A 72,089-nucleotide genomic window follows, 5' to 3' on the forward strand; every position below is an offset into this window, starting at 1 on the left:
TGTGCTTGTGATTGAAATTAATAGATGGTGTTTACTCGGTGTCTGTATATCTGTGTGTTTGTGTGTGATGAGAGAAGGCAGTGTGGGGAGGCACACAGAGTCAAATAGATGGATGGAAACATGACAGCAGCAGACACACTGAGTGATAAAGAGACGCAGCCGCTCTCTCCCGACTCTCACAAAGCAGCTAGCCCGGCGCATGCTAAATATTACAGCACGTCTCCTGCAGCCTTTGGAATCTGTTCCCTCCTCTGTTCCTCAGAAGTAGAGCAGAGTAGGGCCCTGCTCGTCTCTCCCAGGCGCAGCCTGAGCCCTGTCTGCTGCCCTTTCACAGCTCACTTGCCACACATGAAAATGTTTATGCGGCCCTAATTGAATTTAGAGCTACATGGTTTACCAGATAGAAAAGCATTTGGAGAGCACGCTGCTACAAGAGAGATAATCTGGCTAGTAAGGATTGTTCGCTTCTGCAGCATATCTGTGCATTTAAGGAGCTTTAGTTTTAGCCGTTACTGGGAGATGGAATTTGGCATATGTGGAAAAATGTGTATTGTAAATAATATAATTATGAGACTCAACTCCATCATCCGCAGAAAAGACTGTAACCTCACGGTGCCATGTAGCAGGCTCACAGTCAAATGTTCTCATTTATTTATTTCCCAACTGTTAGATGAAATTTACGCCCATGGAATTTAGATAAAGCCACATCTTTGCAGCACTGTGCCTCGAGATACTGTGATCACAGGGTGGCATCTAATTTCATTGTATCATTTCATATATTTTCCCTGAATAGAGAGGTGTGTCAGCTAACAGTGTTCGTGATTGCCCTGCTGGTCATGACTATGTTGGTTAGTCTGTCTGTCTGTCTGTCTGTCTAACCCTTTGGTCCTGGGCGTCTCTACAGATAGATGTCCAATTTGGTATAGACTAGAATGGAATAAACCTTATTGTCTAGCCGAGGTAGGAAAATTCTCTGGTGATTCATGACTCCCAGAGGATGATTTGTAATGATTTCTTGACATGTGGACTGTTCCTGTAGCGCCACTATCAGCCCAACATTTACACAAGAAATCTAACTGGCAGATTGCCATTGACCTTTCTGTGCACATTAGATAAGATAAGATATGCTCTAATGTCCCCATAGGGAAATTTGTTCTGGAGTTCCATGGGAGAAAGGATGGAAGAGTTTGCACATACACACCTTCGGACAATCATGACATAATGCACGGCCCCCATGGCCAACACTTTAGCTGGGGTGAGTCCCAATGGACATAGGCAGCAATGAATGTTTATCAGTTAACAGTTCAGCCTGCTCTGGGGGACCCTGAATCTTCAGAGGGTAGGAGATGGAACTCTGGGTAGAGAAAGTGAGTTGGATCAGACACTTTTTTCTGTGCCTGTCTGGTAACAGACTGCTCATAGCTATTTTCATAGCAGTTAAACAACTGCAATTCATCCTCATTCATGCTTCCCAGAGGATAAACCTTGTCATTTTATAGTCTAGCTTAAAGGGGCTCAACATTCACAACATTAATATAGCAGTAAACAATTATTTATGTAAAGATATATAGAGTAATCGCGTGCTGAGCAGAGAATGAAGTCACACTCCTTCTGTTTTCATTGTAATGTGACCTTCTCTATTCTTTGTTTAAGACAAAAATGATCTTCGTTCATATTAACCTGTCTGGTAATGCATAACACATAGTCTCGCATTGCCAGACCTTCCTCCACAGCACTGCAGAGGAAGGTCTGGCTACACCACACATACATTCCCGGATTGGATAAAAAAACTATCTGGGTTGTTTGCATGTCTTTAAACCAATCACAATTGTCTTGGGTTGCGCTAAGCTCCGGACGGAGCCACGGTGCCTCTGCTAAATAGTCTCAGGATGGAACTTGTTTTGGTGGAACATGAGTACGTTCAAAAGTAGTTTTAGTCGTGCAACAGAAAACTCTGATTGGACAGATAGTCTAGCTAGCTGTCTGGATTTACCCTGCAGAGATCTGAGGAGCAGTTAACCATAGTCCTCACAAATCCACCGGAGGTTAGAACGCCAACACAATGAAAGAGGAATTTATGGGACATCCAGCGGAATTTCAGGCGGCACCTGAACAATCCCGGAAGTGGAATGTCATCGATATAGAATACATATCACATGACCATTCGCAGAAACTGGGCATGCGCCTGCCGGTGTAAACAGGAAGCAGATTGTCTGCCGTTGAAAATAATGGATGTATAAATTGAAAGCACAAGCACGTCTATTAACCTGTGAGTTAATAGACATGCACACACAAAAAGAAAATTCAGCCGTAGTTTATGTTTTCTATCATTGGATTTTAAAGAGGCTTAAACCATAACAGGCTTACATTCCAGCTTGGGTCTGCAGCATGAGGTAGGCCTAAGGAATCCATTTTTGAACAAATCTGAATACACGCAACCAGTCCAGAGAGTATCATTTTTTTGCTCTGCTGCATCGAGCCGTCATGGAGTGGGTTATTCAGCTGAGTGGAAAGTTTTCTATTAGGAGACAGACAAAGAGCGTGCCAACATGCCAAGCTACCACTCATACTTAAAAAATACTTTGAAGAAAGAACAATAATGGTTAAAAGTAAGAGCGGGGATTTATTTGCTTGGACCGACAACAAGGTGGAACTGTTACTGAAAGGGGTGAAAGGTGTGTAAGCCAACCTAACCGATATGTGCGTCATCGTTTCCAAAGGTCTCTGTTTGTTTTGTCAAACCAAAACGGGGGCAGCAGTGGTTCCAAATGTCTCCGTTTAATGGGTTTGGAAACGCCGGAGTAGTGCGGATGCGAGGTGTAAATGTTAGGGATGGGTATTGTTAAGATTTTAACAATATTACTACTCTTACCAACACTGCTTATCGAAACGGTACTTTAACGGTATTCTTATCGCTTATTTTTTTAAGGAAAAAATTAATAAATTAACAACAGAATTTACGCTGCTTTATTTTCACATATGTAGTATATATCAATTAAAATTCTTGAGCAGCAAACTACAAAAGCATTGTTTTGAGCACATTACAGAAATGTAAAATAAAGTAAAAATTTTACAGCAAAGGAAACAACTTTCTTTATATATATCGTTATTTGACTCGGGTAAGACATGCAGATAGGCTGCAAAAAGTTCTTAACTGTTCTTCTGGAGAAAGATCAACATGTTTGCCTTCTCTGGCTGAAGTCGGGACCTCTCCTGGCTTATAGTGTTCCCTGCAGCTCACTACCATTACACTTTCTGACCATTTCAGATTAAATTTATGAACGCACCCACAACAATCAGTTGGTTAGTTACTTGTAATCATTAAAGGTCCGATGGCATGAAAATTTCACTTTAAGAGGTTTTTTAACATTAATATGTGTTCCCCCAGCCTGCCTATGGTCCCCCAGTGGCTAGAAATGGTGATAGGTGTAAACAAAGCCCTGGGTATCCTGCTCTGCCTTTGAGAAAATGAAAGCTCAGATGGGCCAATCAGGAATCTTCTCATTTGGCCATTTGGCCCTCCCATGAGAAAGAGAGAGGCATCATGGCTTTCAAATGAGCAAAGTGGCAGTTGGTCAAGGCCACACCCCCACCCTTGCCCCCCCCCCCCCTCTCCCTCTCCTCCTCAATAGCATAAAGCTACAGACACAGAGATGGCACAGCCTAAGGAAAGCTCATTGTGGGACTGGCTCTAGTGGCTGTAATTCTGCACCAAGGCTGAATTTCGGGAAAGACTTCAGATACAGTATTAGGGGACCACTAAGGTCTATATAAAAGAGACTTCAGATACAGTATTAGGGGACCACTAAGGTCTATATAAAAGAGACTTCAGATACAGTATTAGGGGACCACTAAGGTCTATATAAAAGAGACTTCAGATACAGTATTAGGGGACCACTAAGTTCTATATAAAAGAGACCTCAGATACAGTATTAGGGGACCACTAAGGTCTATATAAAGGCATCCAAAAAGCAGCATGTCATAGGACCTTTAACTCATCATTAATCATCATTAACGTATAAGTGACTTAACTCCAGGCTGCTAACATACAACATACCTGGGGCAGCTTAACGATGCTCCGGTCTTTCATAATTTACCCCCGGGGCCCATTTAATTTGGGGGTTCGGTACCCATCCCTAGTAAACGTAGCAAAAGATGTTCATTTTTTTTTTAAACAAAACGTAGTAGTGTAGATGTAGCCTCAGATGCAGAGGGTGGTATTTAAAGAGTTGTTGAACGGCCTGTGAGAGCCAGGTGGAAGCAATCCTCGACCACTTTTTTTTTCAGTACGCAGAGGACAGCACCTTTTTAAAATCTAAAAATCTAATTGTCATAAAATTTGCTGAAGATAATCATGTTCCTGAGGAGAAGAAAGAAAATGATGAGTTGTTAGATAGATACAAGGTTGTTGTTTTTTTATTAGACATCAGTCACACAGGAGAAAAGGTTCTGCTGGGATGGCGTCCTTGGCCAGTCCAGGGCCCCAGATGTGGAATGTACCACTTGACTATCTCTGGGCTGTTTTATTTTAAGATCTTCGTGCTTTGCTTTCTGTCACATGAGTGACAGGAAAGGAGAAAGAGAGACTGGATGATGTGGTGAAGGTTGCATTTGACATTCAAACACATACAATAATGATTCCATTGTTTCATTGCAGCAATGAGTCCATCATATAGATTGTAGATCTGTTGCTGTGGGGAAGGTTACAGTGTGCAGAGTGACTGGGATTAGTTCTTGTTATGTCAACATGCAATAGTGCTGTATTTTGTGTAAAAAGGGATCATTTAATGTTGTTCCATTCACACCTAAAATGTATCATATTAGCATATTTTGCATACTGTCTGCCATGGATCACTTTCCTGTGGATAGAATGTCAGAAGCGAAAGAAGCCTTCTAATACATTCCTGTGATATTACTTCTCATGTCATCGCCATGCCAACCAAGACACGCATGAGTCACCCCTGCAACTTGAGGCAACTGAGTTGTCAACACAAGTTCAAAGGTCACACAGTGATGGCCACCCAGAGTATTAAAGTGCTGATAGGGAGGGGCGATAGGTGATGGGTCAAACCAATCAATGACACAAAGAGGGGGGGAGTGGCAACACAACTGAAGTGAAACCAACACATTCTCACTCCCAACTCTTCAAGTACTGACGCTTGGTCAGGACCCCTTAGCGCCACTTTGGCTCAGGGGCCCCTTGGCAAGGCAAGGCAGCATTATTTGTATAGACCATTTCAGCAACAAGGCCATTCAAATAGCTTTTCATAAAACATTAAAAAGCAGTTAAAAACAATTAAAAACCTTTATTAAAGATAATATAAAAAAAAACAGCTAAAACAGAATAACACAGGTATGAATACATGAGAGCAACTTGGGGTTCAAGGTCTTGCTCAGGGACACTATTACCCCTTTTCCACCAGGGCAGAGCTGGTTCTGGTTCGGAGTCAGAGCCTAGTTTCAAATCGGTTCTTTGTTTTTCGACCACCAAAGCACCAGCTCCGAACCAGTAAAAGTGGTTCTTAAGTAGCACCAAATCATTGCTGGGCCAGAAGTAAGAACTGCCTACATCAGCGGCTGGGGGCGGGGTTACCATGACCAACAAGATGAACAGAAACTTGTGACCGCCATTTTTGAATAATCAGATAAACACGATGGACACAGTGGTCAGAGGAGGAAACAAGCTGCTTTCTGGCACTATAAAGGCGAGCCGCGCAAACACGTTGGATCCGCTGAGTTTGGAAGTCGATGTAGGTCTGCAAAGCCACGAACATCAATAGCAAAGCAACGTCCGCCATTGTTGATGGTGTGTTTGTGTTTGGCGCCGCCGCGCTAACGTTGCTGGGAAAGATGAGACGTATACCCGGCTCTGTGCCGGCTCTTCAGCCTGTGGAAAAGCAAACTGGTTCTTTGGTGGCTCGTCAGTCGAACCAACTCCGAACCGGCACTAGCTCTAGCTCTGAACCAGCATCTGGTTCTTGTTGGTGGAAAAGGGGTATTTGACATGTGGCCGTAGGAGCCTCTTATCAAACCACAAATCTTGTGGCTGCCATTTTACCTCCGATTTAGCCACTGATTTATCAACGTGCAGGTTTAAACCACTTAGATAGGGTCAGGAACGTTTTTTGGGTGAGGTTAAAAGATGTACGTTTAGCTGACACGCGGGACAAGAACGGTACAGTCCTCTGTTGTTTGCCTTCATTGTGCGTCTGTATCTGACACAGACAGCCACTGACCAGGTGTCGGTATGTTGACGAGTTGGCCGTGAGAACAGCTTGGTAAAACGGTTTCAGAAAAGATTCTGTAAGTTTGTACAAGCACTGCAACTTAGTTGTGCATGAAAATGTAAAATAATCTAAATTAAAATCTTTCCTGTTATTCCGCTTGGTAATAGAGCAATTTCCAATTTCAGTACAGTTCATGTGTAATTTCATTCTTTCCAGTGATGGTAATAGACTCACATGCACTGAATTACTACAACACATCCACAAACAGAACAGAGACTAAATGAGGATGACAGCATGCCAAAGCAGGTACACATTTTAGCACTTTAGTCAAATGAGCAGTTTGTTTCCTATCCAACATTTTGTGGTAATGGCAGTTTTGTTTTAGCATTCCATGAGTGTTTTCACACCTGTGAGTTAATAGACATGCACACACAAAAAGAAAATTCAGCCGTAGTTTATGTTTTCTATCATTGGATTTTAAAGAGGCTTAAACCATAACAGGCTTACATTCCAGCTTGGGTCTGCAGCATGAGGTAGGCCTAAGGAATCCATTTTTGAACAAATCTGAATACACGCAACCAGTCCAGAGAGTATCATTTTTTTGCTCTGCTGCATCGAGCCGTCATGGAGTGGGTTATTCAGCTGAGTGGAAAGTTTTCTATTAGGAGACAGACAAAGAGCGTGCCAACATGCCAAGCTACCACTCATACTCAAACCTTAGATGCAATATCGAGATGAGGGAATGGATGTAGGAATATCTTGTGAGTGTTATCTACAGTATATTGATTCCATAATCGACTCCATCTTTTTATGTGAAGTTTTTTTCCATTTTGCTGTAATATATGCATGCAACATAGTTTTGCTGCAAGACGTTGTGTAGGTGTGTGTGCATGTGTATGAGTGGTCGGCGTAGATAGCAAGCTCACAGTTTCTGTGTTATAGAGAGTGACATGCAGTGTGGGTGGATTCACAATTCGGACCAAATCTGCTCCTCAGGCTCTGATGCGCATGGTGGGGGCCGGGACTGAAATTACTGAGAGAGCCTCCGGGGCTGCCACTGTAGTAGGAAACTTCTCTCACCGCCGTGCTGTGTTGCAGTAGGAGAGAGCTGAGACGCGGAGCAACTGTAACACGTACACTGCAAATGTGACACTGTGGCGCTCTCGCTGCAGTGGCTGAGTGTGAATAATCAATTGTTAAGATGTTACCTTTTCAGGCCAGTTAGCCGCAGACAGAGCTTGGACAGGTGTTGACTGTGCCGGGACCCCTGGGAAATATTAAATATATAAAGTATGTTAGAGCAAAAGTAGCACGGATAGGGACGCCTTGATAGCTCACTTGCAAAGCCTTTATCTTCTCCGTTCAGTTTTACTGAAAGATGCTTGTATTTTACATGACACATCATGCTACTTCATACTCCCTTTTCTTTACAGAGAGAACTGCAACATTACATGATGCTTACTGAGGCTTGGTATGGTTAGAATTTCTTCTTCCACCGGATGTTACCTTCCTCTTTCTTTGTGTTGGCGTTCTAACCCCCGGTGGATTTGTGAGGACTATGGTAAACTGCTCCTCAGATCTCAGCAGGGTAAATCCAGACAGCTAGCAAGACTACCTGTCCAATCTGAGTTTTCTCTCGCACGACTAAAACTACTTTTGAACGTACACATGTTCCGCCAAAACAAGTTCCTACCCGAGACTATTTTGCAGAGGCACCGTTACTCTTCCGCAGTGCTGTGGAGGAAGGTCTGGCAATGCGAGACTGAAACATGACTGATGAAGGCCAAAAAAATCAATCATTGCTGCTTCAAGTAGATTATACTTCTGTGCTTTTAAAGTGAATTCCAATGCATGACTTTTACTTGAAATTAAGTATTGTTTACACTGCTTTACAGAAATGGCTGTGGCTAAGGGAGGTTGTAGGATGTGAACAGGTGGTGTTTCCGGAGTTTTTTAAGAGGGATGGGGCTGCAACACTTAAAGGAGCCGTAGGTAGGATTGGGAAGATCCAGGACTTAGCCAAAACATTTGAACATCGACAACTTCTCAGTCCCTCCCCCCTTTCCGCTTAAGCCCAAAATGGTCTCCTAAGCCCCTCCCCCCACAAGGGAGAATGTTTGTGTGTGCATGAGCAGTTAGACACCCCCCATGGCCATGACTGGTGCATCTGAACAGAGAGCGGTGGATTTTTGCAAATCGCACTACAGGCTGTAGGTGGTTCCAGATGAGCCAGATTTTGTTTTTTATTACCTGCTTCATGTAGTTCTACTGAAACATAGGGTCAGTTTCAGCAAATATGACAGAAAGGTAGTTTTATAAGTCTTACCTACTGCACCTTTTAAGGCCCTATTTTAACGATCTAAGCGCACGGTGTGAAGCGCCTGGCGCAGGTGCGTTTAGGGCGTGTACGAATCCACTGTTGCTAGTTTAACGGCAGAAAAAGGGTCGTTGTGTCCAGGCGCGTGGTTCAAAAGGGTTGTACTGAGTGTCTTCATTAGGTGTGTTTAGGGCGTAACATGCAATCAACCAATCAGAGTCATCTCCCATTCCCTTTAAAAGCCAGGCGTGTTTGGACCTTGGAGCATTGCTGTTATGATGGAGGATCTGCTGAGCAGGAAGGAGAGATGTTCAGGAGAGGAAACTGATCTGCTCGTGCGAGAAATGAAAGCGCACACGCAGATCAGATCATATATGGCAGAAGCACTATGCCACCAAAACTATTTCACATTGTAATATTTTTATTTTTAATCTTTGGCATGTTTGTGTGCTGCTGCGTGTCCCTGTGTGTGTAACAGGCATAGTGTGCGTGCGATGTGCAGGAGCCTAAAATATTTGCGCGGTTAAAATAAAAAAATTTTGAACCCAGGTTTTTGTTGGTCAATGGCACGATCACTTTCCGCTGCCTGAAGATAGCAATACGCTCAGAATGCACCTGAACACACCTCCCTGTAAGACCAGCACGCCCATGAGCGCACAGATGGGCACAGGTGCATTTCCTATTTAAACGATGTGGGCGCTGTACGGGAAATTGACAACTGCGTCGGTCTTAAACTAGCAAAGAACTTTCGTCGGACTTTGCGCTGCGCCAGGTGCAAGATAGGGCCCGCAAGGTTCTGTCTCCAAAGGTACAGAGTCTGGTGTTGGGAATGGAGAGCAGGCCAGCGTCTGAGGACTGCAAGGATATATCCATTTTTAACAATCGCTCCATTCACTTCAATGGTGGAGAGTAGACCGATAAGAACAACACAGTCTCACTCCCTACTCGTCAAATGTATGACGCATGGTCAAGGACCCTGGCGTCAAGTTTCAACGAAATAGGGGTACCCTTGATGTTATTTTTCGACGAGGGGGTCCGTCAGATAGACATTCATGTTATTCCCTCACTGTCGGATATCGACGAAAGAAAAAAACACGCCCCCCGCCCCTTAACTCGAAATCTCTGACAGTTATTGGTATTTTTAGCCCAATAACCGCTGTTTTAATCAACATTATTCACGAGATATTATCATGGTTTATATGTATTTCTTTTTATGTTATTATTTCGGTATATTTTGGCCAGGTAAGCTGGATTGCTTTTTTGTTGATTTATATTTTTTATCCGAGCAGGAAGCATTCAAAGCCGATAGGCCTATCCCACAATGCAATGTGGCCATTCATTTCAAAGAATCGGGCAGCGATCAGCTGGTCTTTAACGCCAGGATCACTTCAATATACATATATACAGTCAGTGGTCAGTATCACTTCAATATACATATATACAGTCAGTGGTCAGAATCGCTTCAATATACATATATACAGTCAGTGGTCAGTATCGCTTCAATATACATATATACAGTCAGTGGTCAGTATCACTTCAATATACATATATACAGTCAGTTATTGTGTCACCAGCAACAACACGTCGCTCAGTTTTGTTCCAGTAAGTTATGAACCATAATAACGTTTAAACGAATCCGCAGAAAACTCTAACCCTACATGACAGCTGAGGTCCAGAGCTTTCTATAACAGCTGGTTTTATGTGTGTAGAACCTTCTGTTGCTAAATGACAGGCCTTCATACATGGACTGGGTTCAAGGTTCAGAGGTCAATATTTCAAAGCAGGAGTAATGTATCCTCTTCAGACTGACATATGTTCCTCTCCAGGTTGAGACCTTTCCAACGATGTGTTTGCTATAGTCCTACAACAAGGTTTTAATTTTTACACATCATGGAGACCACTTAGCAGGAGATAGCCTACTTTATTGTCCCCAGAGGTATATTTGCCTTGAGTTCAAATGCTTCACAAATAAGACTTGACATATTGTTTTATCATACAGCTGACATACTTAAAATAAAAAACAACATGAACAAAGTGATATAGGCTAGACTGAAGCACATCACACAGCAACAATCTATTGCTCATCTTTCACAAACAGACAAGAGCAACACAACCATGCTTCATATCATGAAGCTATTGCACACCCTCAATCTCAAGCAACATTATTTAAAGTTTTAATTGAGGTAGGTCAAAATTAGGCCTATATCATCATCAACGTTTTTATAGTTTAGAAATGTTAAGTTTACCCATATCTTCTGCCAGAGGATAAGAGCTCATACTTGGCATGGAGAATAAAGATAGAGCAGACCATATTCTGTGTGCTTGCCTGGAGAGACTGGTTTCTATTCCTTACACAACCTTCATGAGAGTCATAATAAAATTCTCTGTAATGCAGCCTTGTATAACATAAACCATCTGATTCACCGTGGGTGTCTGCTCTAAATGATAACACACACTTTCAACACGGGCCTTCCAGCCAAAGGTGCATGTTGTCCATATGAACACCATTGGGCCTATAGGAGCAGAGCCGATGATTGGTTCATCATTTATGACCTCTGATATCCTCTGACCCAGCTCTATCTCCAGAGTTACCTCAACTTCAGTTTCAAAGGTGTGTGTGTGTGTGTGTGTGTGTGTGTGTGTGTGTGTGTGTGTGTGTGAGTGGGGGGGTGAGCTTTTCTTAGACATGAGTGGGGGGCACCAAGGAAAAAGGTTGGGAACCACTGCTCTGACCCATGTCATGATCCTTTTCTCAGCTTGTGAAATGGTTGAATGAGATGTGTGAGTTTTGTCTTTGTGCAGTAGTGCTGAGGTAGAAGTGTGCCAAAAAATGCCATATATATACAAATGTTGTATATGTATACATACCCAAACAAAGCTATATACATCTTACTCCGTGAACAAAAACCTCGGTAACAATCTGCTTATCCTTTTAATTTCCTGAAAATGCTTCTTAAAACTAGTCCCTTCTTAATTTTGAAAAGGTAGTCTCAGTAAAGGCTACAAAGGTTAGGATGGCTACAAGCTGTAACCACGGTGATTGATATGAGGATCATCTTCTGAATATAATAATGAATATGTTAGGCCTACCATAAATTGATATTTCAAAAAAGTAATTTATTTAAAACAACTAATAATGCAGTGTGATTTTAAATCAAACTAAGTCCCACACATAAATATACTCATGTTTTTCCCCTTTAGTCTTTGTTATTAATATTCATCAACTGCAAAATTAGAAAATTGCGTTTTTAAATAACTATGTATGGAAAATAAAATAAAAAATGCTTCTGTTTGTATATAGTTTATTGTTTTTCACAACAGTACAATTCAAAACAAATGCAAATTAGTCAAACAAGCCATTAGGCTGTATTTCTAAACACTCAACTGTAGGTTTTTTATATAGTATATATAAGGCAAATCAAAGTGCTAAATATAAAACACAATTTTTTCATTATTAGTATTTTATTGTGTAAATTGTCACGTACAACGTGGAACATTCATTCACAGACGAGATGTGGAATTTCCACGTCACTTCCGCGGATTCGTTTAAACGTAGACAAATACATGAAACTGTATTTTAATATTATAACTATCTTTATTGTTTAACTCCTCAAATACAACATTAGAAAAAAACATTAATATTACGAATGTTAGGCCTATATATTTTTATCTTCGTATCCGCCGAGCGGGACGTACTACGTCACTTCCGGAGTTTTTCGCGGATTCGTTTAAACGTTATTATGGTTCATAACTTACTGGAATAAAACTGAGCAACGTGTTGTTGCTGGTGACACAATCACTGACTGTATATATGTATATTGAAGTAATACTGACCACTGACTGTATATATGTATATTGAAGTGATACTGACCACTGACTGTATATATGTATATTGAAGTGATATTGACATAAGTGATACTGACCACTGACTGTATATATGTATATTGAAGTGATACTGACCACTGACTGTATATATGTATATTGAAGTGATACTGACCACTGACTGTATATATGTATATTGAAGTGATACTGACCACTGACTGTATATATATATATTGAAGTGATACTGACCACTGACTGTATATATGTATATTGTAGTGATCCTGGCGTTAAAGACCAGCTGATCGCTGCCCGATTCTTTGAAATGAATGGCCGCATTGCATTGTGGGATAGGCCTATCGGCTTTGAATGCTTCCTGCTCGGATCATATCGTAATGTTCTGTATTAGCCTATACTGTAATATTTCACCGGTAATAAGACCGAAATAATATTATTAAAGTAAAGAAATGAATACCATGATAACATCTAAATAAATGTTGATAGATGTAGCATTATAGTTTAAAAAATATAAATCAACAAAAAAGCAATCCAGCTTCCCTGGCCGAAATAGACCGAAATAATAACATAAAAAGAAATACATATAAACCATGATACTATCTCGTGAATAATGTTGATTAAAACAGCGGTTATTGGGCTAAAAATACCAATAACTGTCACAGATTTCGAGTTAAGGGGCGGGGGGGGTGTTTTTTTCTTTCGTCGATATCCGACGGTGAGGGAATAACATGAATGTCTATCTGACGGACCCCCTCGTCGAAAAATAACATCAAGGGTACCCCTATTTCGTTGAAACTTGACGCCAGGGTCCTTGACCATGCGTCATACATTTGACGAGTAGGGAGTGAGACTGTGTTGATAAGAACAAGGCTCCATAGGAAAGGAGGGTTGGTTCAAGGTAGGTTCACGCAGATAAATCTTCAGGCAGGAAAACGGTGTAACAATTTATGACACAAATTTATGACACCAATTAAAAAACATATGACAGGGGCTTGTAACAGGGATGGAACAGATTCACAACACAAGCAATGCTTGAGTTTAAATACATGAAGTGAGATTAAAACAAGAGAGAGCACATTTAGAAACGTTATATGTACATAACTTGTAAATAACATTATTTATGCCTCATCTACTGTAGTCTACCAGCAAATGTCCACCATAACAATCAATTCCTACCATGTGGACAGATTCCAAAAGGCCTAAGCGGTGGCATATGTTCCCTCAAATGAAGGGCCTGTTAGAGCATGGGAATTGGCTTCGCTCTCAGCGACTCCCCAGATGGACGGCGATTTCCCCGAGGACAGGAACTTAAACCTTCTCCTCTGCTCCTCCTCTCCTCCAAGGGTCCTTCTGTCTATTACAGATATTGTGGTCTCACTTTGTGAATTTGAGAGGATATCTTTTTTTCCATAAACACATACAACTTTCCTTCCATCCATCCTGGAAAGACACTGGCTTTTAGCCTCAGTGGATGTGACATTTCACCCTTGTCAGAAGAACATTTCATTTTTGCAAATCTGTCTTTAGAGGCGCAATTAGTTCAGTTGTTGGGATCATTTCATCCCTAAGTTGAAACAACACCTTCGTTATCTCAGCAAGGACTTGGAAGAAATTTGCGTTTTCACAACATCGACATCAAACATGAAGTTGAATGCGTGGTTGATGAATCCGCAGCCTTGCCTCTGGCACTCGGCACGATCACTTCTTGCTATCAAAATGAAAATCTCCCCAGAAGCCACGGTTATATAGCAATTAAAAACAAAGCATTTGTTCCCGGTAGTCTAATATTAAACCCTGGGAGGTAAAACCATGGTGTATATGTGCTTCAGCCCTGTGGAAGGCAATTAGAGATCTACTCCTGTTTTAGATTCATAGTCATCCACACGCACTCAGGAGTGATTTATTGACATATACAAACAAATGGCGTAAATCTTGATTAGTAAACAGCCTGTGTGGCGACGGCGTCTGAAACCTCCCAGTGTGGATGGTGGATGGCAGAGCTCCTCCGGCCATTTCTCTTTAGGTCTGGCAGCGCTATGGCAGCAGTGGGCTGTGGCTCCATAAATCCAGGGTGGGTGAGGGATGAATGCTGATCAATTAGAGTACTGCATTAAAATGGTCAGTCCCAGAAGAAGATGGCCGCCGTGCCTCCCCGGCACAGATATGAAACGGCTGTTTGTGAGCTCTGCTGCTGCCATTTATCTTTTCCCCTGGAACACATTATTAGCATCAGTATTACTGCATTTGATGACTCGCATAGGCAGGAAGTTGTCATAGCAGATTGGTTTTCGTAAAAAATAGCACAGTGAGCTACTGTACACTAAAAGCAGACTATGTACAAGAAAGGTTGTGTAGGTTGTGATGGCAAGCTGGTGAAAATCGGACCATGTGCAGAAGTGATTTGAATTACCATGGCAGGGAGAATTACCTGATGCATTGAAAGACAGATATGTCCCTGAGGATGGGTTTTGCAAGCAAAGTCCACATGGAATATTATATTGGTCTGCGGAACTGTGAAGTCGGAACAGGCACTGGTTTTGGAAGTTTTTTTCTCCACTAAAACACTGCTGAATTCACCCGAAATTGACCCAGAATTGAATGTCTATGTCAACCCTTAAATGCTAATACCTTACAGTATTTATGTTGGAAAAGCCAAAATCTTATATCTTAAACATGTCTTGTGTGGGTGAAGAGGTTGATATTCATTCTTTGAGGGCAGTGACACAGTGGGAAGGACCTGCAGTAAGCGTGTCTTCATGTTTGACCTGAGCGTTTCCATTCCATGATTGTGTCGGTGATGGGAGAGATGAGAGGGGTCGGCTGTAATCTCCTGACTCTTTTGTACCACGTAAGGGACGGGTTGTAGCCGGTCAAACCCTCTGCTAATTGGACAACAGTATATATAGCCTAGCACCCAGGGAAGTCACTTTAGGGATTTGAACGTGATGGAAGACCTTGTAGTCAAAAATTTGATTGCGTCCTTTTTTTATTCAAACTGAATTCTTTGTGATGGAGCTGACATTCTCATTTGACCTAGGGTTAGAAGACGTGTCAAAAACAGCACGGAAAACACTGAAGGATTCAAGTGGACATTTTATATCTTGTAAATCAAGCTTAGTAATATTGTTTGATTTCAATTCTAACCTGATTTCTTTAGTTCAGAGGGTGTGATTTAAACTTAGTTTCATATTGATTCTCATTACCTTATTATCTTCCACGTTGTCAGCGTTTTGTTTCATTTTTAAAGGTCCCATGACATGGTGCTCTTTGGTTGCTTTTATATAGCAACCAAAGAGCTAAGTCTCTTTTATATAGACCTTAGTGGTCCCCTAATACTGTATCTGAAGTCTCTTTTATATAGACCTTAGTGGTCCCCTAATACTGTATCTGAAGTCTCTTTTATATAGGCCTTAGTGGTCCCCTAATACTGTATCTGAAGTCTCTTTTATATAGACCTTAGTGGTCCTCTAATACTGTATCTGAAGTCTCTTTTATATAGACCTTAGTGGTCCCCTAATACTGTATCTGAAGTCTCTTTTATATAGGCCTTAGTGGTCCCCTAATACTGTATCTGAAGTCTCTTTTATATAGGCCTTAGTGGTCCCCTAATACTGTATCTGAAGTCTCTTTTATATAGACCTTAGTGGTCCCCTAATACTGTATCTGAAGTCTCTTTTATATAGACCTTAGTGGTCCCCTAATACTGTATCTGAAGTCTCTTTTATATAGGCCTTAGTGGTCCCCTAATACTGTATCTGAAGTCTCTTTTATATAGACCTTAGTGGTCCTCTAATACTGTATCTGAAGTCTCTTTTATATAGACCTTAGTGGTCCCCTAATACTGTATCTGAAGTCTCTTTTATATAGGCCTTAGTGGTCCCCTAATACTGTATCTGAAGTCTCTTTTATATAGGCCTTAGTGGTCCCCTAATACTGTATCTGAAGTCTCTTTTATATAGACCTTAGTGGTCCCCTAATACTGTATCTGAAGTCTCTCTTATATACACTCTAAGAAGTGATGTGTTAAAAATGACACAACATGTGTTGAATTTTAACACATCTACAGAGTGTGCTCAGGGACAACACATGTTGTGTTAAATTCAACACAGCAAATGTGTAAACCACTTTTACACATTTGCTGTGTTATGCAGCTTAACACATGAATGTGTTAGTTCTACACATTGTGTGTAAATCATGTGTACACCAGATACACACATAAAAGTGTCAGTTGTTAAAATTAATTATTGTTTCCTTTAATATAAAAATAATGAAGCAAAAATACATTAATTAGTCATTTATTTAAGATTTCATTTTAAACCCTTTTTAAAAAGCAATTTTTTTCAAAATTTAACAGGCATTACCTTAATCTGTAATACAATATGAACCAGGCATTACATTCATTTGTAATACAATATGAACCAGGCATTACATTCATTTGTAATACAATATAAACAGGCATTACATTCATTTGTAATAAAACATATATAACACAAGTACAAAAATCCATGTTTTTTAAAGTAAATTCTGAACATGACATCATCATCAACAGAAGCACCTACAAAATCTTATACCTCGGATTGAGATAGAGCTCTTCAGTGCTAAAATTTGACATAATGTCAAGAGGCCTAACATCTGCAACATCATCTACATTGATCATTTCAAAGTCTTTTGTTTTTTGCACAACATATGCATAGAAATGCTCGTCAAAGTACTTAACTTCAAGTACTCTGATGAGGAAGAAGAATACCCCTCCCTGTGGTAAAACATGAACGATCTCTCCAAATAAGTGCTCCCCGTGATGCTGTGTCTTTAATGGCAGCACCGATCCAGTCCTGTACGTGTGGCCATTTACAGTCAGCGAATGTGTAACATAAATGATGCTACTCATTGTGAAATCAGTGTGCAGGGCTGATTTAAGTCCCTCCAGTATAACAGCAGCTTTCTTTAAAGCACCAATGTTCACAGGAAAGGCATTGTCAACATTGTATTTTTTACAAAATGGGTCACCAAGCTTGAAATTGTACATTTGTTGAACCTGATGTTTATAAGCAAGAGTTTTGGCAATATTTTTGAAATTGCATACCACATGCGCTTGCCTTTTCATTGGATTATGCTTTGACTCAAATCTCATACACCACAAGTGAGAAAGAGGTCCAAACAAACACAGCATTCTTGGATAGTGTATCATAAAATGGTGCTTCGGAATTAGATTTAGACAAAACAGCTTCTTGTAAAGCGTATGGTGATCTATGATGAGCTGCTTAAGAAACACAGCAAGCCCAACACTGACAACAGGTGCAAAGATAATGCTGCAGATTTCCCTCAACAAAATGAACAGATGCCAAAACTGGTCTTCTCTATTAATGAAATCTCCCACTAAAAATGGTAAAACTTGCAAGAGACACCACATTTGGGAGGCAGTTTGCCTGACAGCATTTTCAGAAGATCTCAAATTGATAATGGCACTTGGTTTGTTTTTCTCATTCATGTAACCATAGTCAAAACCAGCAATCCTGTGATTAAGTTGCTCTAATGTGAAAAGCTTCTCTTCATAAATGAAGTGGCGCAACAACAGCTTCACTTCCAAAGGAGCCACACCCTCCAGTACATCATGCATTATGTCCACACATGTATTTTCTGTTACATGGAAATATTGCAGACTGTTCAAACAAGAGTTCCCTTTAACACCAGTTGAGCTTGGATCACAGAACCTTACATGTTGCTCATAGTTCTCCCTGTTACGTTTTTTCGACATTGTCTTCATCAAACACTGACTGTATTTCCTGCTTATCGATCAAACAAAACTGGCAACATTTGTTTGCAGAAAAGCTTTCCACATAACCACACAATGAATGTATTGCCAAATTATCTGCTGTCAAAATTGAAAGTGTTCCATGCAGCTTTTGAGTTTGTCCATTAACTTCAACTTCTATACCAGAGTTTTCAAGGACTCTGATGTCCTCAAGAAGTGGCTCTAGTATCTTACCAAGCCCATATTTCTCCCTGTCGATTGAATTAAATAACACACATAAGTGAATGTGAGCTAGGGATGAATTGCATTCTGGGGGTAAATTCCGTAGAGTGAAGTATACAGCACCCACTTTATGGATTTTTTGTTTTGGAGCCCAGAGGATTTGTTGTCTCAACATCATCATAATACAACTGAATTTGCAGGGATTCTGGATAAAGTTGGAATAGTGGATGAGTAGAGAATTGACACCCGTCACTATAGTCTCGCATCATGTTGTCATTCCTTTTCTTGCTTTTTAAGTAGACATTTTGCAATTTGTCATTACTAAATAGAAATTTGATTGTTTCAAGTATTGGTACATACTGACAAGTGTCTGGTGCCAAAACCTGCTTCATTTGTCCCTGTTTCCGTACAGTATCTGCCCTGTGACCAAGGAAAAGTTCCTTTGGCTTGACAAGATGAAATTTTTCTGAAAAATGTGTATTCATTTTAAAAGGAGTGTCTATGTCATCAAACATTTGTTTGGCACTTTCAAACTGTTCCATTAATGGTAGCACAAGTTCATGGTCATGTGGTACATCCAGATTATTGAACACTGATGAAACCGAATTTTGTAATGTAGCTACAGTTGTTTCCACAAGTTCTTTAACACAAGTTACAGTTCTTGTTACATCCATTAATGTTACATTTGATCCAGCATACATTTTTGCCACAAATGAGGCTGCACTGTCACTTGAAGAAAGAAGTTTAAACCCCTCAGAAGGCTCAGCAATGTTTTTTCCTCTAGAGTTGTTGTGTCGATGGTCCCTGTGGAGTCAGTAAATGTTGGGAAGGTCTGAAGAGAAGGTTCAGCAACTGTGGTACTTCCTATCTGGTGCTCTCTAGAAAGGTGCTTGGTAAATGAATTAATGCTGTGGTATGTCCTTGGACAACCATCTTGGCTGCAAGTAAGTGTGAACTCCAATCCCTCTGACAATGCATGTATTTCACGAAGGTGCCACATCAGTTTCTTTATCTGTGTGAATCTTGACGGACATTTTGGACAACTGTACATTTTGGTGGGATCTAATTAATAGACTTGACTTTTGAAATGAGCTCCAATACCTTTGCTCTCCTGTTTGTTGACATGGGTAAGTCGTAAATGTACTCGACGAATGAGAACACAGAGCTGAGCGGGGCTGGGTAGGCCAGGTTGCATACCCAGTAGAGCTTGAAGAGCTTGTCCACAGCACATGCCAGGCCTTCATCCAAGGGAATAGCAATCTTGTCAGACTTGCCCACAATGACATACTGCTGTGACCCTCCCCTTAGATGACCAATGCAGACTAGTTGTGGCTGTGTGCTCTGTGCTGGATCCTGGGATGTATTGTAGAGGGAGGCAATGGTACTTCCTGCCTAAAATTAGAATATAGAAATAAGTAAAGTTAAGTTCAGCACATGTCGCAAACTAGCTCCTTATAATTAGTTTTGTACATGTTAATATTTTATTAGTGTGCATGCTGACACAGCATTGTCTGTCTCTCTGCTTTTTTCCATCTTTCTTGGAAATATTAATGCAAATAATTTCTTCTTTAAAAGGAACAATGTTTAGATATAGATGATCTATTGGCAGAAATGGAAATATTCACAACTATGTTTTGATTCAATTTAATGCTTTTAAGAACTCAAGATATTCAATAACCAAATATGAATAATCCATTTTTTCTTATTTAAGCATAGCAGGTAAGTATAAAGTAAGTAAGTATGTGGTCCTGTGCAGCGGTAGATTTTATGTAGGAATATGGTTATTAGAGTGAGTTAGGCTAATCTAAATTTTGCTAACAGGTAAGTGCAAGTATAAAGTCTGTATTAGGTTCAGTGGTAAGTTTAAAGATTTTACATTAAAGAAAAGATTACCCCTGCACACTTAACTCCAAGCCACATATGTTTTATGACATTGTTGTCAATAAACTTAAATGGCTTTTTCCAAACTGCTTTCTGATAGCCTTGCACCTACATAATGTGCATATAACTCTCCTTAAAGGAACACACCGACTTATTGGGACTTTATCTTATTCACCGTAACCCAAGTCGATACAGACCCTTCTCATCTCAGTGCGTGCTGTAACGCTGTCGGACGTCTCCAGCGGCATCAGGCCATCACATAACATGCAGGTGAATGGTTCCACCTAACCTACTGCTCCCAATAAGTGACAAAATAACACCAACATGTTCAGGAACAGGAACTATATTCATTCTGCTGCTTGGGCGGAGTGAGACAGGCTTGCTGCAAAGCAAATCACTCCGCCCAAGCAGCAGAATGAATATAGTTCCCGGTTTGTTTACAGTTAGAAGATGGCTGTGTCTCATGGTACGTTGTTTTTTGTACACGCTGTGACTCTATAAATCACAACATGTAAATAGGAACTTGTTGGTGTTATTTTGTCACTTATTGGGAGCAGTAGGTTAGGTGGAACCATTCACCTGCATGTTATGTGATGGCCTGATGCCGCTGGAGACGTCCGACAGCGTTACAGCACGCACTGAGATGAGAAGGGTCTGTATCGACTTGGGTTACGGTGAATAAGATCCCAATAAGTCGGTGTGTTCCTTTAAACAAATTTAAATCAGAAATGTGGACTATAATGACTTTTAAGGCCTAATAATCATAAAATTGAATTTAAGACAATTTAAGGATGTGCAGACACCCTGTCGAGGATTATCAACATTAACTCAAGATTCCCATCAAACATACCGGCACAAAATCAACGAGTTGTGTAATCGCAGACTTGACGCTACAGCGGCTTGCTGCAACTGGTGGAAGGAGATGAGTAAGGACAACCAACATAATGTAGCACTTCTCATCTGCAAACAAGAATCGGGGTGGGTGTGGTTGGGGAAGAAGAGAGGTAAACATAAGCATATTAAATAATTTTGTGGAAAAATTGAAGAAATTAAATGTAACAAAAATACCATCAGTTTGGTCTTCCATCCCTTCAACAAGAGATGCAACATCACCCTTCTCCCTGGCGGCAACAGCTTTCAGCTTCGGCATGATGCTGGCCTCCCACCGCCTTAGGAACAGGTCCCCCTTTCCTTGATGCATTTTACCAAACTCTGTATCAAGCTGGGTGGTTGCAGTGGACAGAGACACATAATATATAAGCCTCTTCAATTTATCATTACCGTATTTTTCGGACTATAAGTCGCACTGAACTATAAGTCGCATTTATTTAGATTATAAATACAAGAGTTATTCAACTACACAATAGCACACAGAACAATACGCTGAATACGGTAGGTGTCCGGTATGTTAACGTAACACATTAACAGTTATTGAACTATACAATAGCACCAGAACAACTAGCTAGCAGGGCGTGGAGCATGGAGGTATTAAAAGGCGTGGAGACGAAGCTGCACCGTGAACGAGCCCCTCCAGACTCCTTCCTCCAGCTCTGGCCATCTTTCAGCCCACGATTAGCCGATTAGCTTTCTTTGTTTTCTTCATTGCAGTAAGAGTCACCTTTTCACCAGTCTCCCTCATAAGTTTCTCCCTCATCTCAAACTTTCTTTCTGCTGCTCGATTACCGTTTTCGGGGCTGCATATTTTACTACCTGCAGTTTGTCTCTTTTCTTTCTCAGTTGTCTTTAGGAGCAGCGTTCTAGTTGTCACAAGCCTAGAGCGCCCTCTCGCGGCTGTAGGTAATGTTTTCAGTATGAATTAACATTTAAAAACATGTTAAATTATATATATTTTGATATATAAGTCGCACCTGACTATAAGTCGCAGGACCAGCCAAAGTAGGAAAAAAAGTGCGACTTATAGTCCGGAAAACACGGTACTTGTTTATAATTGCTTTTAATCTACATGTACACATAAGTTTGATTGCTGCATTCCGGTTTAAGCAAGGGGTACAAAAGACACCTACCAGTGTTGGTATATCCAAGAAGCGTGGATACTCTTGCAAGATTTCCTCCATGGTGGGGAATGTTTGGATATCCACGATCTGCGCCAGGTGAATGTTTTCTGCATCGCTGATTTGATTGAGGACATGTTTTCTGCAGAAGGCCTCAGCCTTTTCATCAGGTTGATGAACTCTCTGACTTCGCTGCCGTCCCCTTCATCCTGCACAGAACTTGACATCTCTTCAACATCTCGGCACCTCTTGTGTCTACTGTAACGCCGCTGGCCTTCCTCTAGCTTCCGGCGGATATTGCAAGTCTCATCTCCAAAAACCCAGAGTGTGATGCTGGATCGAAGAAATGCTCCTGAGATTTAAGATGGGAAAAAGACATATCAAATAATTTTCGGACCGGAATGGAAATTTCAAAACGGAAAATACTGGCTTTAGCATTGTTGTCAGAAAAGAAAGTATTTCAACCTAGCATGTTTCCTTAATATCTGATGACATATTGTGGTCATTTTATGATTTAAAGGAATACGCCACCGTTTGATGAAATAGGGTTATTCACCGTCTCCTCTATATTTAAATGCATTTTTGTCTCGGTGCATGCATTGTCTTAGTCCAGCGGCACCGCTGCTAGCTTAGCTTAGCGTAATGAATGGAATCTATAGTGACCGTGTAGCATGTCGCGAGTAAAAGTGACCCCAACAACAACATCAACAAAACCTCATTACTTCTTGTGGCCTGCGTGTTCAAATAAAAATAGCAATGCAGATTAAGACTAGATGATTTCCTAGGCAGATATTGACTGGGACTATATTTGGTGGAAGTAGACTACAGCCGAAGCACTGCTCCTCGGGCACAGAGATATCGGCAGCGCACAGGGCTCTGCGGCCGGCGTAAAGTCACTGTTTCTGGGTTAGTGGACGGGCAGTGGCCCGCCGAGCCCCGCAGAGCTCAGTCAGGGCAGCGGCCTTTGGTTGTCCACTAACCCAGAAACAGTGACTTTACGCAGGCTGCAGAGCCCCTGTGCGCTGCCGATATCTCTGTGCAGCCTAAAACAGTAATCGAGCAGCAGAAAGAAAGTTTGGAGTGAGAGAGAAACTTGTGAGGGACTGGAGAAAAGGTAACTCTTACTGCAATATAGAAAACAAAGAAAGCTAATCGGCTTATCGCGATTCAATGTGCTTGTCACGGTGCAGTTACGTCTCCACGCCCTGGTAGTTGTTCTGTGTGCTATTGTGTAGTTGACAGATGAAAAAAGGCTGTTTTTGGTCTTGGATTTTGTGAAATTAATTTCTAAATAAATGCGACTTATAGTCCAGTGCGACTTATATATGTTTTTTTCCTCTTCATGACGCATTTTTTGACTGATGCGACTTATACTCCGGAGCGACTTATAGTCTGGAAAATACGGTACATATTGCTCCTTTAAATAATTATTACAGTTACAGAATATCATTGAATGGAAGTAGAACTGATCATCCAATGTGTTTTATAACATTCTTGATTATTTCCCTGTTTCAATATTTAAGCATTGCACACCCATAGCTAGCTCTACCCACTTTTCAACTAAGCAACTTTATACTCACAAAGCCTTCTCCTCTGCCATCAATTTGGACTTTAAGCGATGGGAAGATGGTGATGATGTTCTTTGCAAGAACCACCTTTTCAATAGTGGACGGATAACTAGTGGAACAAACAAACAAACAGACAACAACTCATGAGACCTTTTTTCTCTTCTTTTAAAAATGACATGACAAGTCCTTACTGTCAAATGTGTGATGAAAAAGCAACTGTTAACAAAAAATGTGCCCTGTATCAAGCAAATGAGAATGTCTGTATACTTTATCCCCCCATTGTAATGTATACACTTACGACATTCACAATTACATTCAATGCACATATGCTGTACATTTTAAAATAGTCCAATCATGACAAGTGGGCTTATTCGTATAACCATTCTTATAAGATACAAAAATAATATATAGTTCATGTTCATATACTGTACTTACAATCCATGCTTCTCCACTAAGTCAGAGATGCAAACTTTAATGAGTTTCATTCGGGTCTTCTCTGTAACAATGGCCTTAGTTTGGAGTTCATCAAATATTTCTGGAACTTTCATTTCAAGCAGAGGCCTCAGACCAGCCTGCTGATCCGGCTCCTGTGTAGGCTGAAAAGATAATTAAGAGCAGAGCAGAAAGTTAAGACTCTCTGTCTTCTCTGTAGTCTGTCTGACTCTTCTGAAACACAATTTGACTAGCTATACACATGATCCAAAATAAATTATGGTAAAAATGTACCTGCGTTTGACAGACTTCTCTTGGGACAGTTTGAAGATGGGATGCTTCTGAAAAGTGCACTTGGAATCTGTCAAGGTTACTTATCTGCACACTACTGTCAACATCAGTAAACTCTTGGAAATCTGTGTTAAATTTTAAAATCCGGTCAAGGACAAATCCCAATTCACTTGTTTTTTCCAGAAGCTCTGTTGTGCTTTGGACACTGTAAATTTTTCTTTTCAATTCATTTCCATTCTTAAAAGTAGTTGCAAGAACTTTCACAGATTCCTCATGCCCCATGTCTCCCTTCCTGCAAAAATGAAAAAAATTAAAGTACAAATCTAATTGATTGTGATATTGATAATTGTACTAATTGCAAAGTCAAATGTGATTAAATATATAAGATTCGCAGCCTCTGATTCGCCATTTAAGGGAAATGTAACTTACATTTCACTCCACGGTTTTCTGCACTGCACCTCTTAGGATACTGTTGTGATATCATGTTAGACATTTTAGGTAAACCATTAAAGCTGAAACCCATTTCACATTTGTGAAAGCTTTATTGTATTTATGAAAATGAAAAAACTGAGATTTCACTGCTTTTATCACATTGCCCATATTGGACCAGGTCCAGAATCAAAACCATGATAGTGCCGATTTGACAAGTCTAGGTATAGTGGACCTGGTCCAATCTGGACAGGTGAAAAAAGCTGTGAAATCGGACTAGTCAGACCCTCATTCACTCTCTCTCTCTCACTCACACACACACACACACACACACACACACACACACACACACACACACACACACACACACACACACACACACACACACACACACACACAAGACACAAATGCACACACACAGACACAAATGCACACGCACACAAAGAGACAGATGCGCACACACACACACACACACACACACACACACACACACACACATATAAATATGGTCTAACGTTACTTGTGTGGGGGGGCAGTAACCTCCCCCCCCCTTTAATTTTCATAAATAAACAGCTTTAATGCTTTACTTAAAATTTCTAACATGATTTCACAACAGTAAGAGGAGCAGAAAAGCGAGGAGCGGTCTTGAGCTCAGAGGCTACAAATCTGTCACCGTCTAATTATTGACGTTTTTCGACCGTTGGTACTCCGATCCCCGTTTACCAGATTTCATGCCGACTTAACAGAAGCAAAGCACTGTCTTACTAAAATGTCTCAAAATTAGTTATACATGGTGTCATTTTTGGTAATTAGCCGGGTAAAAATAAACTTCAAAATCCCAATGGAAGTTTGGTATCGCCAGTCATTAGACGGCCCCTGAATAAGACTAACGTTTATCTTTTTATGATTTAACGTTAGTTGGCAGATTATATAGCTACATGGCAAATTTACCTTTACATTTTGGTTCGATGACAAGTCTCCAGCTTTAGCTATATTCCCAGTTGAGATTACTGTACCATTTAAGGCAAAAATAAAACCGATATGAGAGCCAAGTATGAAGGCTCCGGTAACGTTCAGGAATAACGGGTAATAACGTTAACGTTCGGTAACCGTCAGTTAACTTCCAGCAACCGACCTAAGACGTTAAATACTGTGGCTACAGATTATTAAAGTTACAGCACTGATATTTTGATTTTAAATTAATGTACGATAGTTGCGGCTAGCTAGCTAATGTGATGTTAACTAATGTTAGCTAGCTAGATCTAACGGCTCTAAATTCTTTAAACCCTGACATTGCCAGATAACTCAAAAATATCGTGTTTGTCAGATGATCACCAACTTCCAGACGCTCGAAAACGTCGAGATATTTGCATTATGTTAAGATAAAATAGTGCTTACCGTGGAGTTTGGAGTCTCCATCCTAACCCTTCTCCTTGGAGAGGACTGTGGCAGTTTTCTTTAGCGACTCACTGTGGCGCGAATATGGATGACCGCGAAAAAAGGATGACGCTGTTGCTGGGCAGAATTCAGATTCACTGTCCAACACATCAACTGTGTTAAGCCTTTTTACACATTATTTACACATGTTTTACACTATTATGTAGAAATCCACACACAATGTGTTAAATGTGTAACAACACGTTTTTGTGTGTCATTTTTTAACACATCTCTTCTAAGAGTGTAGACCTTAGTGGTCCCCTAATACTGTATCTGAAGTCTCTTTTATATAGACCTTAGTGGTCCCCTAATACTGTATCTGAAGTCTCTTTTATATAGACCTTAGTGGTCCCCTAATACTGTATCTGAAGTCTCTTTTATATAGACCTTAGTGGTCCCCTAATACTGTATCTGAAGTCTCTTTTATATACACCTTAGTGGTCCCCTAATACTGTATCTGAAGTTTCTTTCCCAAAATCCAGCCTTGGTACAGAATTCCAGCCACTAGAGCCAGTCCCACAATGAGCTTTCCTTAGGATGTGCCATTTCTGTGTCTGTAGCTTTCAATGCTATTGAGGAGGAGAGGGGGGGGCAAGGTGGAGAGTGGGGGTGTGGCCTTGACCAACTGCCACTCTCTCATAGGTGGGCCAAATTCTCTGGGCGGGCAAAGCAGAGAAAGGGGAGTTAACCTTGCTCCTTATGACCTCATAAGGAGAAGATTCCTGATTGGTCCATCTGAGCTTTCATTTTCTCAAAGGCAGAGCAGGATACCCAGGGCTCGGTTTACACCTATCACCATTTCTAGCTACTGGGGGAACATAGACAGGCTGGGGGAACGCATATTAATGTTAACAAACTCAAGTGAAATTTTCATGCCATGGGACCTTTAAAAAGAAAAACGTAGAACGTTTGATGAAATCTTTAGAACAGAGGTTAATATGAAACACCATGGTAATGTTTACATTTTGTACTTGGAATCTGCAAGTGGCATTTCAAGTGTTAATTGTAATAAGAAACTAGCAAACATGTCCTTTTTTAAAGAATGATGACAAATACTGTATGTGTCAGTATTACATACAGAAATCATACAAGGTACATTTGCGTGCTAAGGAATCAGTAACTTTGCATTTCCTGTCAGTGGTGGAACAAGAATTCAGATCCTTTACTTATACTAATAGCACACTGTAAAAAATACTCTCTTACAAGTAAAAGTCCTGCATTGAAAATTTTACTTAAGTTAAATTATGTAAGTATCACCTGGAAAATGTACCTAAAGTATTAAAAGTTAAAGTACTTGCAGAATAATCCTCACATTTTAGAAACTTGTAGGCCGTTATATTGTTGGGTTGTTTAATTTATAATAAAACATTGTATTTTATAAACTACATGTGTTTTGTTTGCAAAAATCCTAATTTGTAAAGTAAGTAAAGCTGATGAAGATGAATGTAGTGGAGTAAAAAGTACAATATTTCTCTCTGAAATGCAGCGGAGTAGAAGTAGAAAGTGACATGGAAAGAAAAGACTCAAGTAACTCAAATTTATACTTAAGTATAGTACTTGAGTAAATGTACTTAGTTACGTTCCAGCACAGCTTCCTGTAACAGCGAGAACAGTGCTTTGATTGGGGCTACTGGACTTGAGTGCTAATTACAGGGTGAGAGGGTGATCCGCCGCAATCTGGGGTGCTGAGGACGCCATGCATAACGCGGGCTGCCGAATGGCGGGCTGCCGAATGGCGGGCTGCCATGTGACAGAGCATGTGGCTGATGGCGCACGGGAAGGGAAGAACTCAGCGGGAGAGAGCTTGTTTTGAACTGTAGCGGTAATTATACACCCCCCCCCACACACACACACACACACACACACACACACACACACCCCTCCGTCTCCCTCATGATGTCTTTCTCTGTCTGGCTCAGTAATTTGCTCTCTACCTTTATCTTTCCACTTTTACTTCATAAGTGTTGGGGGCCAAATGAAGAAAATGATACAACAGTTTGAATTAATGACTGTCAGCTTACATGTTGCTAGGCTATTTGACATTCCCACACATACATTTTCTCACCTGCCAAACCGCCCACAACAACCAGCTAATGTTACATCTCCACTCTTAACCAAATACAAAATGCAACTTTTTGTTTATCAAGACAGGAACCGATATGTCACTTTTTGTACATTTTTGGAATGGCTACTAAAGAGATACTCCATAAATTATACAGTGAATCCATGTTTCCCCATGTTCTCCTGCTCCACTGGGGGTTCAGTGTCATTTTCAATTTGCCATCCTCTCCCACCATTGACCTATTTCTTTCTTGGCTCCCACTCACTGCTGTGCCCTCCAGCATCAAGTTGACCCAGTAACCCCTGCAACACCTGGCCACTGGCCCTCCGAGAGCTGCGTAAGGGTGACGGGTCAAACTAATATTAGAAAACACGGGTAGGCCTGTGTTTTGTTTGAGAGGAATTGAGAGAAAAGCATAAACTGCACATGCTTTTACAAGATGTTGTCCTAGGCAATGTCTCAACAAAATATTGTCAGGAAGTAACTGGGTAATTGGGTGGAAGTAACTATTTACATTTACTTACGTTACTGTGGAAAGAGTTGCATTGAAAAAATGTTGTTGAAAAAAACCTGGACCCTATTTCCCTATGTTTTTGTGTCTAAGTGACTGATGGGAACAACAATATATGACATTGGTCCAGCTTGTATTTACCTTCACTAAAGTGCTCATTTTGATTAATATTCTAAGTGTCTGACAACATTATGGAAAGGATTTCTAAGGAGGTTGACCTTTCTGTTAAAGAGTAAGATCCTTTTTTTTTTTAAATATAAAAACATCAAGACTCCATGTAAATAAACAGATATTTTAGCATCTTATAATACACTTCATTCAAAGTCGACAGAAACCAAATAAAACTATGAAAAGCCATTTTGGGTGGTCTTTCCACTTTTCCAACCATCACAACTCTAATTTTAGTTGAAATAAACACATAGTTTACTGATTTACATGTGAAAATATGTTGACTCTATACACGCTAAAATTAAATGGAGTCTGGAGGGTCAGAGCTGTTTCTGGTTAAACAGAAAGATCTCAAAGAGGTTTTAAAGGTCTATCTCTGAAGGGATCCTTTCCATAATGTTGTCAGACACTTAGAATATTAATCTGAGTCAGTCTGTGGCAAAACAAGCACTTTAGTGAAGGTAAATACAAGTCCAGGTTGAAAAAAAAATTTAGTTACCCTTTAAGTACTTTTTTTCACAGGTGTTGTACTTTGCTACATTTCAGGTTGCATCTGTTAAAGAGTCAGATCAAAAACCACATGACAAAGTCCTGATAAACTGTGAGAATGGAACAAAAGAAATGAGATACATCAGCAGAGAAGAAACTGCTGTTTTTTAACATCATTTTAAGTGGCCTACTTTTTATTGCTATCTAAGTACATTTTTTTTTTATAATACTTTTTAAAATGTATTTAAAGTAACAGTACTTTTACTTGAGTACATATTCTAGTTCTCTTTCCATACCTGTAGTAATATCACCTGTTTTCTAAATGATATTCCTCACAGTAAATATGCATGAAGCAGAGGAGATTTTGTATTTACTATCTAATTCTAGCCTCAAAGCTTTTCATCATCATATTATGATTCTGGTCCATTTCCAATCTGTTTCAGGCTTCATGCCTTTTTATTCATTATGTGCGTGTCGTGCAGCAGGTGGATTTGTTGAGGATGTGTTCACTTCTCACAAAGACAAACAACCAAAATAATTCACATCGTTTTTGGTGTCATAGCGTTGTAGTGTTTGGCTGATGCAAATTTGTGGATCTTGGAGCGTGTTAGCAAATGTAGCATGACTGAAAAATCTATTCTAAATGTTCCACTTTTAAATGTTTGCCTTTTTAACTGTATTTTTGCTTGTTTTAACTGTAAGGTGTCCTTGAGTGCTGTGAAAGGTGCCCATAAATAAAATGTACTATTATTATTATTATTATTATTATTATTATTATTATTATTATTACTTGCACAGAGTAGGAACCCATCCAGAGCAGAAAAAGATCCAGCCCTCTGTTACTAGTTTCCTGGTCTTGCATAGCCAGACCCTCCTCCACAGCACTGCAAAGGAAGGTCTGGCTAGTCCACACAGCATTCCGGGATGGGAGAAAAACGTGCTCTGGTTTATTGGCATTTCTTTAAACCAATCAGAATCGTCTTGGGCGGTGCTAAGCGCCAGACGGAGCCACAGTGTCTCTGCTACATAGTCTCAGTAAGGAACTTGTTTTGGTGGAACATGTGTACGTTCAAAAGTAGTTTTACTGTGTGTAAAATGAGCGGTGACGTTAAATCACCGGTTTCAGGTAACGGCACCCTACGGTACCGTTTATTTGCTAGATGGTTTCAAGCTAATGATCGGTAGCTAACATTAGCAGATAAGCCCGTTGACAGCGACGTTGTTGTTCATATTTTGGCACAATGTTTCTGACCGTAGTAGTGGTCATAGTGACTGAAAGTGTGATGTTAGATGCTAAAAAGAAACTAGACACCGTTATCAGGTAACGTTTTTGACATTCAACTAGTTAGAATTTTAGAAAGAGAAAGGGGGTGGTTTGGGGTATATCTTACATTGCCTGACCTTCCTCCACAGCGCTGTGTAAGAAGGTCTGTCTAGTCCACACAGCATTCCTGGATGGGAGAGAAACATTCCCTGGTTTATTGGCATTTCTTTAAACCAATCACAATCATGTAGGGTGGCGGTAAGCGCAGGACGGAGCCACGGTGCCTCTGCTAAATAGTCTCAGGAAGGAACTTGTTTTGGTGGAACATGAGTACGTTCAAAAGTAGTTTTAGTTGTGCAACAGAAAACTCAGATTGGACAGATAGTCTAGCTAGCTGTCTGGATTTACCCTGCAGAGATCTGAGGAGCAGTTAACCATAGTCCTCACAAATCCACCGGAGGTTAGAACGCCAACACAAAGGAAGAAGAAGGGGACGGACATCCGGCTGAAATGCGTGACATCTGGTGGAGTTTCTGGTGGCACCTGAACAATCCCGCAAATGAAACATCGTCGATATAGACTACTAGTTTCCCCAAACTTCATTTCAACCTCGTCATGTTGGGCTTCCAGTGAAAAAACCCGATGTTTCTGAAGCAGCACTCTGGTGCAGAGCTGTTGTATTTTTTTCAGTCCAGATGATATGTGAAAATGATTTTGGAATTCATTACATTTGTACAGTGTTGGGTTCTGAACATTTTCGGATAGGGAGCCATCGCCAAAACACCCCGTGGCGGGCGTTTTACTTACTGCCATAAACGAATGATGTGTTTTGCATCATATCTCCTGAACCAAACATAACAAAGAATGAACACATTTATTACGCATTTAAAATTCATCACAACATACATGCAACAGACATGATATTATAGAGGTCTAGCCTAGGTTCTCAGATGCTGCGATTTCATTCTCATGTCACTTAACGCGCCATTAACTATTTACCTGAACAGTTTATGATGTTGTGTTTGGTATCATTGTAATCACTGGTCATCAAAACATATGGGTAGACTTCACCTATTCTGTGTTATTACGTTTGGTTCGGGAGATACAGTATGATGCAAAAGACAAAATTTGGTTATGGCAGAAAGTAAAAGGGCGTATTTGCAACGGCTCCCTTTCTGAAAATGTTATCCAATTTCATGCTTTTTTTTAATGAAAAAGTGAACATATCAACTCAAATTTAGCACATATCGTCTGGAATATTGGTTATTATTATTTATTCATTTATCCTTCTTTTCCCCTCATTTTCCCTCTATTTCTCTTATTTCCATCCTGATGTCTATGTAAGTACTAGCACTTGTTTGTGGACCATGTTAGTCTGGATAGTTATGTGTGCATTTGTGTTCTCAGTTCTCCCTCTTTTTCGTGGTTTTGTCACAGAGAGAGGAAGCCACTGTAATGCATCTGTGTTTCTACTGAACATGCTTCAATAAAAACACATTTGACATACGTTGTAAGATGTGAAAAGCATCGGTACTTGGCTTAGCGCGACCTTCCGCGTGGCAATATCAGGGCCTGGCTACACTTTGTGTTTGTCAGGGGGCCACAATGGGCAAGGGCACAGTGAGAATGAGGTCTCCGTAGAGACGGAGGGCATGCATGTTATGTCACCGGATTAATTGATGAGACTAAATGATGACATAACTTGATGAGTGCAGTCTGCCCATGCCAGTTCATCACCTCTGGGTTAGGAGACAGGCAGGGGGGAGGGGGTGGAAATGGGGGGTTTGCACACCTACTACTCACAGAGAAACACAAACACACACACACACACACACACACACACACACACACACACACACACACACACACACACACGCACGTACTGTACATCAATTAAAGAACACCTGGGTCATGTTAAACAGCCACAAAACATAGCAACACGTTTTTTTAAAGAGCTCATATTATGGTATTTTGTTTTTGCCCTTTCCTTTATTGTGTTATATATATTTTTTGTGCACGTTATAGGTTTACAAAGTGAAAAAGCTCAAAGTCCCCCCAAAGGGACTTACCATCTCCAACAGAAAACACTGTTCCCAAACTGCTCCAAACAGCTCTATTGTAGTCCAGCCTTTACTTCAGAGACAAACATGGTCACTTTGGAACACATATTATAATGCTCACCTAGCTGCTAGCGTAGCACGCCCTCATGCTCTGCTTCTGACTGGCTAGTAGTCCTTACCTAGGTACTGTCAGGGCATGCACTCACACTCTGCTTCTGACTGGCTAGTAGTCCTTACCTAGGTACTGTCAGGGCACGCCCTCATACTCTGCTTCTGACTGGCTAGTAGTCCTTACCTAGGTAAGGGTGAAAAGAGGAGCTGCAGCAATGTGCAGTACAACAAAAATATGTTGTTTTCTGAAAATTAGGCTAAACCACATAAACCTATTCTGGTACAACCTATAAATACAATTATGAACCTGAAAATGAGCATAATATGAGAACTTTAAATTACAGAATACTCTTTACAAAAAACTAGACTATACCGCTGCGCGCGCACACACACACACACACACACACACACACACACACACACACACACACACACACACACACACACACACACACACACACACACACACACACACACACACACACACACACACACACACCTCTTCTCTGTTTCTCTTATGCTTGCTATTTCTTTTCCCAGATCACATTATTGAGAATTGTTCTTCAGTGCAGCCATTACTTAATAAACCATTGATACCATTACCAGTCAGCATATTATGCAGAATATAAAGAAATTCCAGCTGATTGTTCACTCCAAACAATAGCCATAGCCGGCTTCTGTTAAACACCATAGTGCTTTGCCTTTGGGCTTTTTTTTTTTTTTTTTTGGTCTCGTCTTGTAATTTAATTAAATCTATAAACATTCAGTCACAAAATTCCCTCTCCGTGCTTAAAGCTTCTCCATCAACAGTGCAAACTTGAAGCTTTGTGTGTGTTAAGCTTGAGGGCTTTCGATGCCAGCTTTTAATTTTTCTCTTTGTTATTCAGACCCAACAAAATGAATGCTCCTTAGAGAGCCTTGGCAGAGACAGGATGTGACTCCTCCGGGCGCTGATTTTAATGACTTGTAAATAAATATATAATGTCATCACTTCATTAATTGTACCATGGACCCCCAGTGAGAGTGTTTCCTCTAACATTGTGTTGTGTCTTTAACTGCGTGCAGCCTGATGCGAGTTGGAAGGCGTGCATCTCATAAATCTAGCACTTGTTTTCAGCTAATGTCAAATTATTTATTATGTGTCATGTTATATGGCATCCATCAATTCATTATCAGATGAAAGAATTGCAATACTGGATAAAACCTTTAAGGGAAAATTCACATAGATCGGTCATACTTCTTATCACAAGGAACAAAAAAAGTCAAACCACTGGAGTCAACATTCCACAGGTGACTTGTCTGTCATCCTGAATGTGATAGGGCTGTGCAATCAATCGCATTTTTGTTGATCGCGATTTTGATTTTGGCTCCTCAGCGATCACAAAAAACAATGTAAATTGAGAAAAACAATTATTTTGCACATCCCGTCTTATTTTGTCTTGTGTTCTGAATGAGAAAAAAAAAAAAGTTCAAATGGTAAAAAGCATTAAAGCTATAGTGTGTAGTTTCTGTCTCCCCCATGAGGAATTCTAAGTAATGACAACAAAACTGTCGGCGCGTCCAAATGACACAAACGCCCCTCCCCTCCTCCACACAGTAGCTAGTAGCCAAGGAGGAACCGGAGGCTTAAAAAAACATGATGGACTCTTCTGAAGAGGTCATTATCTTCACTCGAGTTTCTCTGCGGGAAAGTCACCGGACGCCACAATCTTCTGAACATAATAACATGTCATAATGAGAAATCCAGAGAGAGTTGTGTGGAGCTGATAGTCTTAATTAGCTTTGTAGCAACTCATTTGGCAACGGCTTGAATGTAGAGATGGTCCGATACCATTTTTTGCTTCCCGATACCGATTCCGATACTTGAACTTGCGTATCGGTTGATACCAAGTACCGATCCGATACCAGATATATTTTATTATGTTTTAACAGCTGTATACTACTATCCCTGTATGGATGTGATATGATTTCTATCTTTGTTGTCGGTCTGGCTCAGGTTAAACTCTTTGTGAAACATGAACAAATACAAACAATGAATGCCATAGAACTTTCTGTTATTATGAAGTTAGTTCAAGTCAGTTATAATGGAAACAGAACATAAATAAACTACTTTAACGTAGATTTTCTTTAGGGCTTTATTACGTGGTATCGGATTGGTGCATAAACTCCAGTACTTCCCGATACCGATACCAGCATTTTAGGCAGTATCGGCGCCGATACCAATACTGGTATCAGTATTGGACCATCTCTACTTGAATGTAACGGACGTCCAATAAAATCAAAAAAGTTATGCATTAAAGCTTTAAGGTAGGGCTGGGCCATGAGGAGAAAATCAAATATCACAATATTTTTGACCAAATATCTCGATATTGCAACAATATTGTATTATAATATTGTATCCATTGGTGCTTTCAAAAAAAATTTCAAAAAGATTCTTGATAAATGATCATCATTTATGTGGACATAAAGGCAAATAACAGAACAGCTAGAACAGTGGTAAGTTCAGAAAATGACATCACTTTACTGTAATGCAGCACTTATGTCGTATTATGATATTAAGATATCCAAAATCTAACACGATACCTAGTCTCATATCACAATATCCATTTACATTGATATATTGCCCAGCCCTATATTTAGCGAAATTTCCCAGTTCAAAGTGTTTTCCCTTCAATAACTGCAACATCTTTCCAAAAAAAATCAATGAGTAATTGTGTTAAATAACAATGATTGAGTATTGGCCAAAATAATTGTGATTATGATTACATCCATAATAGAGCAGCCTTAGTATGTGATCAATATACATTATGTTTTTTCCCTCAGACACATGATATAGTGAACCAGGGAGCAGCTTAAATATGTGACTGTTTTCTTTTTGTGCCAGGGATGGACAGCCTTTAAATAGCCCAATTAGCATTCTTGGCTTAAAGGCGAGACAAAGCCGGCAACGTCTGTCCCTCAGTCTGGGAAAGTGCTCCTCCATTCGGAGGATATTGCCTCGGTTTAACGCTTCGACGGTAGAGCAGACTGTACACACAGACACAGATGAAAGTGGCGATGTGAAGAATTCCTTCACGGAGCGTTGTGGGAAAATCCCCTTTTAATTCAGTCTGATCCGGGGGTATTACACTTGAGGAGCCTTGCCAATTGTCATTTAGCTCAACTTGATTTCCAGGTATTTAACACTCTTAGGAGATAATCTGCATATTCCCTACACAATTAGAAACTGTCGTCATACATTTCACATCCTGTGGTAATAAAGAATAAAATAATTTAACAGTTGTGTTGGATTTGTTCAGTTCCAGCTTGGTTTCCATCTTGAGACAGCACAGATACACATATGGTATCGGCTGTGATGCCTTGACATGCAGACTGTGGCAGGGCCTTAGCCAGGATTTTCAAACCAGTCCCCCCAAACCTAGTTTATATCCATGAGGGTTTGCTTCCAGGATTACTCTGTTGCAGCCGGAAATTCTGCCTGATGTCCTTCTTTTCGGCCGGATGTCCGTCCCCTTCCTCTTCCTTTGTGTTGGCGTTCTAACCTCCGGTGGATTTGTGAGGACTATGGTTAACTGCTCCTCAGATCTCTGCAGGGTAAATCCAGACAGCTAGCTAGACTATCTGTCCAATCAGAGTTTTCTGTTGCATGACTAAAACTACTTTGTCAAACATGTTCCTTCCTGAGGCTATTTTGTAGCAGCACCGTGGATTGTGATTGTGTTTAAAAATGCCAATAAACCAGAGAACGTTTCTAGGCTTAATTTCAAAGCTTATTCATAATGCGAGAATATGTTTTACAACCATATGCACAAATTTCTAAATATCTTTCTACAATTGATGTTCATACAGAACAAGCATGACTGGACAAAAACTAGAAAAAGAAGTGACTTCAATACACACTGTAAGATATCTGTAAAACAATGTAGCCTATTATTATTCATGTTTTTTTTTCTCACTCCCAAGCTCCAAGATGACGAGTGACAGCACCAAAATAAAATGATTAAGAAGCTTTGTGGCATTCCAACACATTCTCACTCCCATTTGGTAAAAAAGGATGTTTGATCAGGTGCCATTGTCGTCGTTATTGATGCTAAAAGTCTCCTTTTAGAGTCCGCTGCACGGTGTGGGAGGATCCCCCTGCCTCCCCCCGCCAGGCTAGCTGCAAAGAATAAATCGCCATGGTTATTTGGCTGGGCTTAATTCAACCTGCTTTTGTGCAATCAAGTCAAAGCTAAATTCATCCAGGATAACCTGAATATCCCGGCTTAATCCCTTATCCTGGTTTTGTGCAATACCCCTCCGGTTTGTGCTTGGCAAAGATATAAAGATTCCCTTTGTTTTTTTACAGCAATGACATACGTGACTTTCTCATCTGACGCATCCCACTCCTCTGTTATGGTGTGGGGGCCATTTCAGTAGATATACTCACTAACATAGTTGTGGAAACACAATAAGCATGGAAACTAAATGCACACTTCCTGCATTACTGCATTACTTCAAATACTAAATTACTCCTCTAGTAAACTAGTATTCACATGAAATAAAACAACATTGAGACCATTCACCAAAGCACTCTGGGTAACATTCAACACACAAACTGGTTGCTATGGACTCGTCACTAGGCTTCCTCCACTTCGCCGTTTAAACAAAGTAGAATAAATGTAATAAAAGTCCAAATCTACACAAAACCCGCAATCGATTAGTAAGCTGACATCAAATGTGGCATTTAGGAAACCTTTATTGCAACCTTGGCACGGTAAGATGTCCAGACTAGCAACATTCATTTTCGTTTTTTACATCCTGCTGCTCCCATAGTCAGCCAGGAAATATTTTTTTTTACTAAAGCAGTATATGAAATCAGATGTATTACCTACCATCTAGTTGTTTTGTGTTATGAGCACATAACCTCTCTGTACTCAGTCAAAGATAGGTATATAAACATAATCATAGCTTATGTCATCATACACCGATTAAAACAAAAGTCGTGTTTATATTTGGAAGACTGAAGACCGACCATAGCTTTGTGGGAAACCTAATTTTTTCGTGTCTATTTGGAAAGTTTTGTCATTGAGCTTCTTTAAACAGAAATAATAGAATCCTGGAAACTCAAAAGGAAGATAGTTTAGAACAAAGCAGTGGCATCTGCAGGCAGGCTTTAGATCTTTCCATGCATTTTCAAAGCGGAGAAACACGTTTCCGGTTCATTGCTTTACAAGTAACACTCACTCTATTATCCATACATCATAAACCCATCACGTACTCCTGCTGAAATTATGTAGTTTAGCTCAATGTTGTCCTCCCCTTTGACAGCTTTAGAGCCAGATATTCTCTTTTTGACGAGTTAGTTTAAAATATAGCCACAGTAAAACCCTTGAAGAATCATCATTGCCAACCATGAGATTTGCAATGCAATATAAACGAAAAAGGAGTTCAAGGAATTTAGATAAATAAATTAACCTTCAGCCTAACAGCGTATACATATTTATACTTATCTTGAAGGATGTTTACTTGACTTTAATCTCATGCTTCGTAAATCCCATGCCTTTGTTTCTCATCTTTCTCTGAATTTAGACTTCAGGTGAAGACGTCTCTTCTCTTTGGCGGTCATAATTAAAAACGACTCCGCACAAAGATAATGAAAGGATATGTTTTTGAATCAACCGAGCCTTCTTTCATTACTTGGAGGTCATGTCTCACTCCAGCTGGTCATTAGCGTATGCTAAATACTGCAAGTTGGCAGCCTCAAGGTTGAATTGATGATTTGCTATTCAGCTAGTTAGCAAGGCAAATGGAATAGATGAAAAAAAAAACATTAACTGAATTTCCACATATACTCCAATGCATTAGGCTCTCTCGCAGACAAATATGCTGCCGAGGCCGCTGAGATGTGGGTGCACGCGGCACGGAACATTTTTTCTCTCCGAGTTGACCCTGTTTGACCCTGTGGTCACCCCATTGAATTTAGGTATTTTTCTCATCATGCATGGCAGTGCAATGGCACACGGAGGACTAACTAACAGCGTAATGACTCTCTGGGCTGAATTCCCTGAAATTGAATTGCAAAGAATAATCACCCGGCAATATAATGAGCCATTACCCATTTGCTAGAATTGTCTCATTTGTCTTGTAAAATGCCTATTCATTTGCCCGTAATGTATTATCTTCTACCATCAGATTTTACCTTCAGTGTCCCTGAATGCGGTCGTTTGACGTGAGGTAACAATCTTTATTTTCAAAGGATGTTCTCACACCTGGTCTATTTTAGCCTACCGTGTAGCAGTGGCATACGACGGGCCCCAGTGCACGCTATGTTTGATGATGATGATGATGATGATGATGATGTCCTCAGCTTGTATGAGAGATCCTAGCTAGCGTATCGTCACATGAGCGAATAGAGACTTGACATTGCACAACATCAACATATATATCACCCAGAAATAATCAATGCATATCTGTTTATGACAAAAATACCAAAGAAAATAAAAAATGATTCATTTAATTGAATATTTTTATAGTTTATTTAGAGTTTTTACAGTTCAGGTAGAATAAGCATATCATTTTGTTATAGATTGCTACTGAATATTTCTTCAAAAGAAAATGAAAAACCCGTAGTGGAGATGCGTTTGCCTTTTAAAGGGCATGTATAGCAAGTTAACAATTTTTTTTGTGATTAACAATTTTTATGTTTTTTTTTAAACATACAAAACATACAATTCACAACAAGAAGAGGGGGGGAGAGAGAGAGAGAGAGAGAGAGAGAGAGAGAGAGAGAGAGAGAGAGAGAGAGAGAGAGAGAGAGAGAGAGAGAGAGAGAGAGAGAGAGAGAGAGAGAGCAGATGAGAGGTTTGTTTTGGAAACGGGAAGAAAGTGTAGTAAAAAAACGACATAAAAAGGTGCATATTCATTTTACGTTTGGCCCTAGTCTTTTAGAGTATTTTAAAAGAGCAACAGGTTTACATAACTACCGTGATAGAGACTGACTTCTACAAGAGCTTGCTAGCTAACACTGGTTAAAAGCCCATATATGTTACGGAAAAGTCGAACACTTATTAAAAATCTAATAAACAATTAGAAAAACAAAATATCCACTCTCTGACATAACCTGGCCTTCTGTTGTGTAAACTGGATGCAGCGTTTTTCCGTTGCATTTGTTTTCGGGGTTTGTGTGCTTTTCATTTCTTCATCGTTTGTGTATTTGGTTGTGTTGTGTGTATTTGCAGCGTGTTTGCTAAGTGCTGCACGTGTTGTCGAATTAATGAAGATGTTTTCTTAATTTGCTTGTGTTTTTTTTAATTTTTTTTATTAAGTTGCAGTTTATTTGCCACAACTACAACATTTCCCTAACTTTGACTGTACCATAGATTCAACTTTACAAAACATTGATATTGAGCGTGATTGGGGTTTCTGGAAAATGGTCCAATGCAACATCCTGTTTGGTGATTTGTTCACTAATCACATTCCATAACAGCCAATCATGCTTTGGCTAGTATTGAAATTAGTATTGTTACTAAATGGGAGCTTTAGTAGTGCTTTATAAATTATAAAAAATATACAAATTTACAAATTCACACAGAAATTTTAAAAGCACAGAAAATTCACAAATGCATACAAAATTCATAAATGCACACACAATTCAGAAATGCAAACAAAATTTACAAATGCACACAAGATTCAGAAATGCACAGGACAAGATTCAGAAATGTATTTCTGATATACACACAAATATATCTTGATTTACAAACTGCTTGCGGTCTGTGAGCTGTGAAGTATTTGTGTGTGAATTTTGAGACTCCCCTGACGTGGTTCAACTCACAAATGCATTTTTTTAAACAGGGAATGATCTGCAACCAATCAGATATCTCCCTTGTTTTAGCCAATCACAAGAACGCACCCCACATGACATACGTCACGATTTGGGAGGTGCCTATGCCTGAGCCTATGCCCTGAACCTATGGCCTGAGCCCGTCCACCTTTTTGGCATACCTACACTATCGGTAACCAGGGGCAACTATAGACTGTATAGGGGGCAACAGTGTGAATGCTGCATTTCAAAACACTTGAAGAAATGGATGTGGAACTGTGAACTGGGCTGTTTAATTTGTTTTGTTGAGATGGAGAAAGTGAATCAGCGTCAGTCTGCTTGCAGGAGGGGAATTTTCTGTCGGCAACTTTGGCCGCAATGTGCGAAGGTGGGTAACGTTACCGACACTGATAGACTATCGTTATCCCATGTCAGTGAATTATAAACTTTTCAAACGTTCATGTTTGTACTTTGTAGTTGTCATAACACTTACCGGTAAGGAGAATTGCATTAATTAATCTAAATTACATTAAGCTTACAGTAGCTAACAGTTTACATTAGCTAGCTTGTAGTTTACTGCATGTATGTAACATTAGCTCATTGCTCAGTAGCTTCTAGCTTTCAAACAAAAGCAGTGCAAAATATGATCAGCAACTACAAGGTAAACGCTACCAGCTAATGCAGGTTGCCACAGGCAGTATGATATGCAGTAAACTGCAAGTGAGAAAGGTTAAATAGTACTGTAAACGCACAAGCTACAATGCTACAACCAACATGTTAAGTGTGTTAAATTTTAAAATTTTCTGTGTGAATTTGTAAATTTTGTGCGCATTTGTGTATCCTGTGTGTGTATTTATGAATCATGTGTGTACATGTATGAATCCTGTGTGTGCATTTATCTTTATTGAGACTGTTCTAGCTCCATACATAGAGAGCAAAGTTAATTTGCAGCTGGCTCACTTAAAAAGAATTAAGTTTGATTACTTAGGTATACGTGAAAACACTCAAAGTCCTGTTGCCAGAAGTGCTTTTCTTTCAGAGCATGAGGGGCTTGTTTACTGTACCAAGCTCCCAGTCAAACGCATTGTACAGAAAAAGACTTAAAAAAGAAACACTTATGCGCTACTTCACATTAACCATATATTAAATGGTGCATAAGCTAAGTGGCCCAGTCTGATCACATACATATTCCTTGGTTCCTTTCACAAACAGGATGAACCAGGGTTGGCTGTTTGTTTGAGAGTTAAAGGGTAACTAACATTTTTTTCAACCTAGACCCTATTTTCCTATGTTTTTGTGTCTAAGTGATTAAGCAAGATCACTGCAGTTGGCAGCGGTGAAACAAGCTACAATGTAAGTTAATAGGACAATTGCCGACTGCAGCGATCTCACTTAATACTGGACCAATGTCAAAGATTGTTGTTCCCATCAGTCACTTAGGGTCATTGATTGACTCGGCTTTGTGACCCAGGTCGAGAGGTGGGTCTGACCAGGGTCAATTTCAATGTGACCAGGGTCGCTAACAGCTGGGGTGGGACAAATTATGTGATTGGTTGGAAATGCGAGGGGGGCATGGTGGTCACTGGTCGCTGCACACTTTGAAAAACCAACAACAACAACATAGATTTTGTCTCCCTGTGCTTTACACTGGATTTTCACAGGCAGCTTCTACAACATCAGAGCTGAGCGGTTCAATTCATTCCCCATGAGAACAGCTGTGTATGAGCGCAGTCCTCTCACAGCGATGCCCGGATGTTCACCAGTCTGCTCGTTCTCCAAAGATGACTCCGAGTCAAGTTTTGCAGAGCGGTAGCAGAGTTGCAGTTGGAAAAAAAAAACTGTAATATCCCAGCGTTAGAACATAAATGTATGAAAATAAGTTTAGTTTAATTCTCTCAGCACTGCTTAACTTGATTTCAAACCAAGAAAAAATTTTCTCCCCTCGTCTTAAAATGGTCATAAATCGATACTAGAGTAGCTACTTCCTTGTTTACTGCTGCAATGAATGAAATGCAGAGTAGAAAAGAGCATCTGTCTCCACAAAATCATCTGTTGACTGTTTGATGGTTATTTATTTGTGCTTTGGAACATAATCACTGCAAATCATAAAATAAGCTTTATTCTCTCTCTCTCTCTCTCTCTCTCTCTCTCTCTACTGTACAATGGCAAATTCAAGTAGTTAAAAAACATTAGTTCTGGTGGTGTACAGCTGGACTGGAGTATATGACAAGTTAGCTGTAGTCTTGCATTGCCAGACCTTCCTACTCAGCATTGCGGAGGAAGGTCTGGCTAGTCCACACAGCATTCCGGGATGGGAGGCAAACGTGCTCTGGTTTATTGGCATTTCTGAAAATCAGTCACAATCATCCTGGGCAGCACTAAGCACCGGACACAATAACGGTGCCTCTGCAAAATAGCCTCGGAAAGAAACTTGTTTTGGTGGAACATGACAGAAAACTCTTACATTGGACAGATAGTCTAGCTAGCTGTCTGGATTTGCCCTGCACAGATCTGAAGAGCAGTTAACCATAGTCCTAAGAAATCGACTGGAGTTTGGAATGCCAACATAGAGAAAGCGAAAGGTGAAAGACATCGGGCCAAAAATGAAAGACATCCGGCTGAATTTCCGGCGACACCGGAGCAATCCCAGAAGTTGAACGTCATCAATATAGACTCAGTTAGCTGTTCACTGAATAGCCCTGCCCATTTCTAGCACTTAAGGTAATTGGTATATATGACTTCCAGGTTGTGAGGTCATATCTGAATTGTCATGACCAGGGATAAACCTTTGTTGACTGGCTTGGTTTGAATTGCCAAAAGAAGGGTTGAACACTGGTCAGACAACCCTTGTCCAACCCTGGCCGTTGGAGTGAAAGAGGTAAATGTAAGGGTTAATGCCCGACGAGGTGTCCATTGTCAGGTATTAATGGACGACGGCGAGGTTCCTTAATACCTGACAATGGACACCTCGAAGAGCATTAACCCGCTTATACCATGGTCACTTAACACATAACATTTTTAAAACATAAGTTTATGTTTTAATTCATTTTACAATCAAAATCTAAAGTTTTTCCAAACAATAAGTCTGTTTCCCTGGCTAAGCCTGAGGGTTTGACTAATACCTGGAACAATCATTCCCATCCCATAAGATTCTTATGCAATGCAAACATTATTCCCTGCTCCACGAAATAGGAAAGACCTTAGATACGACTTGCCACCCTTAGCAAAGGGAGATATTTATAGTCCGCTCAGCTCAGCTCCGATCCATAAAGCTGATGCTATGCTAGCAAAATCCAAAGTCAATAACATTATGTACAGTTGGCAATCAGTACAAATAATTTGACAGTATGTTTAACATCAAGACAAGCTAGCTATCAGCCAATGTCATTGTCCCCAAAACAATATAACGACTTTCACGAACAATTTTATCCACAATGTGTAACGTTACTGTCGGCCGCAGCCTGAAGTGGCGACCTGAACAGTGAACGAGATATAAGATAATGTTATTCGCTGTGAAACAAAGTCAGTTCAGAGGAGCAATGTAACTTACCGTATATACCCGAATATAAGACGATCCTGAACATAAAACGACCCCCCATTTTCCAGACTTATTTTTGGGAAAAAAAGAGATTTTTGTGGAAAAAAAATCTGGTTTTCAACAGAAAATAATTTTATTGGGAAATTCTAGTGATAATTCATTGGAAAAAAACATTTTAACACCATTCATTAAATATTTGGATTAATTTGTCACAAAATAAAGTGCACTCATGTCAGTGAGTTCAGAAATGAATGAATGAGTGACAAAAATGCAATAATTATGAAGGCCTATGTATGTAATTGTGGTACTGTGAATATATAGAAAATAACCATCTGCTTTTAATCAAACACATCTGACATTAAAGTCTTGAAACAAACCAAACTGTGGGGTTGCAATAAGAACAGGAGTGCAAATGGGCCTTTATGCTGCACATTAAACTAGGCCTATACCTCACAGAGATCCCCTGCCTCGCTATGCTCGCTCTCACTGTCATCACTATCATGATGCTCCATGAGCCCCTCCCACAGAATGTCATCCTCGTTCCCATCAAGGGCATTTGATATGCAGCATTTTTTAAATCCATGAATGATGCTCTCCTGGCTTAAGGTATCCCATGCTTGGAGGATCCAAGTACAGAGCAGATGCACTGCTGGCTTCTGAAGTTTTCCAGTAGGCGTCAGTGAGTGATCGCCTGACAGGAGCCACTCAGTGTACCTCTTGCGCAGATTATCATTGAATGGCTCGTTGACGACTACATCCAGAACCTGTAGCTGGCTTGTCATCCCCCCTGGTATGATCACTAGATTCAGCCCTTTCCCTGAGCACGTACAATAATGCCAGCTGGCATCGTATCCTTCGGCATAGTCTTGCGTTTCAAAATCACATACTGGGGAAGTTTGGTCCCATCAGCGAGACACGCCAACATTACAGTGATTCGGTTTTTTTCATTTCCAGTAGATCGCACAATAACTGATTTGTCCCCTTTCTTGGCAACAGTGACAGATGTTGGCATGTCAAAAAACACTGGTGTTTGGTCAGCATTCCCTATCTGATCCAGGGGGTATGAGTGAGTTTTCCTCAGTTTAAAGGAACACGCCGATTTATTGGGAATTTAGCTTATTCACCGTAACCCCCAGAGTAAGACAAGTCCATACATACCCTTCTCATCTCCGTGCGTGCTGTAACGCTGCCTGACGGCTCCAGCATTAGCTTAGCCTAGCACAGATCCTGCAGGTAACTGGTTCCAACTAGCCTACTGCTCCAAATTGTGACAAAAGTGACAAAATAACGCCAACATGTTCCTATTTACATGTTGTGATTTGTAGAGTCACAGCGTGTACAAAAAACAATGTAACATGAGACACAGCCATCTTCTAACAGTAAATACACCGGGAACTATATTCTCAGACAGGCTTGCTGCGAGCATATCACTCCGCCCAAGTACTATATTCTTCCGCCTGAGAATATAGTTCCCGGTTTGTTTACAGTAAGAAGACGGCTGTGTTTCATATTACGTTGTTTTTTGTACACGCTGTGACTCTATAAATAACCCTAGTGTCAGGCAACTCCCGTGAGGCATGGCAGGGGATCAAGACCATGACCAATGTCCCACACAAGGGCAGAGGGAAACCCTCCCTGAACCTGCCTGGAGATGAGGGATTGGAAAGGGCAAACCAGCTAAACAGCTTTTTTTGTCACTTTGAGAGTGGCAGCGATGCTGGGGCTGGCATTGTGCTGCTCCCTCCACCCTCTGCGTCTGTCCTAAACATCAGTCAATCGGATGTCTTTCACCTTTTTAGCCACTGTAATCCCTGGAAAAGCTGCGGCCCTGATAAAATTTGTGGTAATATCCTTAAGCACTGTGCAGAACAGTTAGCCCCTGTGTTCACCGATATTTTTAACTCCTCTCTTAACATCTATAAAGTCCCTAACCTGTGGACATCATCTACAATTGTACCTGTGCCAAAACTGCCAAGACCCACAGAGTCCAATGACTTCCGACCAATAGCACTGACATCTCTGGTCATGAAGTGCCTGGAGCGTCTGGTAAAGAAGTACATTGTATCCCAAGCCCACCACTTTATGGACCCCCTGCAATTTGCTTATCAAGCCTCCAGGGGGGATCTTGAGAAACCAAAGACTCATGCCAAGATTTTATTTGTGGACTTTTCATCTGCTTTTAACACTATGCAACCTAAGATTCTTGCAGACATTTTAGCTAGTGAATTTTATATTGATACAGGTATTATTAATTGGATCATGGACTTTCTTACCAGTAGAATACAGCGGGTCAGAGTGGGCTCATCTCTGTCTGATTCGATGACAACATCCATAGGCTCCCCACAAGGATGTGTTCTATCTCCTTTACTATTTATTCTATACACAAATTCATGCACTAGCACTTTACAAAATAGGCACTTTATTAAATACGCTGATGATACAGCTTTAGTGAGTCTGCTACAGGACGGGGAGGTAGATCATGGGCCAGTTTTAGACTCCTTTTTAGAATGGTGCAATAATTCACATTTAATTTTAAATACCAATAAGACCAAAGAAATGTCCATAGATTTTAGAAAGTCACAGCAATCCACCAACACTTTTATCAGTGGTGGTGCCATTCAGGTTGTTACAAACTACAAATACCTTGGCATTGTACTGGACAACAAGCTTAAATGGGACTCTTGGACTGACCTCCTGCAGACTAAGACACAGCAAAGAATGTACTTTTTAAAGAGACTCCTTGTTTTTAATGTTAATAACAAAATGCTCCAAATGTTTTATACTGCTTTTATTGAAAGTGTTTTAACTTGCTGTATTATCTGCTGGTTCAGAAATGCCCACTGAGTCTCAGAAAAAGACAATCAGAAAAACAGTCTTAACTGCCAGCAAGTTACTTGGGGTAACACTACCGAGCATTGAACACATTTACAAAGACAGACTGGTGAGAAAGGCTAATAACATTGTATGTGACCACACACACCCCCTGGCATCACATTTTAAACTACTGCCATCTATGCGTCGTTTCTGCTTACCCCTTCTGATCAAGAACAGATACAAATTTTCTTTTGTACCACAAGCCATAAAAGCCTTAAATCAGTCAGAATAAGCTAGTCGTCCAGCTGGTCTGACCATACCCAAGGGTGTATAGTGTATTGTAGTGTGTGATGTATATTCTTCATTTTTTGTTTGTCGGTGTCTGATATAATAATTATTTTTTTTGTATTATGTCTGATGTCTTGTTATAAAGTGCCTTGCGATTGTGCCGCAAACCCAACTGCCCCACGGGGACAATAAAGTTATCTACTACTACTAAATCACAACATGTAAATAGGAACATGTTGGCGTTATTTTGTCACTTATTCGGAGCAGTAGGATTGCTGGAACCATTCACCTGCATGTTCTGTGCTGGCCTGATGCCGCTGGAGCCGTCAGACAACGTTACAGCACGCACAGAGATGAGAAGGGTATGTATCGACTTGTCTAACTCTGGGGGTTACGGGGAATAAGCTAAATTCCCAATAAGTCGGCGTGTTCCTTTAAGCACATATCGCTGAAAAGACAGCAACTTCTCCTCGAAGTCAGAGGGCAGGCGCTGGGCCAGACTCGTTCTACGACGCAGTGTCAGCCCTATGCGCCGCATCATTTGTGTACACCAACCAGTGCTAGCTTTGAATTCATTTGTCGGTATGTTCAGCTCCTTGGCTAACTCCAGAGCCCTCAGCCGAATGATTCCTCTTGTGATTGGCATCGCATCCCAACGTTTTTCTATCACATATTCATAGATTCTGTCATCAAGTTCTGCAAACTTGCCACTTTGAGGTCCACGGAAAGCTTTCCTTTGGCTGTTGGTATTTTTTAGTCATTCTTTTTGTGCTCGCCACCTCCGAACGTTGCATTCTGTGACTCCAAATTTTTTGGCAGCTTTGCAATTATTAGATGATTCCGCCTCATTCACGACCATAAGTTTATAGTTGCCGTCATAACTGTTTCGAACGTGTTGGTTTATTTGACCAACTTTTGAAGCGCTTTTCTCAAGATAATCTCTTGACCTCTCCATGGCGGCACTTTATTGTTTATTTAATTCATAACACTGTCACTACCGGTAATTAGATAGCCTATCGTGTTGGAGCCCTCTACTGTTTCCCCTGCTTTCTACTTTTCCCCCCGTGATTTTGTCTATATCGCGAATATAAGAAGACCCCCCATTTTTCAGCCTATTTTTAGGACAAAAACCTTATCTTATATTCGGGTATATACAGTACTTCTTGCAGCTTGTGTGTTAGCGCTATCCTGTGGTGTTCAGAGGACGATGCTCTGACAGATGACAGATTCACATTTCCTTTTTGTTTTAATGTAGCGCATTAATTTAGAACAGTAAAAAGTTTCACCAGAACTCCTTCAGTAGGTGTCCTACAACACTTTTTTTATCGACACCCTGCAGCCAATCCGAATTGAGTATTCACCCAGACCATGGTATAAGATTGTTTGGTGTCTATGGGTTCTTTTTGAATTAGAGCTACTCATTCAGTCCAACTCCACCAATGGATGTAATAGAATATACTGTGCCACAGGGATATGGCCACAAACTGTATTTCATAAGGAATTAGTTATCTCTTCTCAGGGAAAGGAAGGTAGAGGAAGAACTGGAGTACAAATACATATATCAAAGGCTGAGACAAAAGGCTGACCGAAAAGAGCAAGAATCAGACAGAGGCAGACAAAAAAGACAGAGGCATACAGAGCCTGAAACAGGTTCATAATTTCATGAGTTCATATGCAGTATTCCATCTTTTGTTCCAACATACAAAGGGAACTGAATGATGAGTCTTCCAAAAGATGTTCAATTAGATTTATGAGTAGAAATCATTTCCCTGCTACAACTTATTCAACATTGTTACCATGGTTAAACATATGCCATTTGAAAAAAACTATTTTGGTTCATTCTTTCTAGTACGCCATTTGAATAAATATAAATTTAATATCACAAGAGCAAGATGAAGAGGTCTTAACATATGCAGATGACATGATTCTGTATATTAAATTCCTCATAAGTCTTTACCAGCTTTTGTTGATTATATAAAGAATACAGATGATTGAAATTGGAATTGAATTGAGGTCTGTCCTGAATATGATGTGAATATGCAAAAATGATACGTCATATTAATATTTAAGTAAATAGCTAATCCTAAAATACTAAGACATAAAATAAAGAACATGACCATAAATCATCTCTTTTGATTGAAGAGTCAGTCACCACCTAATACGTGTATCTCAGAAATGAATGGACTAAACCAGTCCTGAAACAGTGAATTCTGGACTTGAGGTAGCAAGAAGGAGGACTTGACTGGCATGTCCATGTTGTGTAAACTCAGTAAAATCTGGCAAAGGTTGGCTTACATTTTACCCATAACACCTTGACATGTGTGACATAGGCTACAGCCACGCTAGCAGCTCTGTGAGGCTATGCTTAGGCACAGAGTTGCTACCGTCAACATGTTGAATGCTTACAATGGAAATGCTTAAATGTTGATAAGCATATATAATTTTTACCATGTTCGCCATATAAGTTTAGCATGTTGGCATGCTAACATTTGCAAATTAGCAGTAAACACTAAGTAAATCTGAGGCAGAAGGGAATGTCATTATTTAAAAAAAATATTTTTGAGCCAAAGCATTAGACAAATTCAAATCCTTCTTTAACAACATGGATGACTCAATCCCTGATCCTGTTAGGAAGCTTTTAGAGGGTAGAGAGCTAGGATCTCTGATTCTGGCCATAGGTTTTCTATCTGTGGACGACAGCTAGCTGGGGATGGCATGCCTCCTAGCCAATAATGGGCTTGGGTGGGATCGATGAGTGAAATAAGAAGAAGCTGGGCCTAAACCAAGTCAGCATAAAATGAACCTGTGCCTGGTTAAATTGTGAACACTCAAGTCCACTTCCACTCAGGATTCCGCTTCTACCCCCAGTGAGGCGGTTGTGTTTAGCCGCCAACACGTGACTGTGAGCCAGCTACAGGCACCGCCAGATGACGGTCCTTTCAGGAGCCATGGAAGTGGAGATTAGCCTGAAAAAGTGAGCCTCATGCGGCGATGACAGTTAAGTTTAGTCACCAAAACGACTAGGTAAGTTTAGGAAAAAGATCGGGACCTCTGTTTTTTTCCCCTGACTATGGGGAAGTGGAGGCTGAACTCTGTTAATGCTGACTGGAGCAGAGAAATGGAGATGGAGTAAAAGATACTCCATATTGGATTGCAGTAGTTTTGGAGGCCCTCTTTTAGCCGCCTTAGTTATTACACGGGTCATTTAGCAAACAGTATGTTGCTGCCTGCTATGCTTCATTTTGGTGACACATGCCCTTGTTGTGAACCATGGTAGGAACTTCTTACTCTTCTGAAGCAGCTGCTGGCATAGGAGCATTTCTTTTAAACTATAATTCTGTAAACGGATAAATAATCAGTGCATCCATTTTAGCATTGAGAGTATTACTGACTTCTTAGGAATTATCAAAGAAGTGATGGACACTTTTTTAAATAAGTCAGTACTTAAAAAAAGAATGTAGAGAGGAGAGGACTTTAATCGATGCATCAGTTTTGGATTTATAGAACTGTGTATTTCAACTCCAACAGTTTTGCTAAAAATAAATGCACCATCTATGTTATAAGGTACGTTGGACAAAAGTTATCTATATGTTATGCTATCTTTTCTTTTCTAATGATAGGTCAAAGTATGGGTCTGTTTCTTAGGAAGTGAAGTGCATGATACAGTGTGTGCGGGTGAGGTTTTGACTTTTGGACAGTTACAAATGTGAATTTGAGAGGGATAAGGGCAATAAAAAGGACAGTGCAGAAAATAAACAGCATGACATGATAAAACGATAAGATTGTAGTTACAGGCATTACACAAGAGGGAGAGGCACAATGGGCCACTTTGTGTGCACGACGTCAGCTGACAAAATATTTTTCTAAGTGGCTTTAAGCTCTTGGTAGAAAAGATGTTTTGAAGAATTCATTCGAAGAGATTAAGGAGAATAGTTTACCATTGAGTTTTTCCTCTCAGTATTTCCACAAAATCAACATGTTAAGATAATTGTTTGCCATTAAATCTATAGTGCGTAGTTTCTGTCTCCCCCATTAGGAATTCTAAGTAATGACGACAAAACTGTTACCGCATCCACATGATACAAGCCTTCTGTGATCGAGTTTCTGCGCACATAAGTCGCCGGACGACACCAGTTTCTGAACATAGCCATACTGAGAAATCCAGAGAGAGTTGTGTGGAGCTGATAGTCTTAATTAGCTTTGTAGCAACTCATTTGGCAATGGCTTGAATGTAACGGACATCCATTAATATCAAAAGGTTACGCACTAAAGCTTTAAAACCAAAGCACACCCTTACACTTTAGCAAATGATTCAAATAGTTGTGCTTGTGATTGAACAGCTTTAATGAGCTATTGTCTTTCAGTTGAGTTAATTAGACACTGCTCTTAAAATGCTCCTGAAAGTGAGAGTGAAGAAAATCAATGAATTTGTAAAACAGTAAAATTTCAGATTAGTGCAGTGATTCACAGCTCAGCACCTACACGGCTCCAGTCCTTTGTGCAGTTTGTCTTGTTATACAAATCCAAAAAGTTAATCACATCAATGCACTTGGATAGAGAGCTGTACTCATATCTATAATATGCAGCTACTGCTTGCTTAAATGTGCAGATGAGGAGCCAACAGCAAATATCACAATGAAATGATCTTCCTGTTAACAGTGTTACCAACAAATCAATTCACTTCAATAAATCTTTATTGTCCCCTGTGGGCAGTTCTGGTGCAGCATTAAAAAAAGAAAGTATGGGAGAACCGTAGTGTGCATATGACAACAACCAAAAACACTATTAATAACAAGTATTAGATAAACTTATTCACAAGGCTGAACTGGGAGAAAGGTAACATGCTTACTGTTACAACTGGAAGCTATAAGCAGACATCGTGTCTATACATGATGGCAGTCAGTGTCACATTAGTCATTGCCAGATCTCCACAGCACTGTGGAGGAAAGTCTGGCTACACCACAGATACATTCTGGGATAGGAGAAAAAAAAAACGCTCTGGGTTGTTTGCATTTCTTTAAACCAATCACAATCGTCTTGGGCGGCGCTAAGCTCCGGACGCAGCGACGGTGGCTCTGCTAAATAGTCTCAAGAAGGAACTTGTTTTGGTGGAACATTTGCACCTCGCAAAAGAAAACACCACATACAATATTAAATGAAGTTAACTGTTGACACAATACAGTAACGTGAGCCTTTTTAATTAGCTGATACATGGTTAAACCACATTGGCTCTTACCAGTGTATCTCCGTGTGTACTTTGTCCACAGCAATTGCAAATATATTCCTATATATCCACGGCCTCTATACCCCTTATAATTTAACATTGTGATGGTGTCTAATCGCCAAAGACTCTAAACCAGTGGTCTTTAACGTTTTTTTAAGCCAAGGACCCCTTAACTGACTACTTATATTGTATAAAATATAAAATGAAAGTTGCATATTAAACTGGGCCTACAATAACACGTAGGGCAGCCTAAAGCCTTTATACATACATTCTTTTGCATAGAATACTAAGCTATTCAAATAGCCTAATAATTGTTGGCATGATTTCATAATCATGTTTTACTGTTAAACATGAGGCACAGTGAATCCTTAGGATGAACTGGATCTGTGGATGGCTACCAGACGTGACTACCTTACCTATAGACCAGTCAGCCTGTCATCAGTGGGGATTTATATTTGCTAATAATATGTTGGATTCATGTTAAGACTTAAAAAAAAATGTAAACTTTAAAAAATAGAGTAGATACAGTGTCAGGGCACCCCACAGTTCCACATTTTGTTTTGTTTTTTATAAATGTTCCCTCAATCTCATTTTGTGTTGACAATAATTCAAAAAAGTATTCCTGAAAATATATTCTTATTAGCATTTAATTCAGCTGTAATGTTAAATTTGTTTCTACATAAATGAAGCACATGACCTCCTCACGAATAGACTAACAAACAGTGCCACTATTTGCTTTCTTAATGGTTTATTTTAATAATATTCTTAACAATAAATCATATAACCTTGTCTCCTTCATTGATATTATTATTATTATAAGGAGTGCATCCTATCTTTTAAAAATATGTTTATATAGTAATAAATACTTTGTCAAATAGGTTTTGAAGAAAAGGTAATTGCTGCCTGAATTATGTTGACTGGCAGGATATACAGCATAGGACTTTGACACCGGAGACCTGTGTCCTGCATCCTGAGACGCATGCAGGGTTAGAATTAAACTACTAAAACATTTTGGTTAATGTTGCACTAATAATATTTTTATATAAACAAATTGATCAACTGACAGTTCAGTTATTGTCCCACTGGGGGGAATTGGGCTTGCAGCAGAGCCCAGATAAACAATGACAGTACACACAAAGCAGTACAACAATAAAGCCTATACAAAGATAAATGTTAAGAAAGTGCTACAGTGAAGTGTGAGCAAAACATGCATAGGTGCAAGATAACCTTTTGTGCAAATGAAGAATGTTCATTGCACTTATTGTTTGTATTCTACGTGCTTTTGCTTTCTTGCTTTTATTGCTTTTTATCATTTCATTTCTGTGCATTTACCTGTGTAATCTGTGAAGCACTCTGGGGTTGCCTTCAGTTATGAAATGTGTTATATAAATACATTTGCCTTGCCTAGGGAAAAAGGAAAATTCAACTCAATTGCACTTTGCCCTGGAAACCCTGTACCTTTTTGTAGAAAATCTACCGGTACATTTTGTATATCCTTTGGGTATATATCCACCATCACACACACTTTATATTTCTTTCTATGATTTGTATGTGTGTGTGTGTGTGTGTGTGTGTGTGTGTGTGTGTGTGTGTGTGTGTGTGTGTGTGTGTGTGTGTGTGTGTGTGTGAAACAAAACCACCTCTGGCCTGAAGGGAGAAGATCATATACCTCAAAGAGACGATGGTCTGGGTCTGCTGAAACTGATCATGGAAATGAAAGTTGCCCTGCCACACATATTTCATTACTGTGTGGTGATGTCTGAAGTTCTACCATGGACTCTGTAACATTTTCTGTGGAAAAAATTCCTTGGTTACCTTGTTTCAAGCCATTCTAGCGTGGTATAGAAAGCCTGCAGGAAGACTCGTGCCAGTTCTCATCTAATATTCAACAAGCTAAGCTGTTTGAATCTGATTGGCTAACAGCTAGCCAATGAGAGCCTGGCTGTCAGAATCCTTTACCCAGCCCAACTGGGCAAGCTAATGAATAGTAATGAGCTCAGGCAACATGATGTCAGACTGACCAGCTGTTGTGATTGGTCTGATTTCTTCGCTTATTTCTGTTCAGTGGCTAGAGCTGACAGAGGAGGTAGCAGTTCATTTTCACATTCACCACATAACACAAACACATATGGAACGAACATATTTCAAAAAAATGCAAGTAAAAACGGTTTTGTATGGCAGGGCACCTTTGAAGATGTCTGGCAAGGTGAACTGCTGCGTGATGAAGATCTTACTGGCCACCTTAACAATGAAGTTTGTTTTAGACATTCCGGTTGCCATACCAGGATCCTAGTAAAAGGTTCAAACTAGTCCGTATCGACGACCTTTCATTTCCGGGATTGCAACAGTGCCGCCAGTAACTTCCCTAATTTTTGGGCTTTGTGTTGGAATTCTAAACTCCTGTGGATTTATGAGGACTATGCTTAACTGCAGTCTTGTATAAAGTACTTGAAAGCAATAGAAGTTAAAGTCACTTTTTAGAATATTACTTGAGTAAAAGTCTTCAAGTATCTGATGTTTACTGTACTTACAATAAGTATCTAAAGTCTGATTTCTGATATTAAATGTACTTAAGTATTAGAAGTAAAAGTAAAAGTAAAAAAAAAAAAAAACTTTTGATCATGGCCAAAGGTGTGTAACAATATCTTCATCACCACTGTCATGAGGGGGGTCATCGTCTGTTACCATGGCGGCAGAGCCTGCAGCAGGTGCTTCCATAACACTCTCAGTCATTACGCTTCCTCCTCTTCTTTAGTTTTGGCCTACTGTTTGTTTTATTTTATTTTTTTGGTGCTTGGCAACAAACCAGCATCACATCACCAACTGGAATGGAGCGTGCATTAACTTTTAATCTAGGAGCAATGATTCGCCAAACCTACTTTCTTCCAGTGTATCAAATTTCTTTTGATTTGATTTTGTAGTACCAAGTAATAGTGATGTTTAGGGGAAATGTAGTGGAGTAAAAGCAAGAGATTCCGGAGAGATATAAATAACAAAGTAAAGTACAGATATGAAAAAATTCTACTTAAGTACAGTAACGAAGTATATGTACTTCCTTACATTACAACACTGGTTCACTGCTCCTCAGATCTCTGCAGGGTAAATCCAGACAGCTAGCTAGACTATCTGTCCAATCTGAGTTTTCTGTTGCATGACTAAAACTACTTTTGAACGTACACGTGTTCCACCAAAACAAGTTCCTTCCCGAGACTATTTTGCAGCGGCAACATTGCTCCGTCCGGAGCATGTTTTTCTCCCATCCAGGAATGCTTTGTGGACTAGCCAGACCCTTCCTCCACAGCACTGTGGAGGAAGGGTCTGGCAATGCAAGACTAGTTTCAAACTGACTCAAAGAAAGAGCTATAAAATAGCACCATAACAATACGCGCAATATCAAAGATATTAAGCCTCCGTTGGAAGTACAGACTTTGCTGGCCTTTCCTACAGATAGCCGCAGTGTTCAGGTCAAAGTTGGGAAGTTCTTTGGCAGACTGGCAAGGCAGAGAGGCAACAACAGAGATTTTGGTTTAGCAAAGTACGGGCTAGATGTCGAACTAAACATACACTTGTGATTCTCAACATTCCCTGCGGAGAATGGAAGTAAAGCTGAGGTACATATGGAGCTTCAGAGTCGCTGGATAAGGATCAGGTGTGTTGATTATCAGCGGTGGAAGAAGTATTCCGATCCTTAAATGACTTCAGTAAAAGTACTAATACCACACTGTAAAAAATACTCTGTTACAAGTAAAAGTCCTGCAGTGAAAATGTTACTTAAGTAAAGGCTGTAAGTATCATCAGGAAAATGTACTTGAAGTATTAAAAGTAAGAGTACTCAATGCAGAAAAAGCCTCCCATTTTAGTTCTGTCAACTAAGTGTTTAATGGTCTAATCATTTCAGCTCTACTTGTAGGCCTATGTAAATTGTATTGTTGGGTAGTTTCATTAATAATAAAACATTGTATTGTATAAACTAAATGTGTGTTGTGTTAAAATATCTTAATGTGTAAAGTAACTAGTAACTAAAGCTGTCAGATGAATGTAGTGGAGTAAAAAGTACAATATTTCTCTCTGAAATGTAGCGGAGTAGAAAGTGGCATGAAAAGAAAAGACTCAAGTACAAGCTCATCAAAATTGTACTTAAGTACAGTACTTGAGTAAATGTACTTAGTTACATTCGACCACTGTTGCCTATTCAAAGACAGGCGGGGGTGGAAGCGCGCCACCCAGGGAACCGGTACCACGCCCCTCAGACTGGTCCAGAGGAAAGACACAAACAGAAGAACAGGAAATATATTCATTAACAATTTCCTCTTTCTATTAATAGAACTTGTAATCTGGGCAGCGTTATTTTTCTCTTAAAACCTATTTTATGTTGCAAATTAGTAGTACATAAATGTCATGAGACAGGATTGTAGCAGCACTGCTTTTTTTCACAGCAGTTCTTTTTAGCATTAAGCTGCCATGTCAAGCTGTTGAAATGAAGGGTGCCCTAAATGGCCACTCCAGTATCTTTGTTGTTAGATTTATCCTGCTGAGAACGTGGCTATAAAATGCCATGCTGACAAGCTGTTGATGGCCTCAATAAGGAAATTAACCAATTGCAATGACTTTCACAGTCTCAGCCTCTGTCCATATGTCCATTTTGAAGTCTCCCTGTGGAGTCACAATATGTAACAGCCAATTACTTTGACTATTAGAACTTGGTGTCATGCTGGCACATGGCTTATTGACTTCGAGGAAGATTTCTCATGGATGAGGAGCACGGCAAGTTTTTCAATTTGGATTTTCGGCTGCCTCACAGAGAGAGACAGAGGAGAAAAGAGAAAAGCTTTGCAAAGGTTTGAAAAAGGTGACATACATTTTTCTCTTTCAGGGATGTTCACTCTTGCAAGAGGTCAGGCCAAAATGTTCATGGCCCATTTAGTCATGAACACATCAATTCCAATGTGCCATCTGTGTTTTCCTCTAGGAAGAGAAGAAATCCCAGAAAGCACAGTAAAGTGACAGGGGGAGCAATGTCCCGGCAATGTTTTGCGAGTGCAGAGATGAACATAATTAGATCCCAGACATCCACAGAGACTTCCCAAACACACAGCCATAATGTCAGCCCGACTGGGCCTCTGCTAAGGCCAACAGTACTGTCAACAAGCAATTTGGATTAACCTTCTAATCTTGTAGATGCTAATTGTGCTCTCAGAGATCTCCTATTGAAAGCTAAATGCTGCAAAATAAGATCAGTGCCAGCAGCATGGCTCTATGAATGGCAAGATGATTTTGTTGGTGGATTAAACTCTTTGATCCAGACTTAAATATCCATTTTCCAGTTTTTCCCGTGAAAGTGTTTTAGACATTCATGGGGTATGTCCCAGGTTCTCAAATTGCATCCACGTTCCCTTCACTTGCTTCCCTTCTTCGCGTCTTAAGGTGCTGACACACCAAGGAGATTATCGTCCGTTAGACAGTCTGGCGAGGTCAGTGACTTGAATCTGTTCGGTGTGTCCCGTGTCAGTCTGGGGGGCTGTCTGCGTTCATTTTGGCCGACCTGACATGTTCAGTCGCCGGCAGGGCAGTCGGGACTCACCCGGAAATGGCGAGCGGAATGAGGTGACTAGAGGCTCTCAAAATCTGATGAAAATCTTTTAAACTGATCTTTGTTGAGCTGAAAGGAAGACAGATTCAGCAACTGCACGGCCTATTTCTTGCTTAAAATGTTTTCAGAAACATGTTTCAGTGAACTATCTTAGTACAATATGAGATTGTATTCTGAACGGCCACCATGACAGTCTGGCTTTGAATTTCCGGAGAAAACAAACCCATGTGAAGCGTTCGTCCAATCAGCTGCCGGTTTTCATTTCTTGGGCAACAATACAGATTAGTGCCACCTGCTGTTATAGAGATGTATTACGTCTCGTCTCGTCTTTTTGGTGTGTTATGTGGCACTTTTTGGACCAACACCGGGAGACTGATCATTTCGACTGGCTTTTCTGTCAACGGTCTGCCGTCGGCTATATGTGTGAGCAGCTTAAGTCCGTCCCACCAAGGAAACATGGGAGAGATGCGAGGAAATCATGCGAGGAGAGAGGAAACAAAGAAATGTGTTTTGAGAGGGATGAGACATCCTTTCCTCTGAAAACTCACATGAATTTGTCAGCTGTATGGGCGGAGTAAACAACTCCTTCAGCTGCACGGCTTCAGGGAAGACTGCTCCATGTATCCTCACTCATAGCTCCTCAGAGATCCTCCATCCTCCATCCTCAGGGCAGGAATAAGAGCTTTGAGACAGCCTTTAAGAAGAGGGCCAGAACAACTTCCCGGTTCAAGCGAGGAGATATCAAATAAGAGACTTGGGAAGCAGCCATGGTCCCCAGAGGATGAATCCTACTGACTTTTCCCTTAGCACCACCATGATGTTGATATTTGTGGTTTAGAGTACAAGAGGCACATGTTTTTAACTGCAATGACTCTGGTGAGCCCTTAAGATTTCCTCTAGTGCGATCATCAGGTCAAACTTTCAATGTGTCCAATACTTTGGTTTGTGACTAAATACCAGCAAAATGAATGCCATTCCCATCAGCCTCTGCTGTACTTTGTATTTATGATAATGAGCAAATGTTAGCATGCTAAACTAAGATGGTGAACATGGTAAACGTGACATCTGCTGAACATTATCATTAGCCACTGTGAGCATGTTGCCATGCTTGGGTTAGCATTTAGTTCTAAGCACCACTGTCCACTCGTACAGCCTGACAGAGCTGCTGCATGGCCATAGAGTCAGAGGCAAATACACTGAAGGATTGTGCAGCCCCTGCGGCTGCTAAACCTGCACAAATAAGACAAAAAGAAACTGTCTAAGTCTGAAAGCACCCACAAAGAGTGAAATGCACCCCTAACTGCCCTGGCAGAAATAGCGTCTCGGATCCTGTCCTATTGTTTATTACCTGGATCCCCATTAGCTGATGCTTTGGTGACCACTAATCTTCTTGGGGTCCACCAAAAAGGACATAAGACATAATACATATAAGCAGGGGTTAATGCCCAACGAAGTGTCCATTATCAGGAATGAATGAACAACGGAGAGGCCAGAACTGTCCGTCTGAGTCCATTAACCTTGCTTATGCCATGATCAATTGCCTATTACTGTTTTTTTTTTAAGCTATTAATTTATATTTTCATGCCTTTTGCATTCAAAAACTAAAGTTACTTTCAACAATAACTCATTTCCCTGGTAACACCTGAGGGTTTGACTAATACCTGGAACATGAGGAATTCTAAGTAATGACAAGAAAACTGTCTGCGCGTCCACATAATACAAACCTTCCATGATCACGCTTTTTTTTTTAAAGTAACATCTGCGTAACTCTCTTTCCTCACTTCTGTACTTTAAAAAAAATAAAGTTCCTTATTTTAAATTGCAACATGTTTACACTTTGTTTGATTGATTCATTCAGACTATTCCATAAAAGCACCCCACAAATCAATATACACATACTTTTAAGCTTTGTCCGGGCTTTATGGCCGTTTGTGTGCTGTAAAATCGTAAGCACAATATCTTCTTGTGAATCAGACCTTGAGACGGGGCAGATAAAGGTTGCAATTCATTGAATTCAATTAAAATTGCTTTAAAAAAAATCTATTTTATGTACTTTACATCTTTGTGCAAATAAACTAAACTAAACAAACTCAGGGTGCTATCAGCGGCCTTTATCCATTCTTTGTGAATTTACCACTCAGCCTTGCTTCACATTAGTTAACAAAGGGTTATCCCCATTATGGTCAAGTCAGTTGAAAAACTGCTGCAGAGTACTGCAGGAAAGAACCTTTTTTTCTAAGCGAAGCACTGTTAATAATAGTCATTGCCCCTGTGAAACATGAGGCAGAGTCATTGTCCAAAGGAAGAACAAAACATGTGTGGGTGGGTAGGTTTGGGACAAGGCAATCAGAGGGTAGAGAACAAATTGGATTGCACCGCGGACCTACATTAGTGGGAACAGATTGTTTGTGTCGCAGTTAGGGGAAACTGTGAGCAACTTCGCTGAGGTATTGTAAGAAAAAGGCAGATGATAAGAGGGATGTAGAATTAAGGCAATCAGCGCTGAAGGACCTTGTTCGGGGTGTCTCTTCTTCTCCCGTTTTCATTAGAATGCGAAGCGGCGGCGGCGGCAGCCTGGGGCCCAGGAAGAGGTAGAGACACAGAGGGGGGGGAAGGCAAATAAAGGTGGCAAGAAGAAGAAGAAGCCACGGATGTCTGTTGAGGTTAGGGATGACATTGCAAATGACTAAAGTGTGTGCCTGTGATGTGTTGTCAACTGAATTGAAAATGGGAGCGAAAGAATAAATCGGAATGATAAAGACAGGGAAGGAGAAAAGGGAACTCAGAGAAAGCAAGTTGTCTAAAGTTCAAGATGCATTTTATATTTCTTTATTAGCTCTAGAAATAACTCAATAACTCTACAGCAATTAAATAATAATTTTGTTGTGACATTGCAGAATGTAAAATAGGTGTTGGCAGATACTTTCCGTATGTTTTCACTTTGTTACAAAGTGGAAACGTCTTTGCGAAAAGGGTTGCACTGCATTTCAACTGACTGCATGACTGCTCATCAAGCTCGTCTTTGAAGACTGGAGACAATAATGTAGAACAAAGGATTTCCAAAATGTTTTTATTGTGCAGCCCCAGGGCAGGATATTGAGAACAATTTCATCACATTGGATATCAAAAAAAAAAATACTTTAATTCAGTGACATACTGCGGCTACATGGGGTGTGATGAGCAGAGACACAAAAGCCTTTTTTTGTCAATATAATGCATACTGCTCTGCTGGCATTCAAGCCCAAGGCAATGTTTAGTCATTTCATTAAAATGGAACACAAATGGATAGCTGTGTAGCTTTTGCTTCATTAGACCCAAACTCTGCTGCCTTGCTACTCTGTGCTAAATATCCTGCATTCCCTCTAGAAAATGAATTGCAGCGTGTGAGATTAATTGCAGCGTGTGAGATTACTCTTGTAGCAAATATATGAATAAAGGATGTCAAAATGTGCGACGGTGAGATAAATTCTTAACTTTTTTTTGACCTCGGTTCTCCTTTTGGTTGCTGAGATCATTGATTCTTTTTTCAGATAGTTTTCTCAAGTTCCACAAAAGCAGGAATTCTCAGTAAACACTCTATCATCTGTTCCTGCAGCCAGGGAATTACTTCTGCAGCGCGATGAACTTAAACACAATGGTACACTCGCTTCACTTCAAAGCTGCGCTAATAAAGAATATTTTCTCTATTAACAAAGAATCAAATGTCAATGTGAAGAAAGTCACTTTTGATGATGAAGCCAGAGAAAATGAGCAACCACCGACTCTGCAGTTACCCTTAACCCTGCCGAGCGCTTTAGCCCCTCTCAGCTCATTGGTTTTACATCATGTTCACTGTGTGGGGTTCAGTCTCAGGCATTTTAGCCTTTAATAGACAGGACAGCGGGGAGAGAGGGGGGAGACATGCAGCAAATGGCCACAGGTCGGCCTCAAACCCAGAGCCCCTGCGTCGAGGACTGAGCCTCTACATATGGGCACCCGCTCTACCAGGTGAGCTACCCTGGCACCCAGTCTCCTGCTTATCAAATTTGCTTCCAACTGCAGCAGGGGTTTCAGCGAAAAAGCTCTGCCCATGGTAATGCTTTTTTCACAGAAGAGATTTTTTTTTGAATGTTCAAGGTAGAGGCACTTCAGCCCAAACTGTAGGATTTAGTTACTTTTGAACGTTGTGCAGTGGTCGCATTTTGGTTAGGTTTAGGCAAAAAAAAACTACTTGGTTACGTGTAGAAAAAGATTGTGGTTTGGGTTAAAATCAGTACATTTTTACTTCACTTCTGTGCGTACATACATGAAGTAATTATGCACATGACAAAGAATGTGACATAGCTTTCCTACGTAAAGTTAAGTGACTCGCTGCTTAAAAGTTATAAGTGATATGATTAAATGTTTTTTTTTAATCATTCCGGACTTCTGAACTTGAATGAAAATCGGTAGGAGACCTTTGAAAAATAAGCTTGAGAACACCTGATGATGTCTTATTATCTTTAAGATTTATTAAAACCACACGGCTGACATCAACTTTAAAACTTTCTATTGGACTGGATTGAATTTCTTGCCGTGCTGAATGTAGTATCATTGATTCTTTGGTGTTATCCTCAAAGGCTATTAAAGATAGCAATAAGAAAAGTTACTTTGAGTTGGTTTGAGAATTTCACTTGGCAGCCCAAATTGAATTGCCTAGGTGGATTTCTTTCCTTGCGTGGTTGTTTTGGTGGAAAATCTCGGCGTGTGACATTCAGAGAATTTCTATGAGATTCCCTCTTTGAAAAAGTAGCGAAGGAGGGCATGAGGCACAGGCTGCTCAAAGAGGACATATATTTGATTTAATGTGCGAGGACAGTGCAGAGTTAGAGGATACCCTCTGGTGGTTTGCAAAGGAGAACAGGAGGACTCTGCAACCAGCGTGATAGAAGACTTTTATCAGAGGACAGGGGAAGAGAAAGGAAGGCAGCAATGGGCTAAACAGATTCAGAAGGAGTGATAGGAGGCATCTGGTCAAGCAGTGAAACGACCCGGCACGCAGACCCTGGGTAACATAAAAGGAGCAAATGCACCCAAAAACTGGAGCCCCGGGGTGTGCAGTAGCATAAAGGTTAATGAGCAGAGAGATCCTCTGCAGGAGGCCTGATGAGAGAGGACAGGAGAAAAGATGGCTGCATAAAGTATGCAGCACCATCCTAATAGGTTGAGAATGAGCGGGGAGTTTAGTCCGTCTGTTGCACCCATTTTTATTGATTTTCTAAAATAACGTCGGCTAAAGTGACGGCAAACTGTTCTGTAGAAACTATCTCTAGGATTGTTTCACTGGAGTTTTTGCATCACCATGGTACATCAACAAGAATGTAGGAGGGACAACTGGTGTTTCTGTTTAAGCCATTTATTGTTACTTTGCACACATTTAGGGCAAAGGCAGATGATGAGGCTTGACGATTATGTGTTTTTTATCACGTACAACCATTTTGTCTCTGAAACATGGGGACACAGGGCCCTCGCATGCTGCTACATGTTGCTGCCAGCCGGAACAAAGGAAATGGGTGGGACTTATAGAGTAGGCTATGATTAGGAGCGAGTGAAGTCAGGTGAGAATGGATGGATCCATGCCATGAAAGTGTGCGAAGGGTCACTGAAAAGCATAGCTATATTCTACAGTTCCCATGAACCATTCCTACATATAGCTAAGAAAAGTAAAGCACTGTAATTGGCATGTATGCCACATATTTATTGCTGTATGCACCACATAGGACCGCTCTGGTCTGTGTAGGGAGGACGTTGGGGTGGAGGATTGGGTCCTAAAACAAAGGGCTTTCAAGCACCGGAGTGGAGTTTGTGTCCAAGAAGACGTTAAGGGGAAAACACAAGACTTCCACCCAGGAAACATGTGTGAGTGTCCTGGGAGTACTCCTTAAGGGGGCCAGTGTTTGAACCCAAACCACAATCTTTCTTGTAATCTTAACTAGTCGTTTTGGTGCCTAATCTTAAGCGTTGTTACTGATGGTCCCTTTTTGTCGGCTAAACTCAGGGACGTAGCACAAAATTCTGGTTCCCTGTAGAAAGGCATTTTCTATGGGCCCCTCCCCGCATCCCATGCTATTTATTCTAGCATCTTTTTGGGCCCTCCTCACATGAGGGCCCTGGGTACTCAGTCCCCTTTTTCCCCCCAGTCCGACGCCCCTGGCTAAACTCAACTGCAACATCCTCTGAAACGCCTGGCAACTCACGGTGACCGGTACCCGCCTCACAGTCACCTTTTCTCGGCAAAATTTAACTGTAAGGATTGCTGAACGTAACTGTCATGTGACTGCCTAATTTCGCAGGGTATCATTCAAATTGGTGTGCACAATGTGTCATATGATATCATACCAACCCGTTCATGAGAACGCATTGAAAGTACCGGCCTTATTATTTGTAATCTCTAAAGAGATTGATTTGAAAAACAGTATCAGTTCAGTTCTATCTCAAAAATGATCAAATAAGGCTTCCTTAGACCTTTTTACAGATTTTTGAAACTACACAATGAGAACGCAAAACCATTCATCTTGTTCATTAGCCACCTATTCTGATGTGGACACGCATGGATTCCATTTCCCTGTCATTCCGACATTCAAGCTAAATTCAATTTTGGAATGCTTGAGCGCAGCATCCATCACAAAGACGGAGTTGTCTCAGATGTGTCCGTGCCACAACAATAAAACAACCTCATTCCTCTGTACATCGCAAAGAAAAACTAAGGATTGATTTTTTATTGAAAACAAAAGCAAGAAAGAAGAGAAACACCGAAAGAAAACCCATCATGCCGCCTGGCAAGATACACAACCTCTCTCACCCTTGTGCGAAGGTTCCTCCAACAGAAGTAGTTGCCAGAGTGCTGGAGCATGAAGCACTAACAGCTTTGCCCAAGGCTAACTTCAACCTTTTTTCAGTGGAATGGAATAGGAGATGTCTGGTGAATTTCTCATTGTTTATAGGCTCATTTCATGAAGAGATTAAGAGTGAGTCGCTTGCTTGGCGAAACAGGGAGAACCAGGGAAGCGAGAAGATCATTTACTTCTCTTGACAAAATGAGCTTTCCTCTTAAGTGAAGCCAGGTGTGATTTAAGGGTTGAATTTAGCCAGGAGTAAGGTGTAATACAGAGTAATTGTACTTTCTACATTTTCTCACTGTCGAAAAAAATGAGATCCGATTCACAGTTACGTTTCCAGGAGCTAGATGGCTGGATAGGCTATACATCACAAAGGCTCTGCCCATTTGTGTTGTATCTACATATATCAACATTATATCAACATGTTTTAAGTAAAAAATGCTTTGGTTTTCTTTCTGATAAAAGCAGCCATTATTCTAAATCAGAGCTCAGAGTCAGTTAAAGGGACTGCACTCAAAATTCAGAACATTAATATAACAATTATTTTCTATGTAAAGATATATGGAGTAATGGAATCTCCCTCTGTGTGTGTTGTAATCTGAGCTTCTCTGTTCTCTGTTTTGATACCCAGTCGGGCCATGCCTCCATGGTAATGTGTGCCTTGTGCGACGGCATCTGACGCCGAGGGCCGTGACCATACACTGTAAAAAAGATGTCACCTGTCAATATGTGGGCTGCCGTTTGAAGCCTGGAGTTTGCTTTTTTTTTTCGTCGCCATCTTGTTATTTTGGAGTCAGTAACCATTTTTGGACAAAAAGGCGGAGCTGGGGAGGATGACGCGGACAAGCCGGTGTTGTGTAGGGTTTCAATGGTGCTGCGCAAAGCTAAACGCTCGAAAGGGAAAGTGGCCAATTTTCAACCCTTCTGATGCGAGTCATCCAGCAGAGATTTGCCGGCGGTCAACACTGACCTCTGGATACTGACACTTTTAATCTGAATGTACGGCAGCACAGAAAATCGTCAGACTGTTCCCTTAAATGACCAGCTAAGACTAGGGCTAGCTTTCGTTGATAAGGTGCTTCTGATCACTAAACAAGACATTTTTAGGCGACCACACTGTTACAATCTACTTTTGATGAAGTGAAAACACACAGTGAGAGGGTCAGAGTTTAAGATGAAAACATGGACAACACACAAAAACAATTTTAATATGCACAGGGCCATGGTTAGCATTGCTAAGCCTCTGTCCTGATTGAAAGGTGGGCGTGTAGCCACACCCCTAAAACATCCTCTGATTAATCGGCTATTTTAAAATAAATGGGAACATAATTTGCAAAATGAACATCATGCTATATTTAAGTAAGAAGACTTGAAAACTAGGAATTGAGGCCATAAACTTACAATGAAAATGTTTACTGAGGTAATAAATCAAGTTAGAAGTAGGGTTATTTGGAAACATTTATTTTTGGAGCCAGTGGAGTCGCCCCCTGCTGGAAATTAGATAGAATGCAGGTTAAAGCACTGGCATCAGTTTTTTAGGCCCAGAATTTGCCGCTTGGTCATGACAAAGAGTTGGTATTTGACATGGTGAGAGCTGTGTGGAGGCAATCCCAGACCACTTTTAGTAGAGTATTTCAGTAGAGCCCCTTTAAAGTTTAAGCATTGGATGGAGTTTAAAATGTATATATCATAAAAGCTAGCTCTGCTCATTTGGGCTGGAAGAAAGACTACAAAGAGTTGCAAAAAATCTGAATAGTTATCAATCCGGATGCTGTTTCTAATATAATTTTCCGTCTAAAATGTAAAAACGCTTTTTTTGATGTATTGTAAGCAGTCATTATTCAGATACCGGCTTGACCAATGCTGAAATTAAATATGAATGTATAATTACCTCAGTAACATTATGTGTGCAAAGGCCACCAGATATCAGTGAACTAATTACAGGATAGAAAAGCGCAAGTGCATATTTCAAGGAATTTGTTTTGGTGGAACATGAGTACATTCAAAAGTAGTTTTAGTCGTGTAACAGAAAACTCAGATTGGACTGATAGTCTAGCTAGCTGTCTGGATTTACCCTGCAGAGATCTGAGGAGCAGTGAACCATAGTCCTCACAAATCCACCGGAGGTTAGAACGCCAACACAAAGGAAGAGGAAGACCTAAAATGAGGGACATCCGGCAGAACCTCCGGCCGCAGCGGAACAATCCTGTAAATGACACGTCGTCGATATAGACTACACTGAGCCTAACCTTTTCTGGGGTTAATGAAGAGGAAACAAAATGCAGAGTGCAGAGTGGAATGGCAGGGAATCCTCGCTATGTATTTATTCAGTCTTTTACTGTATGAAAGTGGAATGGGTGCTAGTCGTAATGATGTGGCATTTGTCTCTTGATGTTTTGGATGTTTTACAGTTGCACTGACTGTTTGCGCTCAGCATTGTGAGGCTTTGTCTGCCTGTCTCCTAGACATGGAAAGCAGGTGTTTGACAGCTGATGGGTCTTGCTCTACTGGGAGCGCCCGGCTCATCTCTCCTCTAATGAGCTCCATGAGACGGATTGTTTCTTTATCCTTCATTTGACTTTACAACAAAAGTGAGACTTAACAAAACTGTTTCGCTGCTGACAGGATATGTTTACCCCTTTGAGGTGGCAGAGACAAGTTGCCTCGATAAGGTCTTTGAAGGTGGCTTAATGATTTTCCTCAATTAATGTTTTGGCAGTTCCATCGTCTGGCTGCCTCTGCGCTTTGGTCTGCTTTTATAGCACATTTTAGTTGCTGTGTGTTCAGTTTGGAGAATCAGTGGCATTTAGGTAGTGTGAGAGATATTGAGCGTGGGAGAAACCTGGAATATTGATTGTGGCTGCTGCAGTCCGTGTCACTTTTAATAATACCAGCACCATAGAAATGTTGAGTGGTTATCAAGGTTTTGTCACAGTGCAATACACAGGTTGTGCAGAGATGTCCAGCTCATCATTATATTATGCTGTTGCAGGACTTTCAGCAGGACAAGGATGATCACACGTTGTCATAAAAAAAAAAAAAAAAAACACCTTCTCAAAGTACTAAATAATCCTTTCATTAAAATAGGATGAAAGAACACAGCAATTACAGATACATGGAAGTGTGACTAATCCTTGTACATCCTAAGGTAGGAATATGTGATGAGCAGTACACTCAACAATGCATCTGTTAAATAAAAAAGCCCCAGGAGGATTTTTATTATCATTATTTCAGTATGTTGTCAGACTCAGACTTTTCTTTGGTGACTGACTTTAACTCGGACTCAAACACTGGGGACTCAAGACTTAACTCGGAAAAGACTACAACACGGTATGTATATATAAGAGATGTCACTTGTTTTCATTTGACTGTATCCACACTTCCTCATACCTAAATGACAGAATAGTTTTATTTCCAATGATTCCCAAAACTACATATATGACCATTTTAAACACCTGAACGCATGGCTATTTTAATCATGTGACTGTTATATTTAACATACCGGCTGTCATTTACACACATAGTTACTGAACTAGGTAGGTTTAGGCAATAAGTAAATAATAATAATATATAATAATAAAAACTTTATTTTGTGTATTTTGTAAATGTAATTTAAAGGTGCTATGAAAACTAAATGAAAACACAGTACGAGGCCAGGACAGATAGAAAGGGATCCTATTACCTTTTTTTTTTTTTTTTATATGTATATATGGTAACAAAGCTAGCATTTCCCTAAGTGGTTTCTCTGTATCTTGTCTATTAATAACAAGAGGTCAAAAGAACAGGGCCAGAGAAAGTTGGATTGGCAGAGGAACAATGTTTTGTTAGGGAAACGGTGCACTAAGCGCTCATGGAACCTGAGGAGACTCAGCCACAGCTGAAGATGATGGATTACAGCGAGCTACAGGCAGGGAACAGTAAAAATAAGTAATATAAAAGAAAGTGGGGGTAGGAGGTGGCTATGCTCACCATTCCATTCTTTTATTCCAAGAGGTGATGGAGCTTGTTATGTTGTTGATGGCATGATCTATTGTACAAACGCTACTGCCTCTTGGCTCCAGTAGGTGTTTTAGTGGAATAGAGTTGAATTATCCATTTAGTACCAGAGGGGCAGTTCGTGACCTCTTCCTCTTTCACTCCCCCGCTCCTCCATCAGCCGCCCACAGTGGCAGCCACGGTCAAGGTTAACACTGTGGCTATTCTGCATTTTATTTCTACACTGTTGTTTGGTGCGTGAAGCGATCCAGGGAAGTCTGCCAGACAGGTTTTGCCTGAATATACTCCGATACAGAGCTGGTTTCAGGGCAAGCAAATGACCAAGATGTATTTTTTTTTCTGTTGCCATGGTGCCTGCACACTTGTATGTACCAGAATATCAGAAGGAGATTTAAGATGTCAGTAATACAATAACAAAATCAGCAGGAGGGTTGTGGGTTTTTCAACAGGATCTGGAACTCTATAAATACATGGAGTTTATCCAGCCAATAAAGCAGACAATAACAGAGAAAAGCTGTGTTTTATGGTAGAACTCACAAATTGGTACTGACGAAACATTTCAGCGTCATTTCACTTTAATGATGCCAAAAAGTTACCTTTTAAAAAAGACAAAAAAAACAATGGAATGTATAACGGTTTAGGAAGACACATTAAAATGTGATACAGAAAGTAGACCAACTTGCACATAACCAACCCTAACCTACACATATCCTATGAACTGCAGTGCTCCTCGCAATACACTATCAAGCTCACAAAGGTATGGACCCACAATACACAACTCAGGTACGTAAAATGCCAACGTTTACTACAAAAAGTCAGAATAAGCTTACAGGCAAAAGTGTCCAAAAAGTGGCAGGCAAAGGGAAAATCCAAAATACAGGCAGTGGTCAAATCCAAGGAATAACAATCAGGTAGAGAACTCAAGACACAGGAACTCAGGAATAAACGCTTGAAGGCTGTACACAGGGGAAGCAGACGATCTCGCACTGGGGTAAGGGGAAGACTGAACTTAAATACACTAAACAGAAAAGACAATGAGACACCGGTGCAAAACATTAGAAACACATAGATAATCACTAACAGCTGGACTACAACAAAACAATAACTTGACACAGGGGCGGAACGTGACATACACCTGTAGAACAAAACGTTCCTTAGGTAGTCTATTATTGCTGGAAATGCCGCCAGTGTTATATAGGCTACATTTACATTTACATACAAGACCCAATCAGGCAGCAAAACATTGGCATCAATGTCAGTGTTGCCAAAGGTCTCCGTTTGCGGCCGTTGAGACTGCAACACAACTCCGGAGATTCCAAACCAAAACGGTTCAGGGGCTCGGAAACACCGAAGATATTCATTTTTATATAGCAATGTAAATGTAGCCTTGGAGTCTTTCAAATGTATTCTATGTCCTCCTGTGGATGGCTGAGAGTTCTTGCAGCTGTTGGTGGCCCTTCAGTTTTGGAACGTTTTTCCTTTTTGTGTCTGTTTTGTGCCTGGATGTACTGCAGAGTCTTCCCAGCTCTAAGCTAACACCATCCACAACAATCACGTTTGAAGGTTGGAAGTGCACGAGCATTCCAACAAACACAACTGGCCATGTCGGTGGGTGGGAAGCCGGTGACGGAGCATGTCTTTGTCATTAGAATAGTGAGTCCTGCTGGTGGTTCCCTGCACACAGAGGGGATTGGAGTGTTACTGAGGTATCACATGGGAAACATCCACCCCAAAAAAGTGCTTGGATGCATAACTGTATCTGTATTTTTATCTATTTTTTCTTTCTTTTTTTTACATTTTAACACTAATTGGTCAGCCACCTGTCAACCCTAACAGTGTCGCCCAATGATTAAATACACAAATAGTACATCAACAGATAATGATGCTCAACTAATCAATTAAAAGGCATCAACTGAGACTCTAAAGGGATGATGAAGAAGCCAACCGAAATCTGCATCGCGGCTATAATTTTCTGAATGAAAATGATTTGTATTGCACCTAATGCGTTTAAATTAAGGACTTAGTTCATTATTGACTGACTAGAAGCTGGTGTAATGCATTATATCCATTTGAGTATGTAAAATACAATCACACATACCGATGTGATTGAGCTATTCACAGTTCTTAATGAATAGTTGTGAGGCAAGAATGAATCTATTGCAACTTGCATATCAATGCAACTGCAATTCTGGTTATTTTTGTCAAAGGGAGGCAAAGAATCCAGTGGAGAAAAGAATGGTTGTATAGCGATGCAGCAAGATCATAAAGGCGCACCTATTAATAACTAGCTTAGAGAAAGAGTTCAATCTTTTGCAGCCCGGTAACAGGTGATAGAGCTTTGCAACAGGTCAAAGGAACTGATCTCACTTTAAAATGACGCTTGTCTGAGCAAGAATCTCATTTGGCAGAAAAGCGTTGTGTGGATTCCTCCACCCTCGCATCTCATTAATGCATCTTTCCATTGAGTCAGAAGTGGGAGGAGCTAGGTAGCAAGGGTACTCGCACCCACCCCCTCTCAGCCCTTACCAAAATCAAAAGGTTTACAGGTCCATCAGTGCTATTCTCTCTTGATCTGCAGTATCTGATCACAGTGCAAAAGCTCAGGGATAGGGGATTAGAAAAGATGTTGCTAGCCTGCCAGTGCCATCAGCCATTAGTGAGCAGACTGATTGATTTCTCAAAGTGTATGTGTGGCACTGGAAAAGAAACATTTACCCCTCAGGCAGAGAGGTAGCATTAATAAAACATTACAGGGAATGACTCGCCAGCTCTCAGGATCCAGTGTTTAATGACTGTTTTCCTCTCTTTCATATATGTATGAATGCTGTACATTGAGATTTCAATTCTGAAAGTACGTGAGTTGCTGCAAGTTCTGCACGGAAAGTAGGTTAGCTTTTCAAACTTTAACATC

General features: G+C 40.4%; 1 protein-coding gene and 1 long non-coding RNA gene across 3 annotated transcripts; both read right to left on the minus strand.

The window, feature by feature from the left end:
* Nucleotides 1–19,139: 19,139 nt before the first annotated feature.
* On the minus strand, nt 19,140–22,312 carry LOC114563968 (uncharacterized). Of its 2 annotated transcripts, XM_028591050.1 has the most exons (4): nt 22,261–22,312; nt 21,305–21,458; nt 21,087–21,196; nt 19,140–19,747 (listed from the first exon to the last, which is right to left on the minus strand). In XM_028591050.1, the coding sequence occupies exons 1-4, from the start codon at nt 22,309–22,311 to the stop codon at nt 19,418–19,420; spliced, it is 645 nt and encodes a 214-aa protein (XP_028446851.1). In that variant the 5' UTR covers nt 22,312; the 3' UTR covers nt 19,140–19,417. The 2 variants fall into 2 exon arrangements, with proteins under 2 accessions (XP_028446851.1, XP_028446842.1); XM_028591041.1 differs by having other exon boundaries at nt 21,087–21,458.
* Nucleotides 22,313–22,549: 237 nt separating this feature from the next.
* LOC114563985 (uncharacterized) lies at nt 22,550–24,800 on the minus strand. The gene is made up of 4 exons (XR_003693711.1): nt 24,543–24,800; nt 24,252–24,412; nt 23,829–23,925; nt 22,550–22,600 (listed from the first exon to the last, which is right to left on the minus strand). It is a non-coding gene; the product is annotated as an uncharacterized LOC114563985 (long non-coding RNA).
* Nucleotides 24,801–72,089: the final 47,289 nt, after the last annotated feature.

This window comes from Perca flavescens, chromosome 2, assembly GCF_004354835.1.
Source record: "Perca flavescens isolate YP-PL-M2 chromosome 2, PFLA_1.0, whole genome shotgun sequence".
Classification (NCBI taxonomy): Eukaryota; Metazoa; Chordata; class Actinopteri; order Perciformes; family Percidae; genus Perca; species Perca flavescens.

Coding starts and splice junctions, on each gene's coding strand:
- LOC114563968 (XM_028591041.1), bottom strand. CDS start 22,311: ATGGAGGAAATCTTGCAAGAGTATCCACGCTTCTTGGATATACCAACA. Junction 21,459..22,260: donor TCTTGGATATACCAACACTG/GTAGGTGTCTTT, acceptor GCAACCACCCAG/CTTGATACAGAGTTTGGTAA. Junction 19,748..21,086: donor AACTCGTTGATTTTGTGCCG/GTATGTTTGATG, acceptor TTCTAATTTTAG/GCAGGAAGTACCATTGCCTC.